The 64,972-nt window shown below is 39.3% G+C and overlaps 1 protein-coding gene across 3 annotated transcripts; it reads left to right on the top strand.

Moving 5' to 3' along the window:
- The first annotated feature begins 22,311 nt into the window (after nt 1-22,311).
- On the top strand, nt 22,312-44,991 carry PANK3 (pantothenate kinase 3). 3 transcript variants are annotated; one of them, XM_058723043.1, is made up of 7 exons: nt 22,312-22,621; nt 29,664-30,016; nt 32,470-32,723; nt 34,252-34,428; nt 35,073-35,196; nt 37,137-37,262; nt 38,440-44,991. In XM_058723043.1, the coding sequence occupies exons 1-7, from the start codon at nt 22,594-22,596 to the stop codon at nt 38,488-38,490; spliced, it is 1,113 nt and encodes a 370-aa protein (XP_058579026.1). In that variant the 5' UTR covers nt 22,312-22,593; the 3' UTR covers nt 38,491-44,991. The 3 variants fall into 3 exon arrangements, with proteins under 3 accessions (XP_058579026.1, XP_058579036.1, XP_058579045.1); XM_058723053.1 differs by lacking the exon at nt 22,312-22,621 and adding an exon at nt 23,039-23,137; XM_058723062.1 differs by lacking the exon at nt 22,312-22,621 and adding an exon at nt 29,001-29,568.
- Nucleotides 44,992-64,972: the final 19,981 nt, after the last annotated feature.

The raw sequence follows: 64,972 nt of genomic DNA, 5'->3' as shown, positions 1-64,972 counted from the left end.
CCATGGCACATTTGGCAAGCATTGTGGCAAGAACAAGCCTCTCACCTATCCCCCATGCAGGTAACTGTATGTCCCAGAATGGAGGTTGAAATAAGCTTAGGGTCTCCTTCCACTGTGGGCTGGAGTGGGTAGCCTGTGGGAAGGGGAGGTTCCTGGCTCAAATTTCTCAGCCAAGATGCGTCACGGCAGGTGCTGGTGTATCTTTCTGCCTTGCACACCCTCCCTTCCAATCTTCCTGGGTCTGGCTTGTGTTTGTATCTTCTGACGAGGCACCTTCTGGGGATGAACCACAGAAATACAAATTAACGTAATTTTGGTGATATTTGCCTTTCAAATTGGCATTGCACAAAATGAAGATAAATGGTAAAATTCATGCTAATAGTTAAAATTTTTCATTTTCCTTTACTTAAAACCACATTAAATAGCAAATAAAAATACCATGGCAAGTTGAATAAAAATGGTAGAAAGAAGAAAAAGGTTTTATATGTTATTATCTGGTTTTTTTTTTTTTTTTTTTTTTTTTGAGAGAGTGTGCACAAGCAGTGGAGAGGGGCAGAGGGAGAGAAAGACAGAATCTTTTTTTTTTTTTAATTTTTTTTTTTAATTAACGTTTATTTATTTTTAGACAGAGAGAGACAGAGCATGAACAGGGGAGGGGCAGAGAGAGAGGGAGACACAGAATCCGAAACAGGCTCCAGGCTCTGAGCGGTCAGCACAGACCCTCTACCTTTTTTGCTCCCTCAAAAAGTTATTATTTTTTTTAATTATTATTATTATTTTTTTAATGTTTATTTATTTTTGAGAGAGGGAGAGACGACAGAGTGTGAGCTGGGGAGGGGCAGAGAGAGAGGGAGACACAGAATCCGAAGCAGGCTCCAGGCTCTGAGCTATCAGCACAGAGCACAGATCCCAGAGTTCGAACCCACGAACTGTGAGATCATGACCTGAGCCGAAGTCGGACGCTCAACCGACTGAGCCACCCAGGCGCCCCAGAAAGACAGAATCTTAAGCAGGATACATGCTCAGCATGGAGCTTGACGTGGGGCTTAATCCCATGACCCTGGGGAACATGACTTGAGTCAAAATCAAGAGTCAGATGCTCAACCGTCTGAGCTACCTAGGCTCATACTAAATATATGTTAGTATCTGGACCTAAAAAAGTATGTAACCAGTCCTGCTCACTCCCCATCTCCTGAAAGCACTGCCCTCCATAAGTCACTTGAACAGGATCCCTATCCTTCTCCCACCCAGCTATTAGAAAACCTAACATAGGATACATGGCAATTTATCCAGAAAAGAAGAAAATAGAATTCCGCCAAAAAACATGGGAGCAGTAAGAAATAGGCATTGTGTCCTGTCAGCAAGAGCAGAACTGAGTTCTCCTCAACTGTCACACTTTCTCTTCCTCCCAAACTCACCCTGAGTTCCTCTCTAAAACCAGTAGACAGGGTTATCTCTGGGGTTCCCCCAGCACCTTTGTTCATTTACTCCACAGGCAGGGGTTGAGCACCTAATAATAACAGCTATCAGACAAGTGCTTACCATGCCTTGTGGCCAATCCACAGGTCAACTCTAGCCAGCAGGTAATAGGATCCCCATGTTAGAGACAGGATACAACCTCACTGGCATGGGGTCACTTGCCCAAGATCACTCATCAAACAAGTGGCAGACTCAGGATTAGACTGCAGGGCATCTGCTTTTCATCACCAGATTACTTATCCTCTGTCTGCCCTATGCTAGTACTGGAGCTAGAGAGGTGAGCAAGACACAGTCCTTACAAAAGCACATCTTGTTAGTGAAATATTGGCTTATTTATACATATTGCAGGCTTAATGATATTTACAAACAATTTGCATCTAATCAGAAAGTCCCAAAATAGAAAGGGGGCTCAAAGTAAGTCTAAATATGTCTCCCCTTCACTAGCCAGCTAGCCTTCCCAGGAGGGTCAGTATGGCCTCCTGGAATCAGACAGCTCTAGGGATGGGATGCTCACTCCCACACTGGAAATTTCCACCTATTTTCTCCAGTAATCACCATTGGAAAGAACATACTTACCATCTATTCCTTTGTAACTACTTCTCTTTGGTCTGGCTCTACTCCTGAGAGCACAAACTAGAAAAGACAAGCAACAGCTCCAACCAGCAACAGCCCCTCACACAGGGGTGAACACTGCTGGTCTCCCTATGACTTCTATAGGATATGGTTTCCCAACCCCCCTCACATCTTGGCTGCCTTGTCCACTCACTCCAGTTCCATAAAGGCAGACTCTCTTGATTCCAAGTGTCAAAAAGCAAAATCAACCTGATTAAAAAAACAAAGAAACTGGAAGAACTGCATTTATTGGCTCAAGTAACTGAAAATGGAAGCTGACAAGATGGAGGAACTGGAATGATATATGAGCATGGAGTCTCTTGCCTTGTGTACTCCACTCTGCAGTAAGCTCTCTCTAGAGGGTTGAAGCAGAAGAAGCAGGCTTACATCCCCAGAGCTTAGCATCCCTGAGGGGAAAGAAGGCCAATAAAAGCACTAAGGTTGAGCCTCATTGGTCCAGCTTTGGATTGTATTGCCAACCTTGAACCAATCACTGTGGCCAGAGGAATGGAACATGCTAATTGCTAGGCTTACCTAGAGGCTTACCTGGACCTGGAACAGGGATAAGAGTGGGAGAAGGTTAGTTTCCCAAAGGAAAAAAAAAAAGTCAAGTTACTTTTATAAGACATGAGAATGAATATTCAGCAGGCACAACCCACAGATGCCTTCCAAACACCCACAGCCAAAAGCATGACACCATGTGGTCTGACAAGCCCCGTGATGGCAAGATTCTAATTCTTTCTGTCCTGCCCAAGGGAGAAAGATGGTTTCTGGGCCTCCAATGGGAACTGTGACTTGGACTCATGTTCAATTTTTTTTCCTTTTTCCCCTCTTTTCATTTCTTCTTTATCCAACCCACTAACACAGACCCAGACTCCTTCCTGTTGAATCCAGAGGCAGAGAGAAAGACACATGGTATACTAAGGGACCTGGATTCCTTTTGCCTCCCAGAACCTGAGAAGACTACCAATCCCAAAGACACTCCTTCCAGGGGAAAGACAACCCAGGACAAGTGGGATTATCTTGAGGCACTCAGGGGAACTGATGGAGAAATAGCTCCTTCCAAGTGATCAGGTTACACAAGTCACTCTTCCAGGTAGGTCTCACTTTACATAACACATGATTCTGTACAGGTTGGTAATTTTTTAAATATCAAATTATAGTTTAAATGTACTGTGAGGGGCGCCTGGGTGGCTCAGTCGGTTAAGCATCCAACTTCCGCTCAGGTCATGATATCATGGTTTGAGTTCCAGCACCAAGTTGGGCTCTGTGCTGACAGCTCAGAGCCTGGAGACTGCTTAGGATCTGCGTCTCTCTCACGCACTGTCTCTCTCTGTCTCTTAAAAAAAGAATAAACGTTTAAAAAATAAAATAAAATAAATACACTGTGAAAATAATATAATAAAAGCTACCTACCATTAATTAAGTATCCTCTATTTGCGGGGATATTTTAAATTTTTATGAACTGGGTATTATCATCACCATTTCGCAGCTGAGAAAACTGAGTCTCAGAAACTGCCCAAGATTCCAAGGGCAGTAAATGACAAAGCAAGGATTTGAATCTAGGCCTGTTTGCCTCCAAAGCCCCTATTATGTTTTCTATCACACACACTAAAGGAAAGGAACCCCACAGCAGTGATTTTTATAATATTCTTGATAATGCCGCAGAATGTCAATTTTGTGCATGTAGATTTTTATATCCAAACTTGTTTATAGTACAGTGTACCTATGAGTTATTCTGATGGTTTATGAGAATAATCAGTATCAAATGCTTTTTGACAACGAGGTTGCAGACATATAAGCATATTTATTCATCCACTCAAATGTGCTCTGTCCTGTACTGTGCCTTCCATATGCAGTTTAGCATGGTGGTCAAGAGCAAGATCTATGGCATCAGACTGTCAAGACTTCGCTCCAACTAGGTGAATGGCCCTGAAAGACCACCTTAGTGGTCCCCATCATAAAATTAATGCAACAATAGGACCTATGCCATATAAGTTTTACAAAGATCAAATTAAATAATATACGTTAAATTCTCACCATACCCTAACCCAAACCCTAACTCCTAACCCTAACCCTAACCTCGTAAGTATTCAATGAATGCTCCTACAAGACTATAAGCAATATGAGGGCAGGGAGTGTGTGAACTTTTCTTCACTCAATTTTTCTTCACTCTAAGGTTCACTCAACCTTAGAACCTCGTCCGGTGCTTTGCATGCTGTAGGCATTCAATAAACATTTGTTAAATGAGTACTTTATTTAAGCTAGATCATTTAATCCTTAACTAATCCAAAAAGTAAGGACAGAAAATAAACAAACACAACTTGTTTAACATATAATAATTTTAAGCAGTGTTAAGGGCAGGAAGAAAAATAAAGCAGAGAAGAATAATGAGTGACAGAAAAAAAAGGGTGGGGTGGGGGGAACATGTGTTGTAGATAGCCAAGAACTAAACCAATTTAGACCTAACAGGGAGTGTTATGGACTGAACATTTGTTTTCCCCTGCCCCCCACCCTGCCAAACTCAATGGTACAGCCCTACCCCTCAGTGTGGCTATATTTGGAGATGGGGCCGCTAAGGTTAAATGAAGTCATAAGGATGGGGCTCTGATCCAACAGGGTTAGTGTCCTTACAGAGGAGACATCGGAGAGCCTACTCTTCCCATCAGTTTCTGCACGTGCATCTAGGAAAGACCATGTGAGCACACAGGGAAATGAAGGCCATGTATAAGCCAAGAGAGGAGTCCTCAGGAATGAACTTACCTTGTCAGCACCTTCACTTTGGACTTCTAGCCTCCAGAACCATGAGAAATAAGTTTGTGTTGTTTAAGCCATCCAGTCTGTTATGGCATTTTGCTACGGCAGACCGAGCCAAAAAAGACAGGGCATGTTCTAGGAAAAGGGAACATCAAGTGCAAAGGCCCTAAAGGAGCCTGGTTTTCAGGAACAGCAGAAGGCCAGTAAATGAACAAGACAAAAAGTGGCAAGACAGAGGGTCAGAGAGCCACACCAGTCCTACCCATAGGCTCTAACAGTACCGTACCAAAAGCAAGCCCTCACTCCAAACAAAATCATTATTATCAGCACCATAATATTTAAAATGAACAACTGACTTTTTCCCAAACTTAGGTAAAGGGTAAATAAGGGCCTTTTAGAAAACTAAGATACTATAGTTCTATAACACAGTCTATAGATCAAAAATATTCTTGCCATGCAAATTTAGCTTCTATGCAAATCAGACATGGCCCCCTACTGTGAAATTCTGTGTTAACCCCTGGAAACAGAACCCTTTCCCTCTCCCTCAGGCAGTGACAAGTGTGTTCCAGCTCTAAGCCACCAAAGCTATGACCCTCAACCCCTAGATGGGGCCCATGTGAACAGTGCTAGGGAAAGGCTCCAATTTCTCTATGCTATCAGATCTGGCCAAGCCTATTTTTCCTGCCAAGGTAGATCAACAGACCTGGTTAATGCTGAAATCCCTGGAGGTAATTAAACAGCAAAACTGGGCTTGGCCTCAGAGAAGGAAGGAGGGAGGGGGCTATGTAGATTTTCCTTTCTTCAATGCCAGCCAGCACTACAAAATTGGCATTGTTATCTACTTTCCTCCTGGTGACATTTACTTTTGAAGCAAAAACAAAAACAAAACAGGGAAGAGGAGTCAGGTGGATTGGGAAATCAAATTCAGAGGTGGACATAGCTTTAGGCATAAATGTCTGCCTTTTATCTGAAGAAATGGTTTGCAATTGGCAGCAAACTTGCCCACCTAATCTGTATCCCCCCCGGCCCTTCTCGCAACATGTGGAAACATTTTTGGTTATCACAGTTGGGGTCAGAGGGAGTGCTACCATCATCTTGTGGGTAGAGGCCAGGGATATTGCTAAACATCCTACCGTGCACAGGGAAGCCTTCCACAACAAAGTCTCATCCAGTCCAAAATGTCAACTCTGATTTAAGAAAACAGGACAAGGAAAAATAAACTCGAATATTTAAGGGCCTTCCATGTACCAAATGATATACACATATACCTGCACATACATATATGTCATTTAGTCTCTACACCAAGTCCACAAAGTGATGCCCATTTCCCAGATGAAAAAAATAGAATGCGGACTTCACCCAGTTAGTAACTGGCACAGTTAGCAACTTCACAGGAGGAATTTGAACCTGACTCTGGGTGGTTCTCACTAAACTGTGAGCTCCATGAGGACGGGGACCTTGGCAACCTTGTTTACTTCCTCATACCTAGTGCCTAGCAGAATTTATACTTAATGGAAATATAATAAAGACTTCTTTGAATTAATAAGTATCTGAGTCAGTGGACCTAAAGTACATGATTGTTTCTTCCCACCACTCCTTAGAATAATGAAGATCCTCACGATATCCCTCTAGGGTTCCTGTCAAGTCAATATGTTGCATGTCAGAGTCAGAAATCTCCCTAGGCCAGCACAAGTAAAAATGGAAGTTTATGGAAAAATGCAAAGGTATTATGGAAACAAAGCATCGCCAGGACTAAAGGCTTGGAAAGCCACCAGGAATCAGAGTGCCTCATGTTCTCTATAATGTCTACATCTTGGTTTTCTTTTCCAACAGAAGACTTGCACTGTGTAGCCATCTTGCAGATGGTCCTATGTACCAGCCTCAGCAACATTTTGACTCTGAAAGTCCCCATGGCCTTTCAGCTTGGCTCTCCTTGGTTAAGTAGCTTAGTCTATCCATATCCCAGTTATTATACATTCCCTGAGGAGGGATGAGATCGGCATAGCCTGGGCTAACCTTCAAGATGCCCCTGGCCCCAGCCAGACAATTGCAACTTCACGACACACTCTGAGCAAGAATGGCTAAATTAGCACCTTCAAGCCTGAGGACCATGAGCTGTAAAAATGATTGTTGTTTTCAGCAACTATGTTTTGGGACGTTCATTATCCAGCAGGTACCAGAGACAGATTTTGGTATAGAAAGTGGGTTGCTGCTACAACAAAAACTTAAAAGTGTCTCAAATTATAATTCTGCTCCCAGTTCCAAAGTCTGAAGACCAAATATATATTTCTTACTAAACATCACAATATCATAATTACCCTTGTGTTTGACCAGCAGGCAGAACTAGAAGGGCCTTGGAGAGCATGTTAGTGAAAGTCTAAAGGGTCTTGATGATGACTTAAAGGAAAGTGAGGAAAATGCTACTGAAAGCTAGAGGAAAGGGGACACTTGTAGCTGGTGGAAGGTTTGGTGACACTGTCATCTGCTGTAATGTGGAAAAGAAGGAACTGTTCCATAATGAATATGATCATCTGGCCAACCTGATTACAGTACAATGCAAAGGAGAGAGAGCATCTAAAAGAAGAAACTTTTTTGGTTTGAGCAAAATTTAGATGCTACGTAAAAAGTGCCAGGGTTTTCTGAGTTTGAAAATAAAACAACTTCTCATGCCCAACCTCTCCAGAGGGCAAACTTTTCTCAAATTGAAATGACTTTCAGCAAAGGGCGGGTACAGCATCTTTTGTTAGGCACTCAGAAAGGTTTCAGAAGGTACTTCATAGACCAATTCAAACAGACAAAATCCTTCTAAAAAACTTTAGACTGTGCCTGGCTGTCTTAATTAAACAACAGGATTTCCTAAAAAGGCCCCCAAAATAGAAACGACTTATGTAAGCCAAAGGGATCTGTGGTCATGGCTTTTTCCCCAATGGAAGGAACTCCAGGAAGAATCATTTAAAAACTCAACATTTTTTGGGGCGCCTGGGTGGCGCAGTCGGTTAAGCGTCCGACTTCAGCCAGGTCACGATCTCGCGGTCCGTGAGTTCGAGCCCCGCGTCGGGCTCTGGGCTGATGGCTCGGAGCCTGGAGCCTGCTTCCGATTCTGTGTCTCCCTCTCTCTCTGCCCCTCCCCCGTTCATGCTCTGTCTCTCTCTGTCCCAAAAATAAATAAAAAACGTTGGAAAAAAAAATTTAAAAAAAAAAAAAAAAAAAAAAAAACTCAACATTTTTTTAGAATGAGGTTGAACTGGGGCGCCTGGGTGGCTCAGTCGGTTAAGCGGCCGACTTCAGCTCAGGTCATGATCTCACGGTCTGTGAGTTCGAGCCCTGCGTCGGGCTCTGGGCTGACAGCTCAGAGCCTGGAGCCTGTTTCAGATTCTGTGTCTCCCTCTCTCTCTGACCCTCCCCCGTTCATGCTCTGTCTCTCTCTGTCTCAAAAATAAATAATTAAACGTTAAAAAAAAAAAATAGGTACGTATTAGAATGAGGTTGAACTAAAAAGGAGGAGATAGTGTAAGGTGGAAAAAAAGGGCTTTGTATTCCAGAACTTCTACGGGCAGGAAGCAGGTTCAGAAACTACTCCAGACAAACACAGTTTATGTTCCATGGAAAAGGAAGGTTAAATTCAGAAGGTAGAACCAAGAGCATGGGAGGAAGAGCTGCAAAGATCACTACAGAGAATTGGTCCTAACCAAGGAAACTATAATGCTTGCTACAGTTTTCCGATGCCGATTCCAATATTGTACATTGGGTGTGGAAGATGAATAACCTGTCTTTTTTAGTTCACAGATACTCAAATCATTCTTGAAAAGCTGTAACTAAGGATCAACACTCAAGGTACCTCATCTACACCTGGAAGTAATAGAGAAGATGAGATTCTGGACTTCATGTCTGTCCATGATGCCATTAACTGTTTGGGAGAGTCTTGGGATGGGCCAACTGCCTTTTCAGTGAAGGAGGAACATAATTTGTGATCAGAGGCAGACTGTGATAGTTTGAAAATCTGACCTTGCAACTTTTTGACATTCCTACTATGGAAGAATGGTCTCTTTCTCTCAATGACTGCTTGATCAACAGAAAACAGGAGAAGTGGTACAGTGCCAGTTTCTCGCCCAGTCCTTAAGAAATGAGCAGCTTCTATTTCCTCTTTCTTGAAATTCTTGCTTTTGGATCCCACCCATCATGCTATAAGGAGTCCAGGCCACAGGGAGAGGCCAAGGGATTGTGTTCCAGCAGACAGCCCCACTAAGGTCCCAGTCTATAGCCACACGGGAGTAAGAAAACTTTAAGAAGATTCCAGCCCCAGCCAATAACCAACGGTAACCGCACAGAAGACAGTGAGTGAGACAGTATTAGCTAAACCCAGGCAGACCTCAGAACCATGAGAGATAATTAAATTATTGCTGTTTCTTTAAAGTCACTAAGCTTTGGAGTGATTTTTTACACAGCAATAGATAACCAGGACAAATATTTGCTGTAGTTACTTTATGTAATCTTAAATTGCTTGAATTAAAACAATAACCTTAATATATATATACAAAACCTTAATAATAATAAAGAATCACTAACATATAAAATGAATTAAAAGTTACTATTAAAATATTACTATTAAAATGACACAAGGCTTTGGGATCAAAGAGAACTAGGTACAAATCCTGGTCAGCATCCTATTAGTTGTATGACATTTGATAAGTTACTTAGCCTCTCTGATTGCCAGTTTCTTTCTCTTTAAAATGGAGTAAAGTGGAGGGTACCTGGATGGCTCAGTCGGTTAAGCATCCAACTCTTGATTTTGGATCAGGTCATGATGAACTGTGCCACAGGCTCATGCACTATGAGACAGAGCCCCAGGTCAGGCTCTGTGCTGACAGAAGGAGCCTGCTTGGGATTCTCTCTCTCTCCCCTTATCTCTGCCCCTCCCCCACTTTATGTGGGTGTGCTCTTTCTCTCAAAATATATAAATAAACATTAAAAAAAATGTTTTTAATGGAGTTAAGGGACACCTGGCTGGCTTAGTTGATGGAACATGCAACTCTTGATGTCAAGGTTTAAGTTCGAGCCCCATGTTAGGTATAGAGATTATTTAAAAATAAAATCTTTTAGGGACACCTGGGTGGCTCAATTAGTTAAGCATCTAACTCTTGGTTTTGGCTCGGGTCATGATCTCATGGTTTGTGAGTTAAAGCCCCATGTCACACTCTGGGTTGACAGTAAGGAGCCTGATTGGGATTCTTTCTCTCACTTTCTCTCTCTCTGCCCCTCCCCCACTCACACTCTTTTTCTCTCAAATGAAAAAACATAAAATCTTTTTTAAAAAAACCCACACATTTAATGTGTCAATACAGCCTTCCTTAAAAAGGAAGAAAGGCCTCAGATACACAACCTTACCTTACACCTTAAACAGCTGGCAAAAGAACAGCAAATAAAACCCCAAACCAGCAGAAGACAGGAAATAATAAAGATTGGAGTGGAAATCAATGCTATCAAAGTAAAAAAAAACCAAAAAAACAAATCAATGAAACTAGGAGCTGGTTCTTTGAAAGAATTAACAAAATTGATAAGCCCCTAGCTGGTTTGATCAAAAAGAAAAAGGAAAAGACCCACATAAATAAAATAATAAATGAACGAGGAGAGGTCACAAACAACACTGCAGAAATAAAAACACTAAGAGAATATTATGAGCAATTATATGCTAATAAATTGGGCAATTTGTAAAAAATGGACAAATTCATAGAAACATATAAACTACCAAAACTGAAACAGGAAGATATAGAAAATTTGAACAGACCCATAACCAGTAAAGAAATTGAATTAGTAATCAAAAACCTCCCAAAAAACAAGAGTTCAGGGTCAGATGACTTTCCAGGGGAATTCTACCAAACATTCAAAGAAGAGTTAACTCCAATTCTTTTAAAGCTGTTCCAAAAAATAGAAATAGAAGAAAATTTCCAAACCCATTCTATGAGAATTACCTTGATCCCAAAACCACACAAAGACCCCACTAAAAAAAATAGAACTATAGACCAATTTCCCTCATGAAGATGGATACAAGAATTGTCAACAAGATACCAGCCAACGGGATCCAACAATGCATTAAAAGAAATAACAGGGGCACTGGGGTAGCTCAGTCGGTTAAGTGTCTGACTTTGGCTTATGTCACGATCTTGCAGTTTGTGAGTTTGAGCCCTGCATTGGGCTCTGTGCTGATAGCCCAGAGCCTGGAGCCTGCTTCAGATTCTGTGTCTCCTTCTCTTCTGTCTCTCCCCCACTCACTCATTTTCTCTGTCTCTCAAAAATAAATAAACGTTTAAAAAAATTGAAAAGAATTATTCACCATGATCAAGTGGGATTTATACCTGGGATGCAAGGCTGGTTCAATATCCACAAATCAATCAATGCAATATATTACATTAATAAAAGAAAGGACAAGAACCATATGATCTTCTCAATAGATGCAGAGAAAGCACTTGACAAAATAAAGCATCCTTTCTTGATAAAAATCCTCAAGAAAGTAGGGATAGAAGGATCATACCTCAAGATCATAAAAGCCATATATGAAAGACCCACCACTAATATCATACTCAATGGGGAAAGCTCTCAGTTTCAGGAACATATGTCAGGAACACGACAGGGATGTCCACTCTCGCCACTGTTACTCAACAGCGGATTGGTAGTCCTGGCCTCAGCAATCAGACAACACAAAGGGATAAAAGTCATCCAAATTGGCAAGGAGGAGGTCAAACTTTCACTTGTCACAGATGACATGATACTGTATATGGAAAACCCAAAAGATTCCACCAAAAAACCTCTTAGAACTTATTCATGAATTCAGCAAAGTCACAGAATACAAAATCAATTCACAGATACTGGTTGCATCTCTATACACCAAAAATGAAGCAGCAGAACGGGAAATCAAGGAATCGATCCCATTTATAATTGCACCAAAACCCATAAAATACCTCGGAATAAACCTAATCAAAGAGGTGAAAAACCTATACACTAAAAACTATAGAAAGCTTATGAAAGAAACTGAAGAAGACACACAAAAAAATGGAAAAATATTCCATGCTCATGGATTGGAAGAATAAATACTGTTAAAGTGTCAATACTACCCAAAGCAATCTACATATTCAATGCAATCCCTATCAAAATTACACCAGCATTCTTCACAGAGCTAGAACAAACAATCTTAAAATTTGTATGGAACCAGTAAAGACCCTGAATAGCCAAAGCAATCCAGAAAAAGAAAACCAAAGCAGGAGGCATCACAATCCTGGACTTCAAGCTGTATCACAAAGCTATAATCATCAAGACAGTATGGTACTGGCATAAAAACAGACACTTAGATCAATGGAGCAGAATAGAGAACCCAGAAATGGACTCACAAATGTATGGCCTACTAATCTTTGACAAAGAAGGAAAGAATATCCAATGGAATAAAGACAATCTCTTCAGTGAATGGTGTTGGAAAAACTGGACAGCAACATGCAGAAGAATGAACCTGGACCACTTTCTTACACCATACACAAAAATAAACTCAAAATGGATGAAAGACCTAAACATAAGACAGGAAACCATCAAAACCATAGAGGAGTAAGCAGGCAAAAACCTCTTACTCAGGCAGAAACTTCTTACTCAACACGTCTCCAGAGGCAAGGGAAACAAAAGCAAAAATGAACTACTGAGACCTCATCAAGATAAAAATCTTCTGCATGGTGAAGGAAACAATCAGCAAAACTAAAAGGCAACCAATGGAATGGGAGAAAATATTTGCAAATGACATATCAAATAAAGGGCTAGTATCCAAAATCTACAAAGAACTTATCAAACTTAACACCCAAAAAAACAATCCAGTGAAGAAATGGGCAAAAGACATGAAAAGACACTTTTCCAAAGAACACATCCAGATGGCTAATAGACACATGAAAAAATGCTCAACATGACCCATCATCAGGTACATACAAATCAAAGCCACAATGAGATACCACCTCACACCTGTCAGAATGGCTCAAATTAACAGCTCAGACAATGACAGATGCTGGCGAGGATGCGGAGAAAGAGGATCTCAATCATAAATTGGTGGAATGCAAACCGGTGCAACCACTCTGGAAAACAGTATGGAGGTTCCTCAAAAAATTAAAAATAGAACTACCATATGACCCAGCAATGGCACTACTACGTATTTATCCAAAAGATACAGGTGTGCTATTTTAAAGGGACACATGAACCCCAATGCTAAAGCAGTGCTATCAACAATAGCCAAAGTATGGAAAGAGCCCAAATGTCCATTGATGGATGAATAGATAAAGAAGATGTGGTGTATACACACACACACACGCACACACACACACACACACACACACACATAAAGAAATGTGGTGTATACACACACACACACACACACACACACACACACACACACACAACGGAATACTACTTGGTGATGAAAAAGAATGAAATCTTGCCATTTGTAACAACGTGGATGGAACCAGAGTGTATTATGTTAAGCAAAATTAGTCAGAGAAAGACAAATACCATATGACTTCACTCACATGTGGAATTTAAGATACAAAACAGATGAACAGATGGGAAGAGAAGCAAAAATAATATAAAAACAGGGAGGGGGACAAACCATAAAAGAATCTTAAATATAGAGAACTGAGGGTTACTGGAGGAGGTGTGGGTGGAGGGATGAGCTAAATTGGCAAGGGCATTAGGAGGACACTTGTTGGGATGAGCACTGGATGTTATATGTATGGGAGGAATCACTGGATTCTACTCCTGAAATCATTATTGCACTATATGCTAACTAACTTGGATGTAAATTTTAAAAAATGAAAGTAAAAATAAATAAATAAATAAATAAATAAACAATAAAAACCCCACACATTTAAAAATTAATTAACTAATCAAATGGAGTTAATTGAGAACATCTGTTGTATAAGATTGTTGTGAGGTTTAAAATCAGAGGATAAATGTAAATCCTTAGCCCAGTACCTGGTACATAGTAGCTATTCCATAAACATTTCTCATCATTGTTACTTGATATTGGTTGAGCCAGTGTTGGCTAGCAAAGCCTCTGGTAATAAATAGGTCTTTTCTCACGTGGGAGCATTGACAATTCTATTAAGCAGGCTGGCCAAGTACCTACCAGCTTGCCTTGTGCCATGGGCTTCAGTTGCTACTGAAAACCAACTCGCCTTCTAGCCTTAAGCATCAATGTAAACAGATGAGACGTGAACAAGATAAAAGGACAGACATCCACAGCATGGACAAGATCAGCCTTGTGCTTAAGGACTCAGCTTCTGTAGAGTAAATGGAGAAGTTAAGCTGCTTTTCTGTTAGCTAGTCAATTCAACTAATTGGATATTAATTAAAAATTGACTTTGACAAAAATCTGTTTATGCTATAAAACATCCAAAGCAAGAGTTGGTAAGGCTCCTGACATAAGGAAACTTGTGGTCTAATTAATGATGTTAATTCAATCAATCTTAACATTTATTCATTCCCACTGCTGGAATCTTTGCCTGAGCCCCACCTAAGCCACCACCTTATCTTTACCAGGCCTGAGTAAACTTTCTAAAACCTAGTTCTAATCCTGACACTCCCCTGCTTTTAAATCTTTGATGGGTCTCTGTTGTGCTTTGGATTAAGTCCAAACTCTTTAACATGGTTTCCAAGAAACTTTATAATCCGGTTTAAAACCCTCCAATGGTTTTGCATTGCTTTAAGACTGGAATCCAAACCCTTCTCTGTGTTCTACTAGACCTGCATGAACTGGATTCTCTCTCACCTCACCTCCTTTACTCCACTCCAGACACTAGTCATCTTGTTTCACCAATGTGCCTCAGAGCCTTTGCACATACTCTTCTCTCTGCCTGGAACACTCATCCTTAAGTTCTTTGCTTGACTGGCTCCTTCTCAAACTTAAATGGAAGTCAACCATTCCCTAATCAACCAATCTTTTACACATTAAAGAGTTAGTTGACTTTCTCATAGCATGTACTGTAAACTGGAATTATCTCACTTCTTTATCTGCAGGCCCCTTGAAAGCAGGAATCCTATCAGCCAAGGTCACTGCAATAGCCTCAGCTTGCAGAATAGTTCCTAGAATCTAGTATGTGCTTAAAATGTTGTTGGTCAAGAATAAATCTCCATTTTCCAGATTTGGAATCTAAAGCTCAGACAACTTAGAGGACTTGCTTAAGTAGTACAGCCAAGTCTGACCAACTTCAAAGTCCATGCTTTAGGCCTGTGAACTACTTGTTACTGGTCCAAGCCTACGATAGTGACAAACTGGGCCAACATGTAAAACAGTGAAATGCCACCTTCATGGAGTATATCTTGCTAGGAAAAGAGTACCAACTGAACTAAAAACAGTGTGTCAGTGAGGCAATTGATGTACATTTTGCTGCAAGCTCCCTACCCCACTGGGAGCTAATCCCAGGCAGGGGTCAGCACTGCCCCGCGGGCCACAGTTTGAATGGCATCTAGCCTGGCCACCACATTATATTCTTCACTCTTCCTTATCCCTCATGCAGTGACTTTGTCTGAAGCACACGGTTTGTTCCTGACTCCTTTATCCTCCCATCTGTGGGCTTGTGCACAGGAAGGGTCTGATAATTTGTCTTGTAGATACAGAGAATAGTGAAAAGGTGGGTGGGGTTTTCTTAATCCTGCTTTTCAAAGTAAGTAAAAAAATAATTTTTTGTGGATTATTCCCAGTTTTGGAATGTTCTTAAGGTTCTAAGTTCCTACAAGCTAGCTATTCTTAACGGGTAGTTGGTTAAACTCTGTCAGAGCCCTGATTTCCAAAGTACAACTATGCAAACTATTCTTATCATACACACTGGCCTCATAGCCTAAGGCAGTGACAGCCTTAAAAATCCTATGATGAAGGGCCTGTCCTTATGTGCTCTTAGTGTCTTGTTTCATTGGTACAGAGCTTGCTAACCAGAGTCTGCCCCCATTCTCCATCAGTATGGGCATTCTACCATGCTAATCTCACCAAATAACACCCCCTACACACACACACACACACACACACACACACACACACAAATACCCCATGCCAACATAGCATGCCAGTAGGTAAGGCTTTTACATTCATTCAAATAGTCAGTGAGAGCTTTCTATGGGCCAGTAACTGTGTTAAGAGTTGAGGATTAAAGACCAGAGTCCTTGCCTTCTAGGAGCTTTCTAAGCTGAATGAGGACATCAGACTAAATGTGACATAAATAGTCTCATGATGAATGCTATGAACAAAGTACTCACGTTTTACAAGGTCAACAGACACCCTAATGCAGTCAGCTTGAGTGTGCTAGTAAGAGAAGAAGGGACATTTACACTGAGGCTCAAATATCAGCATGAATGCTTTGTTTCTCTAATAGTTCCCAGTAAGGCCACACTTTTGCTCCCATATGATAGGTACTATGTCAAGCACTTCAGATGCAGGAAGTCATTTCATCTTTACAAAGGCACGGGAGCCTTTTTTATCCTCATTTTATAGATGAGGAGACCAAGACATAAAGAAGTAAAATTACCACTCCAAAGTTGCACAACCAACCAAAGATCAAAACCTAATTCTGCCTAATTGTGATGCCTAGCTTTTACCATTAAACTCTACTCTAACCTGGTCAAAGCCTTGATAAATACAGTCTTACAGGTGTCCTAGGCCCAGGAAGAGGCCCAGCTGTAATTAGAGGTGCCCTTGATTAAACACAATGTTAGGAAGTACAGGATGGCTCCCAGGTCATACTCTCTTCAGTATTAACCCCATAAAGGACAATGATTCACTCCTGCTAAACTGCCTTCGTTGCCAATACTTACTGGTTCTTAGAAGTTTCTAGAAGGCTGAGAGTTTCCAGGTTGCATTTGAAGGTCTTGGACCCAAACTCATCCAATTTATTTATTTGTGAGCCACTATTCTGGGTTAGCCCCCATGCTAAGCTTGGGGATACCAAAAAGAATAAGTCACGGTCCTAGCCTTGAAAGAGTTCATTTGGTAAGTAGAGGCATCATTATATTACTACGCAAAGAATGGCAAGGAGAAGCTTGTGCTGGGACCAGAAGTAGCATGAAGGAAAAGAAGACTTTCCAGAGGAGGTGGGGATTTCTGGGCTGGGTTTTAAAGTATGAATAGGTGCTCAATGGGAACTCAAGAAGAGAGTCTTCCACATGCAAAAAGCGTGACGGCATCAGGCAGTACAATGTACTCCGTTTGCTAGAAGCAGCTTTTATCTTATCAAAGCATATATAATGAGGGTGCACAAATACAAGGGAAGCAGCTAAAGAAGTTTACACCAGCCAATCATAATGTGTCTTATATCTCAGGCTAAGGGGCTGGATTTCATCCTGAAGACAACACTGGGGGAGAGCCATGGTTCTAAGCCCTGGAAATGGTACGGTCCAGTTCGCTTTTGAGAAAACTCACTCTGGCATCAGTAAGGAAGGTAGATGGAAAAAAGCCAGTCAAGAGGCAGGAAGAGCCTTTAAGAGTAGACATGGGAGATGTGGAGGCTGGTGCTCAGATGAGAGTGGTGAGGTTGGATAGAAGTAACAGACATGAAGACAGCAGCGAGAGGACTTAGTGACTGGTCAGATGTGGGCTGGGAAGGGGCGAGAAGAGTCCAGGATGACTCCCAGATTTCTGTGTTGGCAAGTGGGTGGATGCTGGCACCACCAGCTGAGACAGGGCCTTTAGGAAAGTGAGAAGGCAGGAGAAGAGGGGGAGGAGGAGGATGAGATCATATCTGGACTTGTTAGGTTAAAGTGCCAGAAAGCAGGGCTCAGTGGTCCGAGTGGAGCTCCAGAGGATCTTCCCTGTCCCCACAAGGAATGTCCAAGGGAACTCATCCCCAGGCAGGGCAGAGGTATGTGACACCCCAGCTGGGAGCCTCTATGATACAAACCACCAAGTGTTCAAACATGCTGACCACTATGACAAAACATGGACTGCATCCCCAATTTCAGGAGAGGAAGGTCCTGGAGGACCAACAAGGCCAAGGCAGAACCCTTGACTTCCCATTTACTTATTCCCCATGCTCCTTGGCAAGTGACACTACCACACCCTAAAACCTGTCCTCTTACCTCCCTTTCCTTCCCCTAATCCACTTCGCTAGCTCTCTATCTCAAACAGCCCTATCACTCCTGATCTCTGTCCCGCTTTATCTTCATAGCATTTATACTTTCTAAAATATTATGGTTAACCAATGAGACAAGAGTCTACTTGTTTACTATCTAGGTCCCCTTTGAAATGTAGACTCCAGGAGGGTAGGACTTTGTCCTGTTCTTAACCATACCCCCAAAACCTAGAATGTTAACTGGCACACTGTAGGAGCTCAGTAAGCAGTTGTTAAATGAAGTTCTCATCCCAGAACTTCTCTCCCTCTCTGCTGCCACCACACTGATTCAAGTTCTCACACACTTCCCAGAGTGTTCCTGGAGCCCCTTAGACATGTTGACTGCTTGCATGTGGGCCAGGAGGGCGAGGGAGGAGCCTTTCCATTTCCAAGTTACGGAACCTCTCCAATCCATCCATTCTCCACATTGTAGCCAGAGTGGCTTTCTAAAATCACAGATCATGTCAATCTCCCACTTGAAAATTTCCAGGGGTCCTCAAAGTCCAGCATGCTCACCTCTCCAACTGTACCTCCAATCACTTTACTCCACTTTACTCTTTACTGCCCATACTCTGCTCTGTTCCTCAAGCCAAACCTACCTTCAGTGCCAGTCACACCTCTGTCTTCCCCAGAAATCTGCAAGGATTCCAGTTCATACACTACCTCCTTGGAGAAGCCTTCCCTGACCATCCAAACTAAAATAGAGCCCTCCTTCTCTGCCCTCACACATCCACCTGATTTCCTTCACATCACTCACCACAGCCTATTCTTGTTCACTGATTTGTTAGCTTATTATTTCTCTCTTTTTCACTTCTCTCTTCTCCTAGCATGTATTCCAGTGCCTAGAACATAGTTAAATCTCAGTTAACATGTGCTGGATAAAATTGTGTTTCCACTATCATAATGGTGATGCTGGTGATGCTTATAGTAATGATGCCCTCCCACAGTGAGATGCTGGTTTGAATTTGTGGAGCCAAGGTCTGACTGGAGCATGTTCTTGACCATCTAATTAGAGATAGAATCCACTGTTACAAGCTTGGTCTGGGCTTTGAAGCCAAGGTGTATGTGTGTGTGTTTACTTTATGCCAGGAGACCTCATCAGCATCATTAGGTACGATCTACCACCTATCTCCATTGACACACACTCAGCAAAAGCAAAATGAGGATGTGTCCATTCTCCTCTATTCCTCCGCAAGATAGGGTGAATTTATTGTGTGTGAGAAGCTATAAATATTGAAACAGGAACACAGTCTCTTGGCCCCTTTAGATACTCTCCCCAACTCTCACACTCACCCTGCTGGGAGGGGTTTTTACGACATGATAGAGAAGAGAGAAAATGCAGTTAACCAAACAGTACTGGAGGGAGGGATGGGGCTGATAGTCAATAGGGGATGCAGAAGAAGTTTCTGGCCAAAAACCGAAGCAGGATAACCTGTCAGTTTCAATACCACTGGAACAAAACTTAAAGGAAAATGCAGTTGAACACATCTCATAATGTTCCTGAAAAAGAGACATATTTTAGTGAACCTCAAAAATCAGAGACAGAAGAAACCTCAATTGTTTCATTTTAAAGATGGGTAATCTGAAACCTAGAGAGGAAACAGGACTTTCCCAGGACCACACTGAAATTCAGTGGCTGATCGGGGTGCTTGGGTGGCTCAGTTGGTTGATCGTCCGACTTCGGCTCAGGTCATGATCTCACAGTCTGTGAGTTCGAGCCACACGTTGGGCTCTGTGCTGTTAGTTCAGAGCCTGGAGCTTGCATCAGATTCTATGTCTCCCTCTCTCTCTGCCCCTCCCCCACTCATGCTTTGTCTCTTTCTCTCTCAAAAAATGAATAATCGTTAAAAAATCAGATTCTATGTCTCCCTCTCTCTCTGCCCCTCCCCCACTAATGCTGTGTCTCTTTCTCTCTCAAAAAATGAATAAATGTTAAAAAAATTTTTTTTTAAAAAGAAGAAGAAATTCCATGGCTTAGCCGAGACTAGAATTCTCACTGTTCAAAGTTCAGTAGTTTTCTGGGACACAGCATCACCAGTGTAAGCCTAACTTAGCTAAATTGAACTAAGTCATCCACATGTACATTCGTCTCTGTGGCCACGGAAACTAGCAAAATCTTCTGTCCAAAACTCACCCAAATTCTTATGGCTTCTCATTTTAGCTCTCCTTCCTCTTGGTCCTTGGCCAGCCTATCACAAGACACACATATCACTTCCCTTCTGACTCCCAAGCTGATGCTGTCAAAAAAAAAAGCAGGAAATAACTGAAAGATATATGCTGGTAGAGAACAGGGTATGTACATTTTTACAAAACCAGCGGGTGAATCATATTAGATACTGAACACTCTTTGAGGCCATGTCTGATCAGAAATCATGATTCTCACCCAATAAAATTGTGGGCAAACAGGACCATTTAAGAATATCTACAGCTCCATATGGGATGGAATGACAAGAGGGAAAAAAAGAGGAAAAGAAGGTTAAGTCTACCACTCATGGTTCAGAGATCAGGTCAGATATCGGGGAGCTCAGAAAAATGTTTCTATAAAAAATATAAATAAAATTATATTTCTAAACGACAAATGTGAAAACTGGGGTCAAAAAAACAAAAAATAAGGAACCACAAAGTACCAACTTGAGGTCCAATCCCAAATAATTACTTTAGGCAAACAGTGTAGATAATCTTTCTTCATCTTTACAATAAGGATAACAACAGCAATCATAGATGTAGTCATCGCTTACAGATCACTACCCATATGACAGGCAGTGAGTTAACTACTTTATATCCCTTCTTTCATCTAACCCTCATCTAATCCAACCCCAAGGAACATAGACATCATTATTTCCAATGAGACTCAGACAGATGAAGTAATTTGCCCAAATTTATTGCCAAGGTATAGGACCAAGATGTACATTCAAGTCTGCAGTTCTTAATCATTATATTTCAAAGGGTGGTTGTGAGGATTACATTTAAATTAAATTAAATTAATTAATGTATTTATTCTTATTTGAGAGAGAGAAAAGGCACGAGTGGGGGGGGGGAGAGACAGAGAGAGAGAGAGAGAGAGAGAGAATCATAAGCAGGCTCCATAGCAAAGCGACACGAGGGCCTGATTCCAGGACCCAGGGAACATGACCTGAGCCGAAATCAAGAGTGGGATGCTCAACCAACTGAGCCACCCAGGCACCCCTAAATTAAAATTTTAAAAGTAAGCTCTCAGTACTTGCTCCCTGGTAGTTTGTGTCCCTTCCTGTCCATATTTACGATCCTTGTCTCATCCCCCATAAGAGAGGGGCAATAAAGCTCAATCATCCATTGCCAACTCTCAGACCATCTGTTGCCAAAGTCACTGAATTCCTGGTCAGCTTACTGGCGGACAGAGGTGGAGGGGAGGCCAGGAAAAGATGCTCAATGCCATCCCTTCCTGTTCCAGCTAGAAGAGTCAGAAAATAGGGGGCATTGAGAAAGGGGTCTCTGGCTTTGCTGTGAGAACTGGAAAATCTAATTTTCTTCTCTGGAAATTTCCCCCTTTGGAAAGAGGAAGCTGGACTGCAGGGCCCCTGAAGGGACCACGGAACTGTGGCAAAGAGCACGTGTTTCCCAATTTATTTAACTCCTCAGGTCCCACCCCATCTTCAAAATGGTAGATAATAAAAATAATTGTAGGCAGTTTACAAGGTTGCTCAATCGAACTAAATAATTCCACAAAAAGTGCTTAGCAGAGTGCCTAGGACATGGTACGCATTCCATAAATATTATTATTTTTATTGCTATTATTAGTATTCCAACCCCATAACATTTGAGGTGTCTCTTAAGCCAGAGGGTCCCGTTGTGAATGACTTTAATTTACAAATGCATTCAACGGTCTGCCTAAAGAGCGGCTCTACAGCCCTGTGTTTAGTGCTTTCCACCGCCCAATGACCAGGTTTTCTACCTCCAGGGGAAGGCTGCGACTTACAGAACAGCCATGACAGTACCTGCACAGACATAGTACCCTTCCCCTTCTTGTCCAGCCGCGGGGTGAAGCCTGAGCCCCAGACTTCCGCAGCCCGCCCAACTCAGCCACCATTGGTCGCCTCTTCGCTGGCGTGATTAAGGCCCCGCCCCTTCTCTCTGGGACCACGCTGAGGCGACCTCCGGAAGCGGAGGGGCCTCAGTGGAGGGACTGCGATGCAGCCTGGGCTTCGTAGTCCGACTGGAAAGCTGCAGCCAGAGACCGGGGCATCGCGACCCGGAGAACTACCATCCCCAGCAGCCGGCGGAGAGAGGAGGGGCTGGCGTCACGTGGGCGCTCGGCCTGGGCGGGCTATTTCTCAGTGCGGCGGCGGCGGCGGCGGCTCGGGGGACCGGGGCCTTTTGTTTGGAGCGGCTGCGGGGGGGCCCCGGAGCGGCGAGGCCGGAGGCCTTCCCCAGCTCGCTCGGTCCCGGCACACCCTCGAGGGGGTGGGGAGGCCGCCCCCTGGGCCGGGCCTCGCCTTAGGCGCCGCCGCCCCGCCCCAGGCCCGCCCCGCCCGGCCTGAGGGGAGGAACCGGCCGGGCCTTCCCGCGCGGCCGAGACACCTCCGGAGTCGACTCCACTACCCCCCGTGCTCCGGACCCGAGGCTGCCTTTGGTTCTTTAGGCAGACGCCATGAAGATCAAGGATGCCAAGAAACCCTGTAAGATGGGGGCTTGGGCCCCCCGGGTTGGGAGAGCACTTTGGGCCCCGTGTAGAAGCGCCTTAGCGGAGCGGCGTTGTTCCCGGCCCGTCGGCCCTCGCAGGCGCCCGGCACGGGATGGGGGGGCGGAAGGACCATTTCAGCATCGGGGTCGAGGCTCCCTCTTCATTCCCCTGTGAGCGCGTGACGAACGCCTGCCGCCTCCTGGCCCTTTCCTCCCACTTCCTTCTCGAGATCTGGAAGGCACTTGGGGGAATTTTTGATTCGGGTTTTGCCAGACCAGACGGGAGCTATCAGTCCGCTCCCCCAGCTGGCTCTGAAGTCAGGTTGAAAATGGGTGTCATTTGCGCAGGGGCATTTACCGCTCCCCCCCCCCTTTTTTTTTTTTTTTTTTTTTTTTTTTTACTGATTTCTGAGCTTCCAGCATGTGTCCTTGAAATCCTGGTGTGTTCCTGGGAGTTGTCACTGCTGTTACAATTAAAGCCTTTTTAAAACACGCCTGTAACCTACCAGCGGGTAATTGCTTTGGCTTGTTTTTGTTTAGAATAACAGCTAGATCGTGTTTGCTTGGAAAACGAGACATAAAAGGATGAAAATCATAGGTATTCCCGCCGCTCAGGGCTAACCACTATTAATATTTTGGTGAATACTCAGATTTTTTCTACGCCAGTATATATGTACGAACTTTTTAATGAAACATTCTTTCCCATGTTTTAAACGAGCGTATCAACTTTCATTTGCTTCCTTTTATTTTTAGCCTTTTAAAAACCTTTACTCCTGTAAATAGCTTATTTAGTCATTCATTGTGATTTCATACTAAGTACATTCTCCCAGAGTAACTAGGAATGTGGGGATGCATGCTTATTTCTTAGAGTTGTGTTGATAGTTCACAGTTTTTAGTGTCTCAAGTGATAAAACGGAGCACTGACACCTTCCCTTCTGGCCCATCAGGGTTCTTGTTACCTCAAGGGAGAGGCAACTTACTGCAGCACTCTGAAAACTATGGATTGTTATTTAAACGTGAGATAATTCATTCTTAATGTTACTGGTGAGGAAATTGAATTTATTTAGCCCCAGAGTAACTTTTCCAAGGCTATGCCAACCAACTCTGCTAATGAGGCTCAGGGCCCTAAGTGAACTCCTAGTCCAGTGTTCTTTTTTCTACACCCATAGGGCATAGTTTAGTCTAAATACTTAAACACAAACCTTTCTGACGTGGTGATTTTATCTGCCTGCTGAAGAAAATGTGTATTTTAACGATGATTTCTTGTGATCTTTAAAGAGCACTTACTCAAGGGGTCTATAGAATAGTGATGGGAAGGTTTAAATGACAGTTAATAGAGAACCAGTTTTAATTTTCTTTACATTTGCTGAATTAAACTAACCTTGAACAGATGCAGTAACGTCGAACACTTGGACATGTTCCTTTAACACATACATTTTCCCTGCTTGTCTTAGAAGTTCCATTTGGTAAAATGAGTTGAACTTTGACAAGCTCATATTCTAACTCTTAGGGTATTTTCTTTTTGCCATGATGCTGATGTGATTTGTTAGATTTGGGCACACTTGTAATCAGGTATGAATGCTGCCTCTGTCAAAGGTGCTTCAGCAAAGATAATACGTAAAGGTTTATAAAATAAACTAAGTTGAGAAAGGAGCACCTGTTTTTTAGAAGTTGCTTATTACTGCTTAGGGGACAGTGTTGAAGGAGTCATGCTGAAACACTAGTCAGTTAATCGGATTTAGAAGTCTAAAGTGACATTTTCCGTTTCTTATATGTAAAAGGTGACTTTGCTGCTTCCTCAGTTCTTCACTGGGAAAGTAAAGAACGTCTTGTTTTTGTGTGGGGGAAGTATTTCAATTATGAGCTATAAATATATAGACCCAGAAAGTGTCATTTCTGACGTTTCAAACCACTCCGATTAGGGAAAGATGTATTTGTGTTGTTTTTGAGTACTTGTATAGGGTTTTTTTTTTTATAATTATAAACTAAGTGAGCACTTCCTATGTGTAAGGCACTCTTTACATGCATTGCAGCATTAAACAAGTGGCTTTAGCTTCACACTCTTACATTCACCTAAGGGTTAGAAAACATTGCTTTTAGATACAACACTAATATATTACAGGGTTAGAAACCAAATGCATGTATTTAACCAGAAAGTGAGAAAAAGAATCCGTTTCGTCCTCTAGTTGTATAAGGTTAGCGTTAATTCAACTCCAAGGGAAGGATGAAGTCAAACATGAACCTCATGACAAATTTTTCTAGTGAAAATTTTTCTAGTTTTCTATGAAAACCTGAAAAATGACAATGTTGGCTTGCTTTGCCTTTTGTTTTTCACACTGCTTAAGTATTAGATGTTAAAAAGCCAGTCACGGGTTCCTCTCTACCTGGACTGACCTGGACTGATATCTTAAGATATATTCAGTCTTTGTTTTGCTTACCTTTGTGACATGAAGCCTGATTAACAAGGGGACAGTAAAAGATAAATTTTTTTAATTTGATGAGATAAAGGTTTTTGAATCTCTGCTTTGCTAACCCAACCTGAAGCTTTTGTCAAGACCAAAGAGAAGTATATGGCATATATGTGTAGTTTGGCCTGTTTGTAAATTGAATCATTGTTTAACAATTATCACTTCCAGTAGATAATAAGGTACAATTTAATATGATAGTTTCTAACATTCCCTTAGATGTACCTAATTTACCAAAGGAAAAAAAAATCTTACGTGATGCTTTTCTAAGGAATTGTGACACTGAAGGTGTGAAGGTGATTATTTTCTTAGTCTATTTTGAAACACCAGCATTTTTATTTGGAGTGATTATTGGGAAGAGCAAAATGTCTTTTTTATCCAAGAAGTTGAAGCATACTTGGAGTTTACCAGTGCACATGCCCATTTTAGAATGTTGTTTCTTAAAATAATGTCTTGAACATTTTCATCATTTGGTTTCTCTTTCTGCTAAAGAATAATTAAATCCTAATTTGGCATAGGATCCCTTTGGGCTGAAATCTGCATGGGGCCAATAGCAATTAAATGGTTTGATAATGCTTCTCCCCCACCCCTTTACAATGCCTAGCAAGACACCAAACTCACATAACACAACTTATTAGAAATTAACAGTTTGCCCTGTGGCTAGATATCTCCTGCTGTTTAATCATTTCAAAAGGTGACTGGACATGCAGGTTTCTTCATTCATGATCCACCCTGGTAAGGAAGATAATTCTTGGTAGCACTTTATGCTTATGGTAGTCCTGGATATTTTTGTTACTTGCAGGGAACTAATGGCAGCTCTTTTAGGCTCGGCTGAGAAATAGACTAGGAACTATTATTTTTTGAAGTCCAAGTAAATCACAGGAGATTCTAGGAAAGTCTGGGGAAGGCAATGCATATTTGCCATCATCAAAGTACGTATTTGTATTTATGGAGTGTGTGCTTTGTTTTTTAAATGTGTGTTTTGGTTCATTTTCTTTTTTTACCTTGGCAGTGGAGAGTTTAATTCTCAAAGAATAAAAAAATATTTAGCTTATATGCAGTAAGTAGGCTGCTCATGCACTGGTGACCTACTTTTAACCTATCCCTTGGCTAAAAGCAACAAAGCTATAGGTATAGATACTTGCCTGACTTTTTAGAAAACTGATGTTTTTATTACCTCATAAGCTATTAGTGGACCTGTGGTTGTACTTAATAACCTTATATTTGCTTCATGCTTTCATTGCAAATAAAGTTTGAGCTCCATGATCCTTTCCCCTCCTATTTTGGTCAGTGAGAAAATGGGTTTTTTTTTTTTTTTTTAATGTACTGAACAATGTAAAGATCGGTTATTTGACCACTTACTAAATGATAGGAAGTGGGTCATAATTAAGGATTTGTGTTTTCTGTGGTGCACGCCTGGCTGGATCAGTTGTTAGAGCATGCAGTTCTTGATCTCTGGGTTGTGAGTTCCAACCCCATGTTAGGTGTAGAGATTACTTAAAAAATAAAATCTTAAAAAAAAGAAGAAGAAGAAGAAGAACTTGTGTTTTCTGTGTTCTTATTGCCTTCTCCATACTTTTTGAATGTGGTCCTCCCCACCTGCCCACATAAGGAAATGAATTCCAGAATTCTGCTGAGTTGAAAGGCTCACTAATACCAAAGGTGGCTGTTACCAGTTTTTGTGTTTTTTTGGTTTTTTTTTTGTCAGTGGCAAGGCTGAGTTCTCTTTCAGTATCTACCTTCCTGATTTTAAGAAGAGAATTACCATAAATGAGATTTACTAAGAAATAGAGGGAACATGTTATGTTCTAGATTGCACATGATGATGAGTGAGAAACTCATCATTTACAATCTAGTTACCCTTCCTTTAAGAACAGACATCTCCTAGGCTAGATGTGAGATGAATCTTGAGCTTCTTGCATTCATAATTTTAAAAGCCTACCTCTAGGCAATAACCCTTAAAGAAATTACATAGTTCTTCCAACTTAATCTGAGGTATTTGGAAGAACCTTCTGTTTCTTTAGTATACAAAAGTGGCTACACAAAGATTTAAAATTGAATGGTAGGTGTGCCTGGAAAGCTCAGTTAGCTAAGCTTCTGACTTTTGACCTCAGCTCATGTCTTGATCTCCCTCGGCTCCGTGCTGGGCTTGAAGCCCACTTAAAAAGATAAAATTGAATGGTAGTACTCTGTTTCATAAGTTTGTCGTTGTTGATGGTTGTTAGGTCATACATATTTTATATTCTTCAGCAATTAATGTAATTTAAAAGAAATGAGGGATTTGGTATACTGTAATAATAAAACAGCTTTGTTTACAAATGTTTTTTACTTTCTGTGTGGAGTTTTCCTTTTCAGATAGGACAAGTTTGGTTGTTTCATGCAAATAGATCAAGAAAAGCCTTTTAAAAGAAGTGAAAGGTTTTTGTTTTTCTTTATCATTTTAATGATAATTACACCTAAACAGTCATTTTCTGTCTCTGAGAAAGAACTAGTTAACACTTTCTTGCACCCAATCCTGTTTCATTCACAAACAGGATTTCATTCTGTGAGCCTTTCTGTTGCCTACTCCACAGTTCTGTGTTTTGGAATTGGCCATTGCCCTTTGGGGTCAAAAACCTTAGTGCTAACCACACAGGTTTAGAAAAGTAGAAAGTTTCTTCCTCCCCAGTATTTTTATCTGTAAACTTCAGATATCTTCCTAGGCAGTAAGTAAGGTTCTTTTAAAAATTATGGTTTCATGTAAGAATTAAAAGTTCTTCACATAAGTGTTAATTGGTTTTGTTTTTTTTTTCTTTCAAGAATGGCAGTGTTCACTTATTTATAAGCCTGGGAGTAGGCAGGGACTTCTGACTAAAAATAAAAATAAAATGAACTTTGAACTTGGTAATGTTTCAGCGTCATAGTTTGCGTGGAAGTAACATTTTTATTTGTATATTTTGACACCTGACAAAGGCATAGAAAGAAAAACTATAAACTTAAACAATTTTTAAAGTATTTTGAACTTTGGAAAATAAAAGTTTTTAGCTCAATAAAACTCACCTTGTAGAAACTTTTCTATCCCAAAATATACTTTACATATCAGCAATGATTTGCACACCCACCCCCATGAAATCTAGAATCAAGTATCAATCAAATAAATCATTTTGGTTATATAATATCAGAAGCATTCCTATGTTTTATCTAATATACATTGAAAAGTGTCCTAACTGCATATCTGTTCAACAGTTTGGGAAAATTTTGAAGGCATCTCTGATTTATTGGATCAGTAAAGCTACTCTGTATTGTTTTCTTTTAAGACAAACAGTTGCTGTGAATATCTCCTTTGTAGCTGTTAGTATTGCTACTTCCTAGTAGGGATTGAAAAATTGAGAAACTTTAGCCTGTTTCTTTTACTACATCTTAGTTATTTATAAAAACATAGGCATAAAAGCATAATGCCTCTTTGGGGTCTTACTGCCACCCAGATTATGGTCTTATATCATTTTACTATTTTTTTAAAGAAGTTTCTATTTTAAGATTGTCTTTATTATAGACCTGTATCTGCAACTTGGGTTTCCAATACAAAAACAGGCTAGAAAGAAAGAAAAGGAAAGAAAGAAAAGTGAGCTCTTTCTCCAGGAAAAGAATTACACTTCCTCATATTTAATATTAATTTCAGTAAATGTAAAATTCTGTAATGGAGAAATATATAGAATCCTATCTTGCTGAATTGTATGTTCCTGGTTTCTAATAGTCACACATAACAAAAACACTAATATTTAAGAAACAGAATTTTAGAGGGAACTAGTCGTCTTTGACAACTTCTACATAAAAACCTGTTATATATTTTATTCTGAGGCATTTTGTAATGTATGTATTTAAGTATTAAATTATTTTGAGTATCATCTTGTTTAAGATCCCAGAGAATAGAAACAGACCTTAAAGAAACTTGGATTCAGAGAAGTTAATGGCTCTTCTAAAGTCATATAGTCCAGTTAGTGAAAGAGCACCAAGTCCCAACTTATCTACCCAAATGATAGAACTGGCTGCCCACATATGCCCCAGGTAGACTTACCTTCAATATTATTAACAGCTAATTTTATTAACCAGATGTACCAAAGAAACCTAATGCTTAATGAGAAAGAATAAGATTTCTTTTTAAGGAGGTACTTTTACCTTGGGTTACTTGAAGTAATTATAGGCCAATTTTACTATGTTACAGTGTTACTAGAAACATTATCAAGTCCTAGGTGGTGACCTATTTATTAAAACAGAATTGTTCCAAATTTTTCCTGATCCCCTGCGGCATATGATAAGTATTTAATAAATGAAAAGGAATGCCTACCTGACCAGGAATTAAAAGGCCCTGGACCAGCTCTAAGCATCCTATGTTACAGAGTTTTAGAAAATACACAAAGTAATGCTTCAAATGGAAAAAGTTGAGTTGCACATAGAAGATGCATCTTACCCCCAAAATATTACTGACTGCATGATTCAGAGTAAGCGAAATTTGTGGCTAATTAACTAGTTTGTGTTTCTAATTTGTGTTTCTAAAACCAGTGTAGATAAAGTTATTACTTTTTTTTATCCACAGCTTTCCCATGGTTTGGCATGGACATTGGGGGGACTCTAGTAAAGCTCTCCTATTTTGAACCTATTGATATCACAGCAGAGGAAGAACAAGAAGAGGTTGAGAGCTTAAAAAGTATCCGGAAATATTTGACTTCTAATGTAGCATATGGATCCACTGGTATTCGGGATGTACACCTTGAACTGAAGGATTTAACACTTTTTGGCCGAAGAGGGAACTTGCACTTTATCAGATTTCCAACCCATGACCTGCCTACTTTTATCCAAATGGGAAGAGATAAAAACTTCTCAACATTACACACGGTGCTATGTGCTACAGGAGGTGGTGCTTACAAGTTTGAAGAAGATTTCCGCACAGTAGGTATCTGTTACTCAAAGCCAAACATTGATACCCATTCTCTTTAATTTTTAAAACATGAGTCTAGGGGCGCCTGGGTGGCGCAGTCGGTTAAGCTTCCGACTTCAGCCAGGTCACGATCTCGCGGTCCGTGAGTTCGAGCCCCGCGTCAGGCTCTGGGCTGATGGCTCGGAGCCTGGAGCCTGTTTCTGATTCTGTGTCTCCCTCTCTCTCTGCCCCTCCCCCGTTCATGCTCTGTCTCTCTCTGTCCCAAAAATAAATAAAAAATTAAAAAAAAAAACAAACATGAGTCTAGGTTTCCTTCCATCTTACATGTTTCTTAGATTAGTTGCCCCTGCTTGGATACAGAGGAAGTTTATATTCATGACAAGCTTTTCATCTGGGACATGTTTTTGGCCGTGGGGGGGGGGGGGGTGGGAGGGGGCAGAGGGAGACAGTCTCAAGCAGGCTCCACTCTCAATGTAGAGCCCAACATGGGGCTCCATCTCATAACCTTGAGACCATGACCTGAGCCAAAATCAAGAGTAAGACATTTAACCAACTGAGCAACTTAGGCACCCTTCTTTTGGGGCACTTAAACACCTTTATAGACTGAGTAAAAAATCACCCAGATTTGGCCTTATTGTACATAATGTTTGGTAAAACCTGCTAGGTTTAGGGACTGTTACAAAGCTACAATAAGAAATTTCAGTGAATTAGGTAGTGTACAAAGCCAGATATAAGTGGGGTTTGAATTATTTTCACTATTATTGTCCTGTGTTTGCATTGCTCTTTGTTATTACTCATATAGCCCTCTCTCCTAGGGCCATCCCCCTCCCCCAAAGAAAAACAGCTGAAGCCAGTGTCTTTTGACTAGTAGACATCTGAATGAAAGTCCCTATTACCTCCTTTTCCTGATTTTATCTGTCAACATTACCATGGTCTTGTCTCAAAGAGTGCCATTTGGAAATGGCAAATGTAAGCATTGATTTATGTGCTAGTGGGGGTTTGCCAAGCTTCTAGTTCTTTCCATTAGAGTAAAAATTAGAAAGTTGGCATTTGGGGCTACTGAAATTTGTTTTCTGTGAAAATATGCAAGTGGACCGTTTAATTTCTTAAATTTATATAGGGAAAATCTTAATAGAACATAAGTGATCACTTACATGGCTCATATAACATAAGCCCCTTAAACTTTGGGATAGTTTAAAAATCTAAATTTTTTTTAATTCTTTTATTTTGATGGATAATACTGATTTGTTTTCAAAATATTGAATAATCTGAACATAAATTTCATAAATTTGAGACCAGTTTGCTTGGACATGAGATATTTGATGTTTAGTATTCTTACCAAAAGCAGTGTCCTTGATGTCAGCTTTCATTTCACCTGGCCACTATCAATATTTTCTAGTGATGAAGTTCTGTAATAACTTTCCTGTTGATGCTCCATCATTTATTAAGCTAATAATTGAGCATGTAGTATATGTCAGGTATTATGCTAGACACAGCTCAGCTGGAAATAAGACACAGTCTTAGCCCCGAAAGAATGTAGTAGTCTAGACCACACAAATGATTTAAAAGTAAAAGTACCGTGTCTGATAATTAATGCTATTGCTGTGAAAAACAGTGCCACGGGAACACCAGAGTAGTGTGGTACCTAACAAGTTCTGGAGAACGAAAGCTTCCCAGAGGAAGTGATCTCTGAGCTGAGATTTTATTACAAATACTTTATAACATTCTTTACTAACCCGAAATGAGTTTAATAATTTCAAACTAGTATTCAAAGTATAATATAGAGACAGGAAATGAAGGTATTTATATATTGGTAGATTTCTCTAGTAGGATCACATAAAAGGGGCATAATGAAATAGTTAGATGCTGGCACTTAGATATAAATTCACCGTAAATTCTAAAGCCACAAATGGTAACAGATTGATATGGAAGTCCAGTATTCCCTCAGTTTATATAATGGTTGCATTCCTAGCAAATTTAGTGTATATATATTAAAACCATATAAAGAATACTTTATGTTTACACAGACATGGATAATTATAAAAAAATTTTCCTACTGCTACCTACAAAAATGTCTGTCAGAACAGTGAAAGATAGAGCAGGAATGGGATATTTCTTTGTTTTGCACAACTGCCCCACTCACTGGAGTTGTGCCCCACTCATCTGACATCACAGTCCCTGCCCATTAAATGTTAGTTTGGTTCTTTTCTCCTCTCTTTGTGAAAACTGAAATAATCCCCACAAATACCTCCAGAGGTAATACCACCATCACCAAGAATCATAGGACTAAGAGATATTGACACAAAACAAGTGGAAATGTATAGATGATTTTGAAGTTTTATAAAGTATGTGAAAATTATACAGTGCATTTGAGTCAAATATTTTTAATACTGTCCCTTGTTCACTTTGTACAACTTTTTTGGTGTTTTTGTGTGGTTTTTGTTTTTGTTTTTGTTTTTTACAGATTGGAAACCTCCACCTGCACAAACTGGATGAACTTGACTGCCTTGTAAAGGGCTTGCTGTATATAGATTCTGTCAGTTTCAATGGACAAGCAGAGTGCTATTATTTTGCTAATGCCTCAGAACCTGAGCGATGCCAAAAGATGCCTTTTAACTTGGATGATCCCTATCCACTGCTGATAGTGAACATTGGTTCAGGAGTCAGTATTTTAGCAGTCCATTCCAAAGACAACTATAAACGAGTAACCGGGACAAGGTAGTAACCTTTTTGTTCTTATTGCAGCATTCATGTTGTTTTATACACAGAAGTTGTGAACTCATATTAATGCCAGCCTTTAACATGTATTTATGCAATAGAAAAAAAAGGTAGATGTGTAAGTAGAAGTTAAAGTGTTACAGATAATTTTGTTTCATAAGGTATGTGTGTAAAGACTCAAACTGAAATCATTATTTATATTTGCTTAGCAACAGTTGGCACTAAACTTTCCACAATTGTAAGAGGGAATTTTTATCTGGAATGATTCCAGTGACTTTTTTATTTTCCAAAGCATTCTTCTCTCCTTTCACTATTTTATAGATACATTTAAGCCTAATGCTTGACACTGGTTAGCTTGCATGCTGATTGGATTAGATTCATATTTAAGTGTTGTGTTAGACAACATTATGATAATTCTTATAGGATGAATTGAACATAAGCTCTTTATGGAATAACATTAATGTTCCAAATATCCCATAGTGTTTTCTATAATGCCTGAAGTATTGTGAAATGAAATTTTTAAATTGTCCTTATGATTCTGATATATACTTGAGGAAGAAAGATTTTGGGGTTTATGAAAAATACTCATTTCCATTTTAAAGTAGTGCTCTTATTAAAGTGATACTTAATATTTTTGTTCATTTTAACTAAACTGCCCCCCTCATGGAGCTCAGACTCACAACTCTGAGGGTCACATGTTCTACTGACTGAGCCAGCCAGGTGCCCCTAAGTGATCCTTAAATTAGTATTTTATCTCTATGGTAGCTAAAAATCTACCTCTATTGTGATGCTCTATGCCAGAGAATTACAGGGAAGTATTACCTACTGCAGTCAATTCTAAAAGAAATTAAGTCTGGTTAACTAAATTCCAGCGGTGACCAGGAATAGAGTCTGTTAGAAATTGAGGTGAAACTGAGGAACAAAGGTTTTGATTTTAGGGGTTAGAGAGACATTTCATTTTATCAGCATATCCAAAAGAATAACAGAACCAAGTAAATTTCTGGCATTAACATATTGACCAGACTGACAAAAATTTTCTCACCATATTCATTTCTGGGTCACGTTAAATGCTTATGTATCACAGTGAATTGATTTCAGCCTTGTCAGACCAAGTAAATAGATCTTTCACTAAATCATTTCCTGGAAACCATTTAGAGTTACAAATTTTCTCCTTTTAATTCATATAGCAATTTTTAACATTTAAACTGCTTTTTCACACACATAAAAGCATTTATTTTTTGGCAATTACAAAGTGTAAGGAATTGGTAAAGATGATAGAAGATATAAAATATCTCTTCCATCCTCATGATGCTTCCACCAAGTGATTATCTTTCCCTGTGGTTTATTTCATCTGACAAATTTAGTTTTGCTAGGCATTTTTCTTACCTTCATTATGTTGATATTTCAGCACTTGGCATTAGCAATATGTTCTTTCTTCGTGTTTGTTGAATATATGAATACTCTTATTTTTACTCTGGAAGAAGAATACAGTGTATAAATGTAACTTACCCAGTTTTATTTTCTTTAGCCTTGGTGGAGGTACCTTTCTGGGTTTATGCTGTCTGTTGACTGGCTGTGAAAGTTTTGAAGAGGCTCTTGAAATGGCATCCAAAGGTGACAGCACCCAAGCCGACAAGCTGGTCCGTGATATTTATGGAGGAGATTATGAAAGATTTCGTCTGCCAGGTTGGGCGGTAGCATCTAGGTAACTTTAATATTTATGTTGTAATGAAAGTTGCTTATTTAGTTTTTAGAAAGCAATATATATTAGGAAGTTGTAAGGAGGCTTACTTACTCTTAACCCAGTTTAGGTTCCAAGTTTTGAACATTCATGTAGTTTAAAAATTAGATACACATTAAGAAGTCTCCCAGGTATATACCCTATAGGAAACCATTTTTATTCTTGTGCATCCTTTCAGTTTTTCTTGATGCAAATGTAAATACATATCCTTATCCTCCCCTAATTTAGAAGGTAACTTTCAAAAGGTAATATTTGTATACTACTATACAGCATACTGTATATACTCTTCAGTAGGCAAGATATCCTAGTCTATCTGCTGGCCTCCCACCCTACCTTCATTTCTCTCTCTTTCTCACCTTTTCTCCCCCTTCCCTTTTCCTCTCCCTCTCCCCCCCTTATTAACAGCTTCTTGGTATTTTATTGTGTGGGTTTATCAAAGTTTGTTGGATGTTTTGGTGGTTTCTAGTATTTTGCTGTGTATAGTTCATGGGTCAGTCAGTAACCTTGTTAACATGCATTATTTTGTACATACCACATTTATCTGTAAGATAAATTCCCAAAAATGTTGATTATCAGCAGAACTGATTTTGTCTTTCATTTCTTTGCAGTTTTGGGAATATGATTTATAAGGAGAAGCGAGAATCTGTTAGTAAAGAAGATCTAGCAAGAGCAACTTTAGTTACTATCACCAATAACATTGGGTCTGTGGCACGAATGTGTGCTGTTAATGAGGTAAAAAAATTAACTGTATGGAAAATGTGGATTGAAATTTTATTTATGTATAGCAGGGCTTCTTTATGTTCCTTAAGGAGGTCTCTAGGATTGAGGTTACTCATCTCTGTTAAATCCCAAGGCTCATTAGTTAAATATCATGTGTACCCACTTATTGTTATTTGTAAAGAAAATAGCAGATAATTCAAATTGGAAGGAGGACAAATAGATATTTATATTTCAAATTTGTCTAGAAGCTTTTCCACAAATATACCACCTAAATCTCTTGAAGATAGAAAATTCTTTTTTCAAACATAGGACATTTTTGAGGTAACTACTGAAAGAGGGTTTGGTTTTGTTTTTTGGGTTTTTTTGGTTGGGTTTTTTTTTTTTTGCTGTTAATGTTGCATTTGATTAGCAAAGTGCTTGGAAGTTTTCTTATTGCCTTTGGCTTCTTTACAGTGCTGCCTTGTTGCATATGGATCAAGCAGCATTGTACAGGGCTATGAAGGCATTGAGACTTGTTCTTCACATGCAATTTGAATGATACATACTTATGAAAAGCATAGATTTACCTCGTAGATTTGCGTCACTATTGGGTTATTTTTATATGAAGGAGAGTAAATACACAGTTCTGCCTTCATGTAATAGATGTATTTGCCCATTTAATTTTTGTAAATATCAAATACTTTAAATGAATTGGAAATTTTGCTTTCTGAGGGAATCCTTCATTTGTTCATTCATTTATTCATTGTGGAGTACCTTGTACCAGGTATTTTTCTAGGCACTAGGGATATATTAGTGAAAAAAACAAAGACCCCTGACTTTGTGGAGCTTCCATCTATTCTAGTGATAGAGTAAATTTTTTAGTATATGTTAGGTAATAAATGCTACTTTTTACAAAAAGAAAACCAAACAAGATAAAGAGAATGGCAGAAGACAGATTGCTGCGTAGTTTGCTTGTTAAAGGAAGGCTTTATTGAAAATGTGACCCTTGGATAAATATTTAGAGGAGGTAAGATAATCATGCATATTATTCTGTGTTAAAATCCAGAGTTCTAAGTGTCTCAATAACAGTTTAGTAAGTTGGTGGAAAGAGCCACTAACAGGTGTTTTAACCCAGGTTTGGGGAATATTTCACTTTTGGGGGCAGACAATATTCTGGGACCTTTTTTCTTAGCCCTGTAGATCTATCTAGATTTTCACTGGCCACTTAATAGTAATTAAGGCCATAGCTTACACTATCCAAACTCAGTGTGCAAAAATGTATACTCAGAAGTCAATATATTGTGAGAATAGAAAAGCATTTTGGAGATTGAAACACTAGTTCCTCCATCTAAGATTTCCTTCAAGGTATCTAGGGAACTAAATTAGTTGCATCTTAGCAGAGATTGATTTGATGGGTTAGGCAGGGCCGGAGATGCTGGAAGCCTCAAGTTTACAGTGTTTTAATTCTAAACACATTTAAAATACTCTTCCTTGGTTTCTCTCCTTTAATCTCAATAATATTTCTCCAAATTACTTTCTTAATAGGTTATTTATTGGCCATTTTCAAAAACAAGTCTCATCTAAAATCATTTACTAGGTCTTTCGAGAACTTTTCTTTTTTAAAATAGATTGTATTTTTTAGACAAGTTTTAAGTTCACAACAAAATTGAGTGGAAAATACAGAGTTCCCACATACACTCTTGAACTCCACTATCACCCAAAGCCCATAGTTTACATTTTGGCTTACTCTTGGTATATATTCTATGGATTGTGACAAATGTGTAGTGATATATCCTGAACTAAATTTTATATATTCAGGATTATGGAGGTATATGTACCAGGAATGTAATAGACACTAAAAAAAGGTAGTGGCTAATTATATTTTTAAGTGGAGATTTTCTAAACCCTACTGTATTATAAAATGTACTTGATAGCTCTTATTTCAGGTCGTTTTATTTGTTCTTTTCTTTTAGAAAATAAACAGAGTTGTCTTTGTCGGAAACTTTTTACGTGTCAATACTCTCTCAATGAAACTTTTGGCATATGCACTGGATTATTGGTCAAAAGGTCAACTGAAAGCATTGTTTCTAGAACATGAGGTATGATAGGAAAATGATGTTTTGTGAATTTTAATAGTATGCTTTTTTATATGCAAGTTTTATATTGCTTCTTGCTGTGTACTTAGAAGTATAAAACTGTGATTTACTAAATACTATATTGAGTCCCACACTTCAGTTTGAATTGGGGAGATAGGGGTTACTATAACCCCCATAAAGGTTACATGGCCCATTAATGCAGGCGCCCCATTAAGAGGGAGTTTCCCACTTCTTCTGACCAAGAGAGAGCAGTATTAGATCTTATTAACTCCTTAAATATTGGGATTGCTTGTGTACTTAGTGGATTTGTTTTGTTAAATTGTTTTTTGTTTTTTTTTCTCCCTTGAAATAATATTAAATGTGAACAACACAAAAATATATAATTTAGCAGTGAAAATTTTTAAAATTCTTAATCCTCCCATCACAACCTCACTTCCACCTCCAGAGGTGACCACTGTTAAAATTTTGGAGTTTATTCAAGATGTTTTTTCCTATTCTTTCACTACATCCATTTATTCTGATCTGAAAATATCAGTTGATGTAATATTTTGGGTTAAGTAAATTAACCTTGAATTATTTTGTTTCTGGTCAAGTGGACATATTAATAATTTTAATAACACATATTCAGAGTTTTCCCTTATAAGTGTCTGTTTCATTGTCCCTACTCTCACCCTGTAGTTGAGAATGGTGTCCTGCTGTGCAGGCTCCGCATGGCATGCTGTATGCTGTGAGGATGACACATGAACAAAAGGAATTGTGTTTGAGGAAAAGGGGCAAGAGGGGTACAGAGTTGCAGCAATAACCTTAGAAGCTTTTTAATGTCTAAGAGCAATACTTTAAAAATAGGTATTTCAGGGGTACCTGGGTGGCTCAGTTGGTTAAGCATCTGCCTCTTGATTATGGCTCAGATCATGATCTCACCGTCATGAGATCAAGCCCCAGTTGGGGGCATGGAGCCTGCTTAAAATTCTCTGTCTCTGTTCTTTCCCCGTGCGCGCTCGCTCTCGCTCTCTCAAAAGCACGTATTTCATATTTTCAGATATTAACTGATAACACAGATTGGTAGATTTCCAAATAGATGTTCTTAAATAGATTATAATAAATATCTGTTCCTAATAATGAATATTGTATGCTAATTTAAAAGCTAGACTGCATTAATAATTGTTTTTAAATTATACAGGGATACTTTGGAGCAGTTGGTGCACTTCTTGGGCTGCCAAATTTCAGCTAAAAAGCATCCGGTTTCTCTCTGCTAATAAATGTCATCCAAGAGGAACTGAAAACCAGAGGCATCATTACTGGGAACCAAAGGATAACAGAGTAGCACTACTGCTGTTGATTTTTAAATGTCAGAATGGTAAGCTGCTGAAAGTTGCCATATTAAAAGAGAGCTTGGTAACATGTGAAGTATTTCTAATTGAAATGCTTTCCCTTCTGTATATAACCAGTGTTAAATCCTTAAATGCAATACAGCCTCTGATTCTTGAGCTTCCTCTGAGAAGATTTTCTATTTATTTTATGTAGCCAACATTGCAGTACTGTATGCTCAAACACAAATCTTAAAGTCTCAGAAATGTTTAGCTCCTGAAAATAATTGAATCTGAATAAGTGTGTTCTATGTGTTTTGGTTACTAGTAAGTGGACAGTAACATACTCTGTATCAAACTTATTGAAATGGCTATCAAAGATGATCATTTTTATGTGATTTTAGAAATGTTAAGGCAATATTAATTTTTCATTATTGTAGTTTTGTCAGCATTTCCCCCGGCCAAAAAAGCACGTTTATGTGATCTTTTCCCAGACATACAAGCTTTTTCAAATGGTATAATTTAATTAAAATACTATTGTTAAATATTAGCCTGAATTTTAAAATGAATCCTAGAAAATTATTTAAAAATGTTTCATATTTTTTAATTGGAGGCTCAATTACTTATTTGAAAGTCCATTTAATGAAGTCCCAGGACTCTTCTAGTAGAATATGTTTTGTGTGCATTGATAAGTCTGTGATCTTTCTGTACCACATTTATCTTGGGCCCAAACTGAGTCATTTCTGTTTAATTAGGTCTGACCATCAAAACTACAGACTTTAATCTATTATGAACAGCAACCAAATCATATTTATTCTAAACAGATGTGATGGAAATCTGAAATATGAATGGTTTTGAAGCTGTAGGAGTCTGAGGCAGTATTACAGAATTCTAAAAAGATCAGTGTTTTACCATTTTGGTAATAGAGGCATTATAGTTTCAAAATTTGTAAGTCCTTTTGCCTTGGAATTTGTTCTCTATGTTGAAGTCATTTTTTATAATGTTACAAATCTTTTCAGATTTTTACTTTGGCAGCAACATTTTGGAGGTCCTGTAGTTCAGCAAATATTCAAGACCATTACTTAATGGTTTACAAAGTAGACTTGGAGAAAATATTCACCTCCTTAAATTACCAGTAAATCTGGATGTACTTGGAAGAGTTTAAAAATTGTGTATATTACAGGAAGAAAGAAGTATTAGTATGTTTTTATAGAACATAATTTTGCTCCATAAAGAACAATTTGCAGTAGAGGTGCTGGACATTTCTCCTTATAGTTTTCAAATTTTGTGCTCAAATATTTAAAATTCAGTTTTATTTATCTAAAGAGATGAACATATGAACAATAGGAGTGAATACTTAGAGGAAAAAGTATGCAAGGTAATGTTTTGGAATTTAGAATATTTGGAACTTGGCATTCATGTTCGGTCAGTAAGCCACTCCGAAACCCGACAGTGACTAAACATCTGTGACTTTACTGTTTCCGTTGTTGTGGTTAGATCTTTCACTACAAAAAGCTACATGTTCAGTTTATTTTAAAATTTTGTGATTTGGACATTTGTACAAAAAGTTTTTATTTTTAAATGATAATTTCACGTTGTATCTTGTGGCAAACTACCTTACCAGCTGTAGATTTAGGACTGTGTTTAAGAAAGAAATGGAGGGGCGCCTTGCTGGCTTAGTCGATTGAGTGTCTGACTCTTGGTTTCAGCTCAGGTCATGTTCTCACAGTTTGTGATTTTGAACCCTGTGTCAGGCTATGCACTGCCAGCATAGAGCCTGCTTGGGATTTTCTCTCTGCCTCTCCACCACTCACATTCTCTCTCTCTCTCTCTCGAAATAAATAAAAACTTAAAAAAGAAAGAAAAGAAAATGGAATGGTCAGGGTCCATGTAAGTTAATTTGATCAATGTTCTGGTTAATCTGAGAATGTGGTTCATACTTTGTGTCCTTTGAAACTGAAATTTCCTATTAAAATGCATATAAAGTGAACAACCATTTCAGCACTGTTGCTCTTGGCCATTCTCATGTACAGTCAAGAATTACTTGAGTAATAAGAATGAACACAGAGTTGTGATCAAGACTGCCAAGATTATGTTTTTTTAAACATAATCTCATGAAATTCTTTGTAAGCATACAGTGGTAAATAGGTTTGGTTCTAAGCCCAAACAGCATAATGCCTCAGAGCTCTATTTCTATTAGGCTATACTGTTTAAGAACATAAAGTGTGAGCAGTATGTAATTTTATATTTTCTAGCAGGCATATTTAAAAAGTAAAAAGAAACCGGTGAAAATCATTTTGATTATATATTTCTTCTTGACCCAGTATATCTGGTATGTTACTATTTCAACGTATAATCAATATAAAATGTTATTTAGGAGATACTGTACCTTTTCTTTTCTTTTCTTTTTTTTTTTTTTACTTTGCCTTCAAAACCAGTGTGTATTTACACTTAATAGCACATGTCAGTTTAGGCTAACCACATTCCAGGTTCTCAGTAGCCACATTTGAGTAGTAGCTACTCTACTAGACAGTTCAGTTCCAGAACCAGCTCTTAAAAATGACCACTATCAAGTATCCATGAAAATTTTATGGATAAGGGCTTTTAAAAGAATACTTGAGAAGGGGATATGGGAAATGTTAGTTTTTATGGGAAAAATATGGAACTTTTTAAAAAAATACAGATTAAGAAGTACCTTGTTTGGGCTAGTTTATTTTACAAAGACAAGCTGTATTTCTGACTGTTCCAAAAAATAGCTTACATTGGATCCTGCCATTTCATCATACTGTGTATCATTTTTCCAGTGATACACTGGATAAAGTTGCTCAAGACCCATCCTGACTGGTCTCAACAGTCTCCAAAATGTCTATTTCCTTCACTGAAGCAAATTTGAGGATTCCAGTGACTTAAATCCCCTTCCCACCCCCAACCTCATCTACTTGAATTTAGAGAAGACAATTTTAAAGGACAAAAAAGAGACCCTTTTAATTTTTCATTGAGTTGTATATACATGAGAGAATTTTCTTTATAACTTTTGGATTTAATTTTCATTCTTAAAAACTGATAATATTTTCAGATGCAAAGAGCACTATCAGTTTGTTTGGGGGCTTGGTAAAGAACACAAGGTCTAGAACTTTCCACCACCAACCCCCTTCTCCCCCCAAAAAAGATTGCCTTTTAACTAGAGACTCTTAGAACTAATGGCCTTCAGTTCTATAACCAGTTTCTCCATAGAACTAGTATTAGACTTGCTTGACTGTCAGCAGGGGTATTTATTCCTTGTTCGGCTGCTCTAATTTAAATAGGTGGGCTCTTAGTTTAAATAAATGGCCATTGCCAATAACATATACACGACAATTGATAGTCTTTCAAAAGGTTCAGATTCCTTTGCCAAATATTAGACTCTGTAAAATTCCTGAGTTTTTACTTTTACATGCAAATGTGATTACTGTATTCTAAGTACCAGTTCCTGAAAGTCCGTTTCTATAAGAAAAATGATGCAGCTGAAGGGAAAGGTTTTCCTCCATGTCCTATGGGACTCTTACCTTTGAGAGCAGTCTTGCCTTGATTTCTAAGGTTGCATTCTTGGGTGGAAAGCTTATTAGCAAGGTAATAGTTCCCAGATATCCTTTATAACCACTTTGCTTGTTATATGCAAAAATTTTATATTTTGTTTGGTGTATCTTTTTTCTTTCTGTTGAGCACTTTATGCTTTTTAGTCTATTGCATTTGAGAATGTAGTTTAGAAATCCTTTCTTATTTAAAGCCATGTAAAAACTGTTAAAGGATAATCACCAGAAAAAATGAGTGTGCATTATTTTGCATTTAACTTACTGGTTTGTGGTATGTATAAACAAAATATTAGAAATATATTGCCTTTTTGTAATACTCTTTGACCTTATTTAAGATGATTTGCCAAGAAATATCATTGATGTCCTGTTTTCCTAGTAAGTTTATTTTAGTGTGTTTTATTCTAATACTGAAGGAATTCAGCCAACTTTGTTTATATTGTCAGATAACCTCAGAAAATAATGTGCTTTATCTGTATTACTGCCTATTTTCAATATCTGAGACAGTAGTTGTCTTATATTTTCTACTGAGCCTAGTAATAATCAGCAAAGACCAAAAGAAGTAATTTTTTTCTTCCTTTAAGGTATTTTTAATAGCCTGATAAAAATAATGGTGGCTTGAAAAGTAAATTACCCCAGCTTTTTGACCATATCTAAGTTCTGAGTAATTTCCACTTCTAAAAAGTTCAGATGTCTTCTAAAAGCAGTCTCTATTGCTTGTGTTATCTCTTGTGTATTCAGTGGATGTGGGGATCACGATTTGGTGTTACATTGGAAATAGTGCCAGCCACTCTTCTAAATTCTTTGAATATTATTTTCTTTCATTGTAAAATGAGGAAATTGATTTGTTACAATGGGAAAGGACACTGTTATCATCAAGATCCTGAAAGACAGTTGGTTGCTCCATTCATGGCAGCATTTGGAGACTAAACTCACTATGTTTAGATATTTGGTGTCAATGTTTTGGAGTTAATTTGATTTGTATATGTTGATAGGTACTAGATTCTGGATTCTCACCAAACCAATAGAATGATATTAGGTTTCTCTCATAATGTTATGTTATTGCCTGTAATGGCCAAGTAGATCTATCTTAAAGTAATATAAGAGGTTTTATATCTGTATATTAAAACTGTGTATGTGTGTGCTTTAATCTGTGGAAGTATCAGAAATTTTTATTGAGTTAACTCTAAAATTATGTGGACATTATTAGAACTTTTCCGTTGTACAAAAAGAAACATCCCACTAAATTCATGAATGTATGAATATTAGATATATTTGAGATTCTTTAGTGGCCATTGTCTTCAAGTTCTTTCTTTCTGGTCATTGTGAGTGGGAACAGATGTGAGATTAACCCCTCCAAGAATTACTTACTGCTTTTGTCAAACACAGTTTGTAGCAAAATGTATAAAACAGTTTTAATTACCTCCAGGTGAGTTGAAATGTCATGTATTCTAGTCATCTACATCCAATATGATGAAGGCCTAAAACACTTTTATCCTTAGAATTATCTGAGGATAATCAAATTGTACATGTGTGTGACAAAATAATGTAGCAGTGAGTTGATCTGGGACTTCAAGTACATGAGTTCGTGCTGAATGATGTGTTTGAGGGGAATTTTTCCCCCCTTAAAAAAAATCTAGAAATCTTTACGTTCTGGCTTTTTGTATAGTGAAGAGATTATTTTTCTTTTGTATTGTTAGTCATTTTGCTGCAGCAGCCACTAATTCTGTGTTTAAAAGAACTAAGATGGAATGTATTTTTCAAAGGAGTGAAAGAAGTTAAAATTCAAGGTTTTGAATTATATAAAATATGCAACTAAATTTCAATTCTGAGATATTGCTGGTTTTGTTTTTGGGGGTTTTTTTGTTTTTTGTTTTTTTTTTTTTTTTTTTTGCTATTTCTTAACATCTTTCATTCGTTGCAGTACTTACAGTTTCAATAGCTTTCAAAGAACATTTCAACTTTTACATAATTTGTAAAGCATATATAAGTAATGCAAATAGTTTGAGATAATTTTGGCTTTACATTGTATCTCTGAATCATGGACATCATACCTGTCACAGTCAGTAGTGATTACAGATAACCAAGCCATTTTGAAATTTACCACTTTTTTCCTGAGGGGCCCTTTTTAGTTTACAACATTTAGAAGCAAAGGGTAACTTTATACATCTAACATCAATATCTTAGTCTCTTGATCCCAAATATAATTAATTGAATTAGGATATAAGTCATATTAAGACAGTTTTATCATGTCTTTATTTGAGCTTTTTATTTGAACTACATTGAGAGTTCAGCTTTTTAAATAAGTTGAATGGCACTTGTCTTACTTCTGCCCAGTGATTGACCAAATCCTATCTAGATGTTTGTATGTTTGAATTTTACTTACACAAGCCATTTCAGTTTAAGTTGCCTTATTCTGTCACATCGTTCTTGTCAGGTCTGAGCTTTGTCATGTTGGAATTCTTCTAACAATGAATCTGTGATGTAAAAATGTATGATGTGCTACAAATTTTATTCATAATAAACTAAGTTATAGCCTATTGTAACCTATAAAACATTGCTTGTAAATCATCTAATTTATTTTTTCATTTATGTACATTTTCTTATGTAAATTTTAAAATATTTGTTGTGGCCTGTTCTATAAACATTCTTGTACTCTTCTCCTTAATCCTTATTTGCATGAAGGAAGCTTAGGTTTTGCTTGTTTATATTGGCTGGCAATTAGGCCAACTTCAGTACTTTCTGCCTTCTTTTCTGTAGTTTAACTTTTTCTAGTTTTCTTCATATTCTAAATAAATGTTAAAATCATACTTTTTATTTCCTACTTTCCAAATAAATTCTCTAAGTTGTTTCCTATGTGTATGTTTTTATTATTTCATTTTATATATTGTACTCCCACGTTTTCACTGATTAAAGTTGTAGCTGAAATTACCTATAGTAGAATAAACTCTGAGAACAAAGACTTGGCAAAGTCTTAACCTTTATCCTGAGTAGTTGGCACAGAGAAGGCGTTCAATAAACAATTGTACAGAAAGTGTCTTATCTGTCATGTAAGAAGTAATTGTTAGTTTTTCCCCACCTTCTTCCCATCATTAGAAAGTACAGTTAGTTATTCACAGATGAGAGTCTTAATGACACTGGGTAAAAAATTAAAGATTTCATCTAAGAGTAATCTTCAAATTAGAGGTGCCCTGGTATCTCTCACACACCAGTAGCCAGTGACCAGTCAAGTTTGGGCGCTCATGGACTGCCGAATCAAACCTAGGATTTTACAGGGAATTACAAAGCTCAGAAAAGTCAACTGTACTGTGCCAGGTCACACAGCTGATTATTAGCAGAACCGAAACTAAACTAGTTTTTCTCAGCCCATTCCACTGTTGTTGTTTTAACCCTCTTCCTGTTGGGCAGGTAGCATATAGGAACAGAATGTTATTCAAATAAATTTAAAAATAATTAGGTGGTAACATCCAAGTAAGATAGAACAATCAAAATAGAAAAATTAGAACAACTATAAGTACACAAGAAAAATCAGAAAAGGTAAATGTCTTCATAAACACAATAAAATTAAGTATACTAAATTTGCCAATTGAAGAAGTAATTTGGGTTTAAAGGGAGAAACATCCATAAGCTTTTTATAAAATAGAATGTTGACTAAAGTGTGAGAGAGGTCAAGACACCATTTTACAAAAAAAACCCATTCCCAATGCAGCAACACAATAGGGAAGGATCTCACCACAGATACTTCTAGACGTGAAGGATTTGTGCCCCCTATCAGGTACTCCAGCCCCTGGGATCTGTACCAGAGAGACAAGCTCCCATAACATATGGCTTAAAAAGCAAAAGAGCTGATGTCTAGGGATCCCAAAGTGCTATAGGAAATAGATTCCTCTCTTGGGGGGGGGGGGGGGGGGTGTTCATACACAGTCTCACTAAACACAAGATGGCCAAAAGCCAAGAAAGTTGGGGAAGTGCCTGGCAGCAACCCATAAATGAATACCATAGGTTCAGGGGTCCTTCCTCAGGAGTGAGGGGTTCAAGCCCCAAATTGGGGATCCGCTGCTCTGGAGATCTGCACTGGGAAGACCTGATTTTGAAAATTGGCAGGGCTTAGCTCCAGGGGCTTTGAAAATCAGTTGGGTTTAACTACAGGAGAGCCCAGGGCTATATAAGGTTACCAAAATCCTGCTTTTAAAGGTCCCATACACAATCTCATTCACTCTGAGGCATAGAACAGAGACAGCAGTTTGAAAAGCACCTGGGCCATGAGTGTAGGAGAGCTATTGACTAATTTTAAGGTATATGCCAGAGGGGCAGGGATTTGTAAGAACTCTGGGAATAGAAGTGCTGTTGGGCACCATTTTTCTTGACCTTTTTCAGTCCAGCTGGATCTATGCTGGTGGGCAACAGTTCTGACACTCTCCAGCTAGCTACATTGCTAGTACCACTCAGCCTGGTGTCCCTTGTGGACTTACCACACCCAATGAACCAACCCAGACAGGTGTCCTTCCAAAGCAGTTCCTGCCATACTACACCTAATAGGCAGACTTCTTTGGAATCAGCAGCCCTCCAAAGCAACTCCTGTCCTCAGGAGGAAGGGAGACAACCAACCTGCCCACCAACATGCATATAACAGTCGTTGCCAGTCCCCTCAGCCAGCACCCCCACAGCAGTCACCTCCCAATCATAACAGGAGGGTACACAAAGCCCACACAGGGGACACCGCAGGAGCACCTGGTTCTGGTAACCAGAAATTGTACTTCTGGGAACCAAAGGCCCACACATAAGACCACTACCTTCAGGAGATGAAGTTGACCTACTAATACATAGAAACACAGAATCAGACAAAATGAGACAAAGGAGTATATCCTAAATGAAATAAGACAAAATCTTTGAAAAAGAAACAATGGAAATAATCTACCCATCTGAGAGTTCATAGTGGTGGTCATAAAGATGGTCAGTGAATTTGAAGAATAAAACTCAGAACTTCAACAAAGAGATAGAAAATATAAAAACCAAGCTGAAGAATACAATAATGGAAATGAAAAATACCCTAGAGGGAATAAACAGATTAGAGAATGAGAAGAATGGATCAGTGTTCTGGAAGATTAGGTAGTAGAAATCATCCAAGCTGAACAGCAAAAGGAAATTTAAAAATTTTTTAAATGATTATTTATTTTTGAGATGGAGAGAGAGCATGAGCGGGAGAGAGGCAGAAAGGGAGACACAGGATCCAAAGCAGGCTCCAGGCTCCGAGCTGTCAGCATAGAAACTGACACAAGGTTTAAACTCAATGAACTGTGAGATCATGACCTGAGCCAAAGTCGGACGCTTAACCAACTGAGCTACATAGGCTCCCCTAGAATTTTTTTAAAAATGATGATAGGCTAAGAGCCCTTTAGCAAAACATCAGGTGTACTAACATTCACATTATAGATGTCCTAGAAGAGAAAGAGAGCAAGGGGCAGGAAGTTTATTTAAAGAAATAATAGCTAAAAACTTCTCTAACCTGGGGAAGGAAACAGACATCCAGATCCAGAAAGCACAGAGAGCCCAACAAGATAAACCCAAAGAGGGTTACTAAGACACAGTAATTAAAATGTCAAAAAGTAAACATAGAGAATCTTAAAAGCAACAAGAGAAAAGAAATGTAACATACATGGGAATACCCATAGGACCATCAACTGAGTTTTCAGCAGAAATTTTTCAGGCCAAAAGGGAATGGCATATTATGTATATATAAATAAAGTGCTGAAATGAAAAACACCTACAATGAAGAATATTCTACATAGTAAGGCGATCATTCAGAATTGAAGGAGAGATGAAGAATTTCAGAGACAAAAAATAATTTAGAATGTGTTCAAAGTTAAGTGACCATCAACTTAAAATAGACTGCTATACACATGGGGTGTTATGTATGAACCTCAAAGTAACCAAACCAAAAACTTCAGGTAGATGCACAAAAAACAAAAAGAAAGAAATCCAAGCATAACACTAGAGAAAGTCAACAGATCACAAGGGAAGAGAGCAAGAGAAGAAAGGATCAGAGAATTACAGAAAGAACCAGAAACCAAAATGGCAATAAGTAAATATCTACCAATACTTACTTTAAATGTAAATGGAATAAAAAGGTCCAGTCAAAAGACATAGGGTAAGTAGGGGAGACTGGGTGACTCAGTCGGATTAAGTATCCGACTTCATCTCAGGTCATGATCTAGCAGTTCGTGAGTTCAAGCCCTGCGTCGGGCTCTGTGCTGACAGCTCAGAGCCTAGAGCCTTCTTCTGATTCTGTGTCTACCTCTCTCTTTCTGCCCCTCCCCCACTCACACTCTGTCTCTCTCCCTTTCAAAAATAAATAATAAACATCAAAAATTTTGTAAAAAAAGACATAGGGTAACTGAATGGACAAAAAGATCCATCTATATACTGCCTACAAGAGACTCATGTCAGACCTAATGTCACATACATACTGAAACTGAATGGATGGTAAAAGATATCCCATGAAAATAGAAATAAAAAAAAAAACACAAAACAAGAACACTATGGTACCATTAGTTATATCAGACAAAATAGACTTTAAAACAAAGACTATAACAAGAAACAAAGGGCATTACCTAATAATAAAGGGATAAGTCCAACAGGAGAACATGAACACTGTAAATATCTGTGCACCCAACATTGGAGCACCTAAATACATAAAATCTCACAGTAAGAAACATATGGGAGAAATAGTATGATAATAATAATAGGGGACTCCACTCCATGTACATCAAAGGATAGATTATCCAGACAGAAAATAATAAGGAAAGTATCTTTGAAGGACATATTAGACCAGATGGACTCAACAGATTACATGTATATTACAACACACACACACATACATAAACAAAAACATTACATCCCCAAACAGAATACACATTTTTCTCAAGTGTACATGCAATATAATCTAGAGCAGATAACATGTTAGGCCACAAAATAACTCTCAATAAATTTAAGAAGATTAAAACATATATCAAGGATATTTTCTGACCACAATAGTATTAAACCAGAAATTAATTCCAAGAAAAAAACTGGAAACATAAACACATGGAGGCTAAACAACATGCTATTAAACAACCAAGGTCAATGAAGAATCAAAGAGAAAATTTAAGAAAATACCCTGAGACAAATGAAAATGGAAAAACGATGTCCCAAGATCTTTGGGACACAGCAAAAGGAGTTCTAAGGAGGAAATCTATACAGGTCTACTTCAAGAAACAAGAAAAATCCCAAATAAACCATCTCACACCTAAAGAACTAGAAAAAGAAGAACAACACCCAAATTTAATAGAAAAAGAAATAAAGACCAGAGTGGAAATAAATGAAATAGAGACATCAAAAACAATAGAAAAATCAATGAAACTCAGAGCTGGTTCTTTGAAAATATAAACAAAATTGGAAAACTTTTAGCCAGATTTATCTTTAAAAAAATAGAAAGGACTCAGAATCACAAATGAAAGAAATTACAACTGACACCACAGAAATACAAAAGATTACGAGAGAGTACTAAGAAAAATTATGTGCCAACAAATTGGACAACCTGGAAGAAATGGATAAATTCCTAGAAACACAATCTTCAAGACTGAATCAAGAAGAAATAGAAAATCTGAAAAAACAGATTATTAGTAATGAAACTGAATCACTAATTTTAAAACTACCAACAAAGTCTAGGATCAGACAGTTTCAAAGGTGAATTCTATCACACTTTTAAAGAAAAGTTAATACCTATCCTTCTCAAACTATTCCAATAAATTGAAGAGGAAAGGAACAAGTCCAAATTTATTCCACAACATCAGCATTAGCCTGATACCAAAACCAGACAAAGACATTACAAAAAAAGAAAATTACAGACCAATGTCCCTGAGGAGCATATATGTAGAAGTTATCAACAAAATATTAGCAGATCAAATTCAATAATACATTAAAAGGATTATCACCGTAATAAAGTGGGATTTATTCTAAAGATGCAAAAATGGTTCAATATCCACAAGTCAATCGTGATACACCACATTAAAAAAATGAAAGATGAGGGGCGCCTGGGTGGCGCAGTCGGTTAAGCATCCGACTTCAGCCAGGTCACGATCTCGCGGTCCGTGAGTTCGAGCCCCGCGTCAGGCTCTGGGCTGATGGCTCGGAGCCTGGAGCCTGTTTCTGATTCTGTGTCTCCCTCTCTCTCTGCCCCTCCCCCGTTCATGCTCTGTCTCTCTCTGTCCCAAAATAAATTGAAAAAAGAAAAAAATAAAAATAAAAATAAAAAAAAAATAAAAAAATGAAAGATGAAAATCATATGGTCATCTCAATAGATGCAAAAAGCATTTGACAAAATTAAACTTCCATTTATGATAAAAACTCTCAGTAAAGTGGGTGTAGAAGGAACATATCTCAACATAATAAGGCTAACTATGACAAACCCACAGCTAATTCCATATTCAATAATGAAAAACTGAAATCTCTTCTTCAAAGATCAGGAATAAGAAAAGGATGCACATTCATAGCACTTTTATTTAATATAGTACTTGAAGTCATAGCCACAACAGTCAGAAAACAAAAAGAAATAAAAAGGCATCCAAAGTGGTAAAGAAGTAAAACTTTCACTCTTTGCAGATGATATAATACTCTATATAGAAAACCCCAAAGACTTCACCAAAAACAAAACAAAACAAAACAAAACAAAAAACCCTGCTAGAACTTATAAACAAACTCAGTTGTCACATGATACAAAATCAATTTACAGAAATCTGCTGCATTTTTATACACCAACAATGAAGCAGCTGAAAGATAAATTAAGAAACAATCCTATTTACAATTGCAACCAAAATAATAAGATACCTAGGAATAAACCTAACCAAGGAGGTGAAAGACTTGTACCTGGAAACTATAAAACACTGATGAAAGAAATTAAAGATAACACAAAGAAATGGAAGGACATTCTATGCTCATGGATTAGAAGAACAAATAATGTTAAAATGTTTATATTACCCAAAGCAATCTACACACTTAATGCAATCCCTATCAAAATACCAACATACTTTTCACAGAACTAGAACGAACAGTCCTAAAGTTTGTATGGAGCCACAAAAGACCCTGAATAACCAATCAGCAATCTTGAAAAAGAAAAGCAAAGCTGGAAGCATCACAATTACAGACTTCAAGTTATATTACCAAGCTGTAGTAACCAAAACAGTATGGTACTGGCACAAAAATAGACACATGGATCAATGGAACAGAATAGAAAGCCCAAAAATAAACCCACTATTACATGCTCAATTAATCTTTGATAAAGCAGGAAAGAATACCCAACGGGAAAAAGAATGTCTCTTCAACAAATGGTGTTGGAATATCCAGACAGCAACATGCAAATGAATGAAACTGGACCACTTTGCTAGAGCTCAGGGAAGATGGTGGAGGAGTAGGGCAACCCTAAGCTTGCTTCCTCCCTCAAACACAGCTAGATAAATATCAAATCATTCTGAAGATGCAAGAAATTGATCAGAAGTCTTAGAGAACAAAGCTGCTCATCTACAAACAACAACAACAAAATATGACCTATGGAAGGGAGGAACTGCGGAAAGTTGATTCGTGGGAGAAAAGAGCTCAGGCACTGCCCAGGAGAGGGAGCCCTGATTGTGGAGGAGTAGCAAGAGAGGAGGAAAAAGAGAAGGAAAGAGTGGGGGAAGGGGGAGGAAAGTGAAAACACACAAAGGGACTGCACAAAAAAAACTGTTCTCCAAAACCACTGACTAGGAAAAAAGAGAGGGTTACAATACCACCAGTTTTTTAACAGCTGAGAGCAGAGTCTGAAGTTTGGGGGGTCAGCCCTGGTCATGCCCTGAGGAGGCAGGGCAGAGCCCAGGGAGCAGGCAGAGCCTGGTCTGGGTGTCTCTTGGGTTTCACAGGGAGAAGTGGTTCCCCAGCTTGGCATGCATTTTGTAAAGGTGATACAGCCTCTCTGTGAGCAAAAGACCCAGCAGACACCATAGAGCTGCCTCGCTTTACCAATATAGGAACAAAGACCCCTGAGGGCAGCAATCCCTGGTGGTGGCTGTGTGTTGCAACTTACCATACATAAATTCAAAGGGGCTGCCACTGTGCAGTCACACAACCATTTTCTGGGACAAGCCAGTACCAGTCATGGGATGGCAAGACCCATGCCCAGAGGATCAGCACAGGTCCAAGCTGCAGGGGTCTCTGAAGTGTGGGGTTTTAAAACACAGTTGTGCCCCCTAAAACCTAGAAGGGCAGTGCTGCCTGGAAGGCAGACAGCTGGGACACAAACAGGGGGAAAGTGGGGATCTGACAAAAGCAGGGGACACAGAAGGGGTAACTGCACGTATGTAAGGGCATCCTGAAGAAGGGTGGGCATGTATCTCCCAGCTCTCTCCAGAGTGGTAAACCATATTTACCCCATGCCCACCAACCTGATCCACCTCAGCAAGCTAAACAGTGCCACCAAATGGAGAACAGATCCACTAACCCAAGCCCCGCCCCCCTGTGACCTGCAAAGGCATCTCCACTAGGGCAAATCCACCTGAGCATCACAGCAGCAGAACCCTCCCCCAGAAAGAGCAGCACAAACCCCCCCTCACCCACACCAAGTCTACTGATCACAGAGTGCTGTAAAGCTTCAGCTCTATGGGAAATAGGATCTAACTTCCTTTGGGTTTTGTTTGTTTGCTTTGTTTATTTTTGCCTTTGTTTTTGTTTCTGGATACAGAAAGAGCAACTTTTCAATTACTTTATTTTTTGATCTCATTTCATTTTTTATTATTTTTAAATTTTTTTATGTTTCTTTCTACCTTTTTCTGTCAAGCTTCTCTTAACAAGAATACCAAAACATACGTAGAATCTATCTTCATTTAATTAAAAATTTTTTCTTTTTCTTTTTTCTTTTTTTTAACCTCCAAAATGACAAAACAGAGGAATTCACCCCAAAAGAAAAAAAAAAGAAGAAGAAATGAGGGCCAGAGATTTAATCAATACAGATATAAGTAAAATGTCTGAACTAGAATTTAAAACAATTATAAGAATACTAGCTGAACTTGTAAAAGGCATAGAAGACTCTAGAGACTCCCTTACTGCAGAGATGAAAGAACTAAAATCTAGTCAAGGTGAAATTTAAAATGCTATTAACAAGATGTAAACTCAAATGGCTGCCATAACAATGAGGATGGACAGAGCAGAGGAATGAATCAGTGATACAGAAAATAAAATTATGGAAAATAATGAAGCTGAAAAGAAGAGGGAAACAAAGGTAATGGATCATGAAGGTAGACTTAGGAAACTCAGCAACTTATTAAAATGGAATAACATTTGTATGATAGGAACCCCCAGAAGATGAAGAGAAAAAAAAAGGGCAGAAGGTTTATTTGAGTTAATTACAGCTGAAAACTTCTCTAGTTCAGGGGAACTTCTCTAGTTCCCCTCTGCGGAAGGACCCAGATATCAAAATCCAAGAAGCACAGAGAACTCCCATTAAATTCAGCAAAGGCTGGCCATCGCCAAGGCATATCATAGTCAAATTCACAAAATACACAGACAAGGAAAGAATCCTGAAAGCAGCAAGGTGGAAAAAAGTCCCTAATTTACAAGGGAGGGCAGATCAAGTTCAATGCAGATCTGTCCACAGAAACTTAGAAAGCCAGAAAGGAATGTCAGGACATATTCAATGTGTGGGATGGGAAAAATATGCAGCCAAGAATTCTTTATCCAGCATGGTGGTCATTCAGAATAGAAGGAGAGAGAAAGAGTTTCCCAGACAAACAAAAACGTGACCACTAACCAGCCTTGCAAGAAATATTAAGGGGATCCTTTGAGTGGGGAAAAAAGGACTCAAAGCAATAAAGACTAGAAAGGAACAAAGAACATCACCAGAAACTTTACAGGTAACACAACTGCACTAAATTCATATCTTTCAATAATCATTCTGAATGTAGATGGACTAAATGCTCCAATCAAAAGACATAGGGTATCAGAATGAATTAAAAAAAAAGACTCATCTACATACTACCTACAGGAGACTCATTTTATACCTAAAGACATCTGCAGATTGAAAGTGAGGGGATGAAACTGGACCACTTTCTTATACCACAAAAAAATTCAAAACTGATTAAAGACCTAAATGTGAGACCTGAACCTATAAAAATCCTAAAAGAGAACACAGGCAGTAACTTCTTTGACATTGGTCATAGTAACCGCCTTCTAGATAAGACTCTTGAGGCAAGGGAAATAAAAGCAAAAATGAACTATTGAGACTACATCAAAATGGAAAGCTTCTGCACAATGATGGAAACAATCAACTAAAAGGCAACTTACTGAATGGGAGAAGATATTTGAAAATGCTCTATCTGAAAAGGGGTTAATATCCAACATACATAAAGAGCTTATACAACTCACACCAAAAAAACCAAATAATCCAGTTTAAAAATGGGCAGAAGACATAAACAGACATTTCTCCGAAGAAACAGATGGTCAACAGATACCAGATGGCAACATGAAAAGATGCTCATCATCACTTATCAGAAGGGAAATGCAAATCAAAAATTACAATGAGATACTACCTCACACCTGTCAGAATGGCTAAAATGAACAACACAAGAAACAACAGGTGTTGGGGCACCAACGTGGCTCAGTCAGTTAAGCATCCAACTGTTGATTTCAGTTGAGGTCATGATCGCACAGTTTGTGGGATTGAGTCTGGTGTTGGGTTCTGCACTGACAGGACAGAGTTTGCTTGGGATTCTTCCTCTCTCTATGCCTCTCCCCTACTCACGCTCTCTTTTTAAATAAAAAAACTTAAAAAAAAAAAAGAAACAACAGGTGTTCGCAAGGATGTGGAGAAAAAGGAACCCTCTTGCACAGTTGGTGGGAATGCAAACTGGTACAGCCACTGTAGTAAACAGTATGGAGGTTCTTTAAAAGTTAAAAATATAACTACCTTATGATCCAGAAATCAGACTACTGGGTATTTATTCAAGGAATACAAGAACACTAATTCAAAGGGATACATGAACCCCTGTTTATAGCAGCATTATTTACAATACCAAAGATATGAAAGCAGCCCAAGTGTCCATCAATTGATAAACAGATTAAGATATATATATCACACACATGTGATATATATATCACACATATGTGATATGTATATATATGTATATGCATATACATACAACTGAATATTCAGCCACAAAAAAGAATGAAATCTTGCCATTTACAATGATATGGATGGACCCAGAGGGCATCATGTTAAGTGAGAAAACTCATACAAAGAAAGACAAATACTGTATGATTTCACTTATATGTGGAATATAAAAAGCAAAACAAATGAATGGACAAAACAGAAACAGACTCATAAATTTAAAGAAGAAACTGTAGTTGTTAGGGGGAGGTGAATGGGGAAATAGGCAAAATAAGTGAAGGGAATTTAGAAGTACAAAATTCCTGTTATAAAATAAGGCATATGGCACAAGAACAGACACTCAGATCAATGGAACAGAATAGAGAACCTAAAAATGGACCCACAAACGTATGGCCAACTAATCTTTGACAAAGCAGGAAAGAATATCCAATGGAATAAAGACAGTCTCTTCAGCAAGTGGTGCTGGGAAAACTGGACAGCGACATGCAGAAGAATGAACCTGGACCACTTTCTTACACCATACACAAAAATAAACTCAAAATGGATGAAAGACCTCAATGTAAGACAGGAATCCATCAAAATCCTCAAGGAGAAAGCAGGCAAAAACCTCTTTGCTCTTGCCTGCAGCAACTTCTTACTCAACACGTCTCCAGAGGCAAGGGAAACAAAAGCAAAAAATGAACTACTGGGACCTCATCAAAATAAAAAGCTTCTGCACAGCAAAGGAAACAATCAGCAAAACTAAAAGGCAAGCAGCGGAATGGGAGAAGATATTTGCAAATGACATATCAGATAAAGGGTTAGTATCCAAAATCTATAAAGAACTTCTCAAACTCAACACCCAAAAAACAAATAATCCAGTGAAGAAATCAGCAAAAGACATGAATAGACACTTCTCCAAGGAAGACATCCAGATGGTCAACTGATACATGAAAAAATGCTCAACATCACTCATCATCAGGTACATACGAATCAAAACCACAATGAGATAGCACCTCACACCTGTCAGAATGGCTAACATTAACCACTCAGGCAACAACAGATGCTGGCGAGGATGCGGAGAAAGAGGATCGCTTTTGCATTGTTGGTGGGAATGCAAGCTGGTGCAGCCACTCTGGAAAACAGTATGGAGGTTCCACAAAAACTAAAAATAGAACTACCCTATGACCCAGCAATTGCACTGCTAGGCATTTATCCATGGGATACAGGTGTGCTGTTTTGAAGAGACATATGCACCCCAATGTTTATAGCAGCACTATCAACAATAGCCAAAGTATGGAAAGAACCCAAATGTCCCTCGATGGATGAATGGATAAAGAAGATGTGGTGTATATGTACACACAATGGAGTATTACTTGGCAATCAAAAAGAATGAAATCTTGCTATTTGCAACTACGTGGATGGAACTGGAGGGTATTAAGCTAAGTGAAATTAGTCAGTGAAAGACAAAAATCATATGACTTCACTCATATGAGGACTTTAAGAGACAAAACAGATGAACATAGGGGAAGGGAAACAAAAAGAATATAAAAACAGGGAGGGGGACAAAACAGAAGAGACTCATAAATATGGAGAACAAACTGAGGGTTACGGAGGGGTTGTGGGAGGGGGGATGGGCTAAATGGGTAAGGGGCATTAAGGAACAATGAAATCATTGTTTCACTATATGCTAACTAATCTGGATGTAAATTTTAAAAAATAAAAAATTAAATTAAAAAAATAAGTCATAGTAATATAAAGCATGGCATAGGGAATATAATCAATATTTTAACAAATTTGTATGGTGACATATAGCAACTACACTTATGATGGTGAGCATTTTGTAATGTGTGTGTGTATTTATGTATGTAGAGAGAAAGAGAGTCATTATGCTGTATACCTGAAATTAATATGATATTGTATGTCAACTGTACTTCAATTTTGAAATAAATACAATAAAAACATATCAGGTAATCATTAATAGATCAGGCAAACATTTACAAAAAGCTTATGTAGTGATATTCAGGCAAGAAAATAAACGTGAAGACAAAGGCCATCATTAGGAATAGGGCCATTACATAATCATTACTAATCAGAAGACATAACTATTAAATATATATATGCAACCAATAAAATATCCACAAAATAAAGCTAAAATTGATGAAATGTTAAGGCATAAAACTGCCATCACAGTTGGACATTTCAACACCTCTTTCAATCATTGACAGCTCAGGTAAACAAAAAATCAGTAAGGCCACACACTGAATTATGCATCCAGCAGTAAAAGAATACACATTCTTTCCAAGCATACATAGAACATTTGTAAACATTGATCATATACAAGACCATAGAGTAAGTCTCAATAAATTTCAAAAAATAAGACCACATTCTCTGAGCACATCACAATTAAATTATGTGATGTTATTACATGATGATAACAAGAAGATAAAAGCTAGGTATTTGCTGATGACTTGAGAGGCAGTATAGAGTACTGGTTAAAAGCTAGTATTTTGGAGCATGGGTTTAATCCTGCTCTGACTTACTAGACACATGATGTCAGGCAGATTTCTCAACTCTGTGTACTTCACCACATGCAAGATGAGGCTAATAATTGTACCTTCTTGTGGCTCTCATTAATGTTGTTCAGCAGAAATTTTTACTATTCCATCTTTCAGACACATAGTGGGATTGTACTTCCTAGCTCCTTTTTGATTGGATACGTTCATATGACTAGTCCTGGCCAACTTGTTGAGTGAATTGTGATTGGAAATGATGTGCACTACTTCTCAGCTAGATCACTTAATCACCTGTGTGAGAGCTTTCAGAATCATCTTTTCCCTTTAGTTTGACAACCAGCAGCATTCAAGATAGTGGCTGCTCTGACAGCTTGATCTCTAAGTGATGAAAATTAACAGAGGTCCTGTCTCCTCATTCACCCACCAAATAATAAAGGTGCTGTGGTGTAAGGGAGAAAATAAACTGTTCATTTAGGCATAGACTTGGGGATTGGTTACCATAGCATGATATATTTGATATATCTATCCCAACTGATACAGAAATTGGATCAAATAGGAATGCCACTGAATACCAAAAACCTAAAATACGTGGCACTGGCTTAGGGGCCAGCGGCAGGTGATGAAGAAACCACTATGAAGGGACAAAAGGATGGTGATTCATGTTATGAAGAAGTGAAGCTTTGGTCACCTGATAACTTGGAAGGTAGGAAATGTGCCAGTGAACTTGGGGCCTTAAGAGAAGTCGAAAAAGAGTGTTAGTAGCATATATTGGCAGCTTTGTTTCCATTTGATCATGTACTCCAAGAAACAGATGGGTTCAGGAAAGAATTGGACAAGGAATTCAGCAAGGAAGTAACTATAGTGGACCATGAGATCTTAGACAGGTAAGGAAGCAGGGAGTTGAAGGAGTGGTAAAAGATGGTGGATCAGAGTGTTGGGGGCCTTCATGGGGTTCATGGGGGCTGGATCTACCTTTTTTTTTTTTTGAGAGAGAGAAAGAAAGGTTGCACAAGTAGGGGAGGGGCAGAGGAGGAGAGAAAGAGAGGGAGGCGGAGAAAGAAAGAATCTCAAGCAGTCTCCAAGCTCAGCACGGAGAAGAGAAAGATACTGTTTTCCATAAAAACAACTTCTGGTTTCCCCCTCAGCTTTTTTTGTCCAGTGTTTCTGAAAGCCTTCTTATTTGGCAGAGATAGAGCACTCTGCCACACACAATGGCTGCTGCATGTAGCCAGAATTTTTTTTTACCATAAACAACAATTTTAACAAGATGTAGTAAGTTCTCTGACCAAAAGAAATGCAGAACAACAGGGTTATTCTAGCCTTTTTTTTTTAAGTTATTTATTTGAGAGAGAGAAAGACACAGGAAGGGCAGAAAGAGAGGGAGAGAGAGAGAATCCCAAGCAGGTTCTGCGCTGTCAGCACAGAGCCCGATGAAGGGCTCAAACTCAAGACCCATGAGATCATGGCCTGAGCCGAAATCAAGAGTCAATCATTTAACCAATGGAGCCACCCGGGAGCCCCTATTCTAGCCTAAGCAGAGGAGAGGACAGATACAGGAGACATGGGAAGAAGGGACAGGGAAGACTACCTACAGGACATGTCTGAGCCAAGTCTTGAAAGCATGAGGAAGGAGTAAGTCAAATAGGGGATGTGGAGAAGAAACTACTCTACAGGAAGAAATGATCATGAGCAAGGCCCACAAGTATGAAACACAAGGCCATACAGGCAATTTAGAGGTTCTGAAACAAAGTTCAAAGCAGTATGAAACAAGATTGAAGTTGTCAGAAGTTGGCCCCTGGAGGGCTTTGAATGCCAGATGCCGTTTTAGTCATTTAGGTTACTGTAACAAAACACCACAGACAAGGTAGTTTATAGACAACAGGAACTTACTCCTCGCAGTGCTGGAGTCTGAAGTCTGAGGTCAGGGAGCCAGCATGGTTGGATTCTGGTAAAGGTGCTCTTCCAGCTTGTAGAGCGCCAGCTTCTTGCTGTGCCCTCATGTGGCAGAAGGGGAAGAGACCTGTTGGGGCCTCATTTTTTTAAATTTTTTTTAATATTTATTATGTTATTGAGAGAGAGAGAGACAGAGAGAGAGAGACAGAGCATGAGTGCAGGAGGGGCAGAGAGAGAGGGAGACACAGAATCCGAAGCAGGCTCCAGACTCTGAGATGTCAACATAGAGCCAAACGCGGGGCTCGAACTCACAAACCGGGAGATCATAACCTGAGCCGAAGTCAGATGCTCAACCGACTGAGCCACCCAGGTTCCTCTGGGGGCCTCTTTTGTCAGGCACGGATCCCATTGGAGAGGACTCTGCCTTCATGACCTAATCACTTTTCAAAGTCCCCACCTCCTAAGTCGGTTCTGTGCCCCAATTCCAAAATGTGGAGACAATTTTCCCCCCATACCACCACCAATTCTCCAACACTATCTAGCTGTCCTACAATTCAACTGAACTCTGACATTCCCTACCTGGAGATAGCCTCAGATCCCACAGGCTGAGGGCTCAGTCCCCCAAGATTCCACACTCCCAACGTCAGATGCCAACAGTAAGCCCTGGTTATTACCTGTGCTTCTGACTGACCGGCTATAAATCAGAGGCTCCCCAGAATTCTTGTGTGATGTTTTCAGGCAACCAGGTCCTCCAGGCAGAGGTTTGGCTGGAGGCAGTAGGTGGAAAAGTGTTTAATGGACAGTGGACATAGAGCCATATCTGATTGGAGACTTGGTGGCCACCAGGGAGTGGGAATGGCAAGCATGAGAAATAGAAGGAAAATGCAAAGGCAACATTTTGGAAAGAAATCTATAAATGTTTTTGCTCAAGAGCCAGAAAAGCCCATACAAGACAACTTAAGTATTGAGTACTACTTAGAGTCTGGATAAGGAAATAAACATCACAGAATCTGGCCCCTGATTAAATATAGATGTGTAATCTCTCATGTCTGATCAGAGGTGATCACAAAGGCTTTAGTCGGCAGATAGGGTGCCGGGGGGTGCACAGGGGGAAGCCGCCTCTCCATGCCAGATTTGGTGCACAGCCTGCACATGAGGTCTCTGAAGGACTCTGGGCCCCCGGCAGGTAAATTTACACTTCTACCCCGTCCCCTCCATATATAGGTCTCTGTCTGAAGCCTTAGAGATCTCCTTCAGGCACCTCTGCCACCTTCTGGAGGCAGCAGGAAAAATTGAAGACACTTTTCCCCTCTCTGACTTAGTACTCAGAACTTCTCCAGTCCTAGCCTTTCCCATCATCCCCGCCACCACCTACCTTAGGGTCCGTAAAATTGCTGAAGCCTTTTGTTCCAGATGCTGGAAAGGGTGAGATGACTGCCCACCCCCATCATGGAGCTCTTATCTCCCTGACCCTCAAGCAGGGCGGATGGAATAGGGGAGTCAGCACTTTCTCTAGTTTTAGCTTCTTGCTCATTCCATGGCAGTAATTAAAACTTAATTCTGACACCTGACAGCTCAGTGCTCTCCCAGCTCAGCTGAACTTCTGACAAACATGATCTGCATGCAGCCCTCAGGGGCGAAATGGACAGCAACATCGGTAACTTTGTTTTCAAGCATACACTTTAATCCTCCTCGTTTTTGGAATCTTAGGGAATATCCTGGCCTGTCATAGAGGCCCCAAGTACCAGCAGGTACTGGAGAAAAGTTCAGTTTGTCTTTCAGTTATTCAAAATACTGTCCTAAATTTGCCTTTCCCAAAGACAAGAATGGTATGGGATTTTAAATAGTGGGTATCAGCCCTGGGTGCACATTAGAATCACCTGGGGGACTGATTAAAAAAATAAAACACCGAAGCCAAGTCTTTCCCTAGAGTATTTGATTTTAATTTCACTAACTTAAAGAAACAACATAATCCTGTTCTAGAACATCCCAGATCTCCCACTTTCTAACCAAACCACATTGGGTGATTCATATCACTTTCCTGAGCCTCAGTTTCCTGATCTGTCATATGGGGGCAATAACCCTTGCCTCCAAGGGGGTGGTTAAGTTAAACAAGTTGTCTGGAAGCACCTGACACATAGTATGTGCATAGTTAGATATTGTCTCAGTCAGAACATGAATCAAGAGCTTTCAGAAAAGGGATTTCCTCTGGGCCCAAAGGCCTGGAAGACTACTTGAAAGAGTTAGATTTGCCTCCTTAAGAAGGAATGTTGACATTTGTGTGGGTAGAGAGACAAAGGGGCCACTCTAAGACATAAGCAATGAGAACACCTTCTCTGGGCCCCATACTTTACAGGACTTTGCTCTGGCCTTCCTCTGTCAGCACCTTGTCCCACAGGGCAAGGAGGCCATAGGAAACAAGTGCCATGCACCCCAGGAGCCCATGTCCCCATCTTCTAGATCGTGGATCAGACACCAGAACCCAGCCTGGGCAGCCTGGACCTGCTTCTATTGTATTCCCCAGGCCAGTTCTCCTGGGAGATAACACTTCCAGTTTGCAACTCTAGTCCCATAGAGTGCCTTAAAGAAGGCTATTTAAAGGGCATGGGGACAGAACTTGGATTTGAAGGCTGGGATACTACAGAGGTGTGCATGAGGCCTTTCAGGGTATGCAGGAGATGAGGGGTGGAAAGAGGAAGGGCAGGCCATGGGCCAGGCAGGGGCTTTCATATATTCTCTTTATCCAGACCACACAAATATTAGAAGTAGCTCCAACAGCACTGTTCATTTTATAGCAATTCATTAAGCTGAACATTTACATTTCAGTATTTTTCTGGTACATTTTTTCTCATAATGAGATGTAAAATAATATTTTTAAAATCAAATAATGCTTAGCTCCATGCCTGAGACCTCATAAGTGCTTGAAAAATACGAGTGAAGCAGAATCCAAACATACTCACTGCAGCTCAGATGTGCATCTTGCTTTGTAGTAGGATTGCAGCTCAGGAGGAAACTGCCAATTTAAAGGAAGTTGGTTTCTTCCAGTTTAAAACAGTCTCTTTTGGATCCGTTCTCACAGGTCTTCACCCTCTCTATTCTTCCTCCCTTTATCCCAGAAGGCATCTGGGCAGGGGGAGGCTGACAGACATCATGGTGATGGTGAGGGTAGGTGAGATTGGATCTGTGTGTTCTCCGCTCCCCCGCACCAGCTTGTGCTGACTTACTTTGGCGCAGAGATCATCACTCCTGATCCTCAAGTATCAGCTTTTTACCTTCATGCACCTGCTGCAGAGGTGACTGCAGGAGGCCATGCACTAAATGCTTGGGCCAGGCTCTGCTGTGACTCTTGCTAGGCAGTTGATTCTCTGAAACTCAGCAACAACTTCTATCCAGCTTTCAGCTTGAATATCGGGCCCAACTGAAACCCTACTAAGTTTGCCAACCCCTATTCCAATGCAACCTTTGGCTTTTATGCTAATTCCTAATTCTCAGCTAACTTGTCATCTTATATTGCCAATAAGAGGAAAGCTGGGAGGGAGGAACAACATGCAGAGCTCTGTGCAGGTATTTCGCATTGCACATGGGTTTCCTCAGTCAATCTTCACAAGCCAGTAAGAGAGGCATTTTAGCTGAAGATTCCTGTCCCTCCCTAGTGTTATAGGCTGAGCTGTGTTCCTCTAAATTCAAGTGTTGAAGCCTTAACCCTCAATGTGACTGTATTTGGAGATGGGGCCTTTAAGAGGTAATTAAGGTTAAATGAGATCATTAAGGTGGGGCCCTAATTTGATAGGACTGGTGTCCTTATAAGAAAAGGAAGAGGGGCACCTGGGTGGCTCAGTAGGTTGAGAGTCCGACTTTGGCTCAGGTCATGATCTCATGGTTTGTGGGTTCAAGCCCCGTGTCAGGCTGTATGCTGACAGCTCAGAACCTGCTTCAGATTCTTTGTCTCTCTCTCTCTCTCTCTCTCTTTCTCTCTCTCTCTCTCTCTGCCCCTCCCCTGCTTGCATTCTGTCTCTGTCTCTCTCAAAAATAAATAAAACATTAAAAATTGAAAAAAAAAAAGAGGAAGAGACACAAAAGATAGCTTTCCCTATCCCCTTCTCCTCTCCCCTTCTGCTCCTTACCATGCATACAGAGAAAGGCCATGTAAGGACACAGGGAGATGGCAGCCATCAACAAGTGAAGGGGAGAGGGTCACTGGAAACCAACTGTGCTGGCACCCTGCCCTTGGACTTCCAGCCACCAGACACGTGAGAAAATTAAGCATCCAGACTGTGGTATTTTGCAATGATGGCCCAAGCAGTCTAAGACACCTAGAAATCACAGTTTAATACCTTCTGGGAACTCAAACATTCTTGGCCCTGAGCATCTCAGGTGACCCTGAGCATTCACTGCTGCCTATTTCCTGGGCCTCACTGCCCCCTGGAGTTACAGTCCCATACTTTTCCCTGCCTTTATTCTCCAAATCAAGTTCTAGCTTCCTTCCTATTTTCCCTTAGTTCTAATTCCCATATTTCTCTTGGTACTTACCATGTTGTTCCATTGGCCCAGGAATGCATCTGCAACTCAGAGACAATCTTTAGGAGGCTGTTTTCATGCCATTTCTCCATTGATAGTCTCATCTCAAGCAGGTTCAGACATGAAGTATAAATTGTCCCTGTGTATGCATGTGAGGGTTCTCCTGCCAAAGAAAGAGGCTGATTTTTCCTTGTTCTGTCTCCCACCCTGGGGAACAGACACCCTGTAAAGAAGAACCAAGTGTATCTTCTTGAGGCTGAGCTCACTTTGACAGAGGCTGGATCCTGTAATGCTCTGGAAGTTTCTTGCAAGTCTATCCCCAGCCTCAGGGGTTCATCCCAGCATCAAATTGATAAGCCTAGGACTGAAAAGAGGGCTTTTCAAAGCAAAAGAGCCAGCATAGATTTCCATGGAAGGGCTACAGATTTCTGAGTCAGGTTCCTGTGTATTTGATTTATGGCTGAAAGCCCTATGGGAAGAACTTAAGCAAGCCATGTCACTCTCTGAACTGTAGTTTTCTCACTAAATGGGAAAAACAATCCTTGCCTTTCAGGATTGTAATGAAGATTTCACATTCTTTTTTGGATATGACTAGTTGGGTTTTTGTAGACATTTATTCCATTCACCCTATTTCACCTGTGTCACTCCGGCCAACAAATCTGAACTGTAGCTCTTGGCTTGCAGTATAGCTTTGGTGTGCATGTGGTGGGGGAATGAAGGGAGGCGAGGAGGGATGGATGGATGCCTTTTTAAAAATCTA

Source organism: Neofelis nebulosa, chromosome 1 (genome assembly GCF_028018385.1).
Source record: "Neofelis nebulosa isolate mNeoNeb1 chromosome 1, mNeoNeb1.pri, whole genome shotgun sequence".
In the NCBI taxonomy this organism is placed as follows: Eukaryota; Metazoa; Chordata; class Mammalia; order Carnivora; family Felidae; genus Neofelis; species Neofelis nebulosa.
This window is presented reverse-complemented; position numbering and strand designations above follow the sequence as displayed.

What these genes read in the sequence shown, in the direction of transcription:
- PANK3 (XM_058723062.1), top strand. Translation starts at nt 29,490, where the DNA reads ATGCTTCAAATGGAAAAAGTTGAGTTGCACATAGAAGATGCATCTTAC. An exon ending in TACTGACTGCATGATTCAGA is followed by an intron (nt 29,569 to 29,663) that starts GTAAGCGAAATT and finishes TTTTATCCACAG; the next exon opens with CTTTCCCATGGTTTGGCATG. An exon ending in CATTGTTTCTAGAACATGAG is followed by an intron (nt 37,263 to 38,439) that starts GTATGATAGGAA and finishes TAAATTATACAG; the next exon opens with GGATACTTTGGAGCAGTTGG.